Genomic DNA, 70,205 nt, shown 5'->3' on the forward strand with positions numbered 1-70,205 from the left:
ATCTTATCTACTTTATTAATAAGTTTCTCTTAGTTTATCTAGATATATATATCTAACTATATGATGAATACTTATAGCTTGGACCTGCTACCATTGAATAGTTCTGGTGGTCTAATCTTAATAGACTTAGCTGTAAGTTAACCTTCTAATTAATAAATATATTCCTAGAGTTATCTAACCATGCCTATTAGGTCTTCTATCATTACCTAAGGCTGTTGAGTTCCTGCCCTTCTAATATTTAAGCTAGTTAGGGCCTGTGGCGCGTTTCCTGCTATGATGTTTAATATTAAGTGTTAATTAAACTTCCTAAAGTAATTTATACTATATAGTGTTTAATTTATTACACCCTAGGATCTATCTCTACTATTCTCTACTAGTTAACTACTTTAGGAATGGGGTGATATAGTCCCTGGACTATATCTAATACTTACCTAAGGCCTACCCTCTGTGGTAGCCTTCTATATATTAATCTAGATATATAGTGTCATGTGATGCAATAATCTAACTAGGATCTAATATAATCTAAAGGTATAATAATCTTATCTAAGATTAAGGATAATAAGAATAATAATAGTAGAGATAGAAGYAAGGCCTATTARAKATATATMYYTAATAGTAAGAGAGTAACTAATRAATTAGACTAGTAAACTTATACTTAAGTAAGTTATCTTTATTAAATATAAAGAACTAAACTAAGATCTCTAGATATAGTAGTAATAAGTATCCTTATATATCCAGAGTTCCTCTGTTAATATATATGGTAGATAGTAGATTAGTATAATAGTAGATAGTTAAGATACTAATATACCTTCTACTTTATATACCTATATATCATATTATATAACAGGCTCTGACTAACTATTTAGCCTTTGTCTTTCTGGCATATCCAATCATTTAAGAATTATTAAGTGATTGGATGTCTGTGTCCTATAATTCTGCCTGTCATACCTACCCTAGGCTAGTGCGGCTGTGTTGGTGCCGTAATATAATACTTATCTATATTACTATCTATATAGATAGGGCTAGGTTCTTCTAGTTTATAATAGAAAGGATTACCATCATAGTATTTCTCTAGGTAGATAATAGAGATGACTAGGTGTAAGTACTAGTCTTTTAGAAAATCTAGTTAGTAAGCTAGGGGTCCTACTCTATCTAAAACCTTAAATAGGCCTGTATATTAATTTCCTAGCTTTTAGCTAAGGGTTAACTATATAGTATAATCTATATAGAGTTTTAAGAGTACTTTATTATCTTTATAAAAGGTTATTAGCTTATGTTAATTATTATATCTTTATTTTATAGATATAGCTATAAAATATAATACTTTAGCTATAGATACTTAGCAGGAAAATAATTACTCTGCTAATAATATTAGGTAAACTATAGTAAAGGAAGTAGATAACTAAAAGCTATATATTAATTAATATAGTATCTCCTTAGTAGAAGTATTTATTATTAAGTTAAAAATCCTTTATATTATTAGTAATACCATCAGCCAGTCAGTAATTTAGTTAAGTAAGGTAATTATATAATATAAGTAGATCTTAATAGTTTAGTTACTCTATTTACTCTATCTATTAGTCTAAGTATAATATACTATAGAATAATACTATTTAATACCTAAAGATTTAGTAAATTCTATCTATATTTCTAATATAAACTTAGGGTCCCTATCTAAGATGATATATTTAGGAATACCCTAGTCTCTAGTATCTAAAGCTATAAGTAGTATATTTATCTATTATCTAGCTTTCTAAGTTAAGTAGCCTAGTATAGCTATTATTCTCTTTATAAATTTATTAGTAACTAATATAATAGAGTCAAAATGTCTAGTATCTAGTAAAGCAACTATAATATCTATTATTATAGTATAGAAAGGAATTAGTAGAGTAATTAATAATTATAATACTCTATATAGTAAATATCTCTATATTTACTTTTTCTAGTAATTAGGGTAAAATTTAATATATTACTTTACCTAATACTTAGTATAATAAAATACTAAGCTATAAAGTAATTCCAGAGTCCTATTAATACCTAGGTAGCTATTCTTATTATAAGTATTTTATAATATTTCTTAAAGTAATAAGTATAGCATGCATAAATATCTATTATTTATATAAAGTAATTAATTATAAATATAATATAGTAAGATAACTAGCACCTATAAGGTTATATTTTATTAAAGTATTTATAAGACCTTAGACTATCTATAATTAGTATAATACCCTTTAACTATATACTATTTAAATTCATTAGATAGTATAACCCTAATTATCATTAGTTTTTCTATAGTCTGACTATAGAAGGCATGACCATAGAGAATTTCTAGTAGATTATTAAGGGTAGTTAGGTTTAGTTTATCCTTTATAAATAATAGTAAGTAGGATAATGCATCTAATATAATATATACCTTGCTAGGCTTATAATATAATATTAAATTTAGAAATAGCTAGATGTACTAAGATACCTAAACTAAGTATAAGTTAAGTTTATCTATAAATAATATTAATAGACTTTTCTATCTAGTAATATCCACTATTATAGAATAATTAGTATATAGAAATGCTCCAGCTTTAGATATATTAATTATATAATAAATCTTATATAATACCTATATAATACTAGACACTTCTAATTTAGTTAGCTAGTAATTCTTTTCTATAGCTATTAAGGCTCTACTTAAGAATATAATTAGTAAAACTATATCTTATAGAGGAGCCTTTGAGTAGTCCTAATTTAGGGTGAATATAGAGTTATTAGATATATCTAATCTAATATAAAAGATTATGATTGATTGATTGATTGATTGATTGATTGATTCCTTACTCTGTTTCGGCACCGGGCCAGGCCATGCCGGAGGCTCCTAGTAAGCAGCAACTATCTAACCAACAGCTGTCCTTCCGGACTGACGCCGCTAGTGTATATAGATATATATATATGTCAGGCACCTAGGCTAGGCTGACCCCTATAGATTCCCTTATAGATTCCCTTATAGATGCCCCTATTTTAGCCCTAGCCAAAATTAGTAAGTGCTGCTCCCCCAACTCCCTTATAAATCTATTCTAGCTAGGGCTAAAATCAGTGAGTGCTGCTACCTTGATTCCCTATTATTCTATCTATTCTAGCTAGGGCTAAAATCTATAATTACTAGCTATCTTACTCCTAAATCTAAATGCCCTCTTACCTACCTAGGTGCCTGTACAGGCCCACTTCCCCCTAAGATAGTCATTAACCCATTCAGAATGCTGTAGATTCCTAAGCCTGTAAGGGTTCTGGGGGCGTCATTACTAAATAGAGCTGACTAGGGCCCCTAGGGGCCCTGGTTTAGCATACTAATGCTGTGCTGATGCATGGGTTAGGGCTATAGATAGCAGTGCTATACTGATAAGAGTGACTAGTAGTATATGATAGTATATGATTATAGTCTATTAGCTATTACCTGCTAGGGCTGTTGGTAGCTGCTTACTACTAGGGGTGATTAGCTTAAGTCATGCTAGCTGAGTAGCTTTAGCTAGATATATTAGCTAGCTAGTGCTTAGCATGAGCTGTGCAGTCTACTAAATATACTATTTCTCTATTAAGGCCTCTATTAGGTTTTAGGGGGTCCCTTCCATCCACACTATGCACTAAAGGTTATTATATTAGGTATAGCTAAATAGCACATAGTGGGTTATCTCTAGGGACCTTCTGCATAGGTAGAGGGGGTTATTAGCCTAGTTGATAATTAAGAGGTAGTAGTTTAGCCTAATCTTCCTAATATATATCTGCACCACCACACTTTGCTCTACTGGGCTGAGATTATTATATAGGGAGATTAACTATTTTATAATATTAGGGAGGAGATCTTAGAGGTATCTACTATACTTAGACTACTGCTAGGCCTCCTCCTATTACTCCTTAGTGTATTACTTAATCCAGGTGTCTAGGGGGCCCTATGTAGGGTAATCTAGAAGTATAATTAGTAATAGGGGCCTATACTGCCTCTCTATAATATCCTATTACTATCTAGCCACCTTCTTTACCTTCTAGTCTACTAGCTTATTACTAGCGACCCTGTGGTGCGCTGCTAGCTAGTAGAATAATATATCTAATACTAGATCTAGCTAATCCAGTAGGTCTACTATCTTCTAAACTAGATACTAGCTAGAGCCCTACTTTAGGGTGAGTAATATATGTAGTATACCCTGGTTATTAGAATAAATCTTAGCCTACTTCTATTAGCTATAGGAAGCTAGCAATACCTGCTAGAGGTTATATAATACTAGATCTTACTTAATAAGCTATAGGGCTAGCACTAACCCTATAATCTTTATAACTAGCACTATGTGCTTAACATCCATCCCTAAGTAATATTATTAGTAGATAAGGGGGTCTAGGCACACTATAGTAGTATCTACCTATCTATAGATGCTAGAACTATTAATATAGATCTAAATAGCCTCTAGGTAGATAATATAGTAAATATTATAGTAGATTATTAACTACTCCTTTATCTCCTTAATCACCACCTCTAGCAGCTCCTACTAAAGAGGTACTACCTATAGTAAGTATATCTCTAGCTCCCTAGGGTTAATACTAGTTACTAATTTAACCTCCTCTTCTATAGCTTCTAGCAGCAAGTGTAACAGTGCATTCTAGTAGTATTAGTAGTAATCTAGAATATATATTTAATAGGCTAGAGTAGTAGTAATTTAGATAAGGGTCTGGATACAGTACTATTAGAGGAGTAATAATATTAGGGTAAGGTATAGTTTAGCATTAAATATAGCCCTACTAACTATTTAGAAGGCCCCTATAATTAGCTTCCTAGCCTAATACTAGATTTAGTTTAGCACCTTTATCTATTAGCTATAGATGCACTTCTAGCCCCAGACTAGTAGTATATACTATACTAAGGTGGTATATAGTATAACTAGGGTAATATAGGTAGTATATATATACTAAAGCTTCTAGAGCTATAGGCCCTATTTAGAGCCACCTAGTATACTAATAGCCTAGAGGCACTAGGTAGCTATGCTATTAATATACTAGAGGTATACCTTAAAGATAAGGTTCTAGTTAAGAATAACCCTAAGGAGCTAGGCTATTATACTAGCTTTAATAACTTATCTATTACCTAGGTCTAGTAGCTCCCCTAGCCTGCTGCCTTAGCTAGATAGTTTAGTATCACCCTAGGCCTGCTGGCCTGGGGGGTGGAAGTGAATGAGCTAGAACTTTAATAGCTTAAATTAGGAGGTATAAGTAGTAGCCTAGTAGAGGTATCTATATTAGTAGTACTTCTATAGCTATTAATAGTTAGTATGCTTACTATTACTAGTAGTAAGTATTATTATATTATTAATATATCTAATATTATTAGTGCCCTATTCAGGGTCCCCCTACCCCATTAGGCCTGTATTATAGAAGATATAGAGAATTAGGGAGAGGAGGGAGCCCTATAGGATGCTAGTCTCTATCTATTAGGTTAGTATAGTATACTTAGGCAGAACTAGTAAGATAGATTAGCCCTAGAGGAAGCTACTAAGCTAGGTAATATAAGGCTCTAGGATCCTTCTAGCATAAAGGTTATATAAGAGTTATTTATATAAGGTGTTATTAAAGGCCCTATAGATATTAAGTAGAAGGGTAGAGATAACCTTACTATTCTTCTAGCCTAAGTAGATAGCTTCTAGAGCTATATAGAGGGTATTCTCTATGCCCTAGCCCTTATACCCCTTAAAATAGTTATCTAGGAGTAACCTATAGGCCTTAGCTAGATAGCTTAACTAGATAGTAATTAGGGCCTTAAGTAGCTTACTTAGTATATTAAGCAGGGCTATTAGCTAGTATATCTTTAGTATTAAGTAGTCTAGCTTACCTAACTTATAGAGGGTAACTATAGTAGCATTATAGAAGTGCTCTAGGTAGTAGCTAAGCTAAATATACTAATTATATAGGTCTATTAGGTATAGAACTAATATATAACTAATAGCCTGCAGCACCTGGTTAATAATTCTATCTAGGCTAGGTGCCTTATTAGATTTAATAGAGTAGAGGATGTAGAGGACCTTATATTCTCTAAATTCTAGTATACTAATTAGTTTAGGGTAGTTATAGCCCTAGAGGTTATCTAGATTAGCTTATAGGGGTGGTGGGAAGAACTAGTAGGCTAGGAGGTTAGCCTTCTCCTAGGCCCTATAAGTAACTAAGCTAGTATAGAGGTCCTAAAGCAGGGGGGTATAGGCCTAGTAGGGCCCCTAGTTCTTTATTTAGTAGACAGTACACTATATATTATCTATATCTATAATATTAGTAATCTGCTACTAGAAGGTATTATATTAGCACTATTACACAGCCTGCTTATATACCTAGGTGGCCTAAGCTAGCTGAACCTATAGGGGCAGGGGGGCCTTATACTAGTACTTACTCTAGTATATAGAGATAATCTACTAGATATACTTCTTCTCCTATAGCAGGGCCTGGTACTCTAAGATAAAGCTAGGGTAGGAGTACTAAGAGGGGCAGAGCTAGAGTACTATAGTATTAATTATAGTAGTAAGTATACTAACTAGCTCCCCTATAAACTAGTTAATATCTCCCTAGGTTACTTTAGTAGGAAGTAATGGGGGCAGGCATATAATAAGGGCTATTACTAACTTCTAGGGGTCCATGGCAGCCTAGTTTTAGTATTATTAGGATGGTTTAGGTTTAAAGGTGGTATTTAGCTTAGTTTTAATAGGGAGGTAATCTAAATTACTATCTAGGTTAGCTTCCTAGATATAGTAGATATAGTCTATAAGCCCCTAGGAGATAAAGGTTAGATTAATTATTAAGCTAGCAGCCTACTCCTCTACAGAGAGGGCCCCTAGGCTAGCTTCTTTAGGGGGGTCCAGGCTACTAGGGGCAGCAGTATTATATACAGAGACTAGAATAGGCTAGGTAATAAGGCTAACTAGGGTAGCTAGCTCTAGTAGGTATTACTTAATAACTTACTTTAGGACTTCTGCACAGGGGCTATTATACTAGGCCTGGGGAAGCTAGTATACCTTACTAGCCTAGAGGCTATTATAGATATTAAAATTACTAGCTACTATATACTCTATAGGCTTACTAGAGGCCTGCTACTGCTAGTCTATAGCCTCTAGGGCCTGGATAAGGTCTACCACTCCCTTATTTACTATGGTCTATGGCAGGTTATAGATATTATAGATCACTATTTATAGCTAGCCTAGTACTGGCTAGATAGCAGTAGATATAACATATATAGATATAAAGATGACCTGCTAGTGCAGAGTCTTCTATATATATATATAGATATAGGGGGACCCTTGGCCTGGCCCTATAGCTAGCTAGATAATATAGAAGTGATTAGTAGCTTCCTAGGGGAAGTATATCAGGGAAGCATCCCTATAGGTATTAACCCAGGGCTCCTAGATAGTAATGACTATATAGTCCTAGAGCTAAGGGTCCTAAAGGAGGGGGGCTATGCTGATATTTAGTAAATTCTGAATATTATACTATAGTATTTAGATAGTTTAGTTAGCCTAGGGGCCTAGGGTGATACTAGCCTTAGTTCTAGTATTAGTTTTAGCCCCTAGATTGGGTTCAGCCTTAGGTTTAGATTTGGCTTTGTCTGGTTTGGATTCGGGGGCCCTTAGGGGTGTGGATGGGCTACTAGTTATAGCTACTAGGGGCTATATACTAGCAGCCCTCCTCTAGGTAAATACTACTATTATATATGCTTAAGCTACCCTAAGTACTTCCTATTTTAGCCTTCTAGTATATATAAAACCTATTATATTTAGCTTCCTCTAAATTCAGGGGCAGATTAGGGTTAGAGGTTAGTAGAAAGGATATAGTTTAGTAGGCTAATAGGATTAGTATTTTAGGGTTAAATAGTAGGAGGGAGATGCTGCTCACTAAGGTAGATGCTAAACTAGCTACTAAACTAGAGGCTAGATTAGATGCTGACCTAGATGCTGATCTAGATATACTAGATATGCTGGGTGTGCTGGATGAGCTAGTGCTAGTAATTAATACTAAAGGCCCTGGTCTTATAAACTAGGGCTATGGCAGAAGGGGCCTAATAGGGCCCCCCTAGCTTAGTATCTTAGGTATCTAAGCTGGCTTAGTAGGCAGGCTTAGGCTAGTAAGTAGTGTAGGCAGGCCTTACAGGCTAGAGGCTTATATAGTTCTATTATCTTTAGTATTATATATCTTAGTAGATATCTTTAGGCATTTCAGCTTAGAGACTAGGGTATTAAGTAGGTCTAGGCTGCTTATAGCAGGCTAACAGCCCTAGCTATAGCTATATTTATACTTTAGGGCTACTAATAGCTCAGGAACTTCCTAGGTAAGGTTGCTTAGGAGGGTTAGTATGCAGAAGATGACTAAGAGGCTTAATATATTAGATATTCTAGAGGAGAGTCCAGGGGCATATTAGGCTAGGTTAGAGAGTAGTAATAGGGGCAGAGAGGCTAAATTAGCTACTCTTTTAGGGGTACTAGTATCTATTAATTATAGTGGTATTAGTACTAGTATATAGAAATTAGTATTATAGGTAGGCAGTAGAGAAGGTGCTAGTGCTAGCTATATAGATACTAGCTCTGATGCTATAGCTACTTTCTAAGGCTACTTTAATAATATACTTTATAAGTAGGTTTACATAGAATAGGTTAGCTAAAGCCACAGAGATGGATAGCAGCTAATATTAACTATTAGGTGGATAGGTGGGTGATAGGGGGCCTTTATAGGAGAATATGGTTTTGTTTTAAATATGTTAGCTAGTAATAGTGATAATTAGCTAGCTAGTTAACACATGTCTTCTGGATTCAGTAGTGGCTTACTAATTATTTTAGCCCTTTTAGGCCTAGGGGGCTCCGTGCCAGCTGTACTGTATAGTAATGTAGGTGGCTGGGCCAGTCTAGTATTTAGGGCTGGGTTAGTAGGCTAGGCTGGTTTAGCATAGGCTAGTTTAGCATAGGCTGGTAGAAAATACATGGGAACCTATTAAAAATTTAACCAACTGCGCGAAGCTTATCTAGTAGTATTCCAAAACTCAGAAGGTAACTAATCTAATATATTAGCCACCTAACTCTAACTAGGATCTTTGTACACAGCAGCTAAATCAGGATTCTTAGAATCCAGAATAGTTAAATTATAAAGGAGTATAAGATAACCACACTCTTTTAAAGAACTTTGAAGTTTATGCAGCTGAGAATGTTCATATAGTTTATAAACCATTAATTATTAAAGCATGTTAATATATTTTTATGCTTTATTAATTTCTTCTTAAAGCAAAACCAGATCAAAATCTCTTGCAGTTAAGGCTGAAGACATATAGGTTTCCTCTTTCTACAAAGAACTCCACTCTTTATCACTAAAGACTTATTTTTCACATGGGCAATTATTATGCATGCAGGCGGAATATTTAACACTCTTAGAGTCTATTATAATACACAGGGTTGATGAGAAAAAGCACACTTTATATAGAAAATTAACAGGACTACTATATTAATTAATCAAGTTAGCAAGATAAACACATTCATAATGATAATTACAAGGAATGCAGGGCAGTTTAACAGAACACTTATAAGGTATCTTAGGAAAAGATGTGAGGAAAAGAAGAAAAACATACCTTTAAGAGGTCAGAAGGAACCAGGACAACCTATATATCCTTTAGGGATAAAGGACTAGAAAGGAGGGGAGGTGATGTTATAGCACTAACACAGCTGCACTAGCCTAGGGCGGGTGTGATAGGCAGAATTATAGGACACAGACATCTAATTACTTAATAATTCTTGAATGATTAGATACACTAGAAAGACAAAGGCTGAATGGTTAGTCAGAGCCTGTTATATAATATGGTATACAGGTATACAAAGTAGAAGGTATGTTAGTATCTTAACTATCTATTATTATACTAATCTACTATCTACTATATATATTAATAGAGGAACTCTAGATATATAAGGATGCTTATTACTACTATATCTAGAGATCTTAGTTTAGTTCTTTATATTTAATAAAGATAACTTACTTAAGTATAAGTTTACTAGTCTAATTTATTAGTTACTCTCTTACTATTAAGTATATATACCTAATAGGCCTTGCTTCTATCTCTACTATTATTATTCTTATTATTCTTAATCTTAGATAAGATTATTATACCTTTAGATTATATTAGATCCTAGTTAGATCATTACATCACATGACACTATATATCTAGATCAATATATAGAAGGCTACCATAGAGGGTAGGCCTTAGGTAAGTATTAGATATAGTCCAGGGACTATATCACCCTGTTCCCAAAGTAGTTGACTAGCAGAGAACAGCAGAGACAGATCCCAGGGTGTGACATATTAGTCCTATAAACTTAAAAGAATTATCACTAAATATAAAGTTCTAGTCAAAGGAAAAGGTAAGAAGAAAGGAAAATTAATATAATATCTTATTAAATAAAAAGGATATAGTAATAAGTAGAACTAATAGATATTAGTTAACTAGCTTAGTAATATAAAAGAGTTAGTCTAGGAATTTAAGAATAAAGAGAAGGATAAAGAGAAAATATAATAATTTATTCTATACTCTTATATCTATATTTATTATTATATTTCTACTATACTATATTAGTCTATAATTACTAGCTATATTTTATTTTCTATTTATAGTACCTATGCTATTCACTACCTAGCTTTAATATATTATTTACTATTATTATCACCCTATTCACTACCTAATTTCTTTATATTTACTATTATTATTATTAGTTAAGTAAATCTCCTATATTTTAGCTCTCCCTAATACTTTACTCTATTCTCTCTTTATCTATCTATAATACCCTTTCTTCCTAATTACTATAACACTCTAATCACTATTTTCTACTATTCTAATATTATTTTCTATAACTTATCTATCCTTAATATGCTTCTAGTGCATCTATCTACTACTAGATATATATATTAAATCTAATAGCTCCTTATCCCTAGATAAGATTATTAAGTCCTTATCTATAGTATTCCCTAAATAGATATTTATGCATCCTTAAATGTACTCTAATACTAGTAAAAAATTAATAGAAAGACTTTAGGATTTTAAAACTTAACTACTTCCTAATTTACTAAATATAAAAGAATAGCTTTACCTACCTACTAGAGTTCTTAATAAGCTTTAAAGATAGATAGAAATATAGCTATATAAAGATAGATTAATACCCCCCTAAAAGAAGTAGATAGCTAAAAATCTTATTAAAGATATAGCTACTCTACTAGAACCTAGTAATCTAATACTAAAAAATCTTATCTTAGGATACCTTACACTGGATAAGTAATAGGAAGAAAAGTTATCTAGAATTAAATATAATAACCTCTTATAGACTCTTAGATTAAATAATTATAAAATCTTAGATCCTTACTTCTCTATACTAGTGTCTTTTCAGCTTAACCTAGAAGACATGGGTAGGATAAAGAAAATAGAAGCTAAAAAGCTAACTAAGAAGTAGAAGAAAGAAAGAGAAATAAAGAAGAAGAAATAATAAATAATATAACTAGCTAAATTAACTATATATAATCTATTTCTTCTAACACTAATAAAATTCTACCTAAAGAACCTAGATATTAAGAAGATTATATAGAATAGTCCCCTACTAGTCTATCTAAAATAGTAAGAATTAAAACTAGATATAATACCTATAGGTGTTATTCTTAAATACCTAAATATATATAATATATTATAGGATATTTTCTACTATCTATTCTATAGTATATTATTTCTTAAAGTAAAGGTCTACTCTCTATTTTATAAGTACTATAATAGTATAGGTTAAATAATTAGAGCTAATAAATATATATAGATTAAGCTATTTAATAAAGAAGAAAAGTATCTATAAGTTATAAAAAAATTACTTAAGAATTAGCTAGACTAYCTAATAGAAATTAAGAAAGAATATTAGAARTAAATAGTTAACTTCTATATTATATAATATAAGTAGGAGGTTAATATCTTATACTAGTTTCTAAAAGATAATATTATAGGAGATATATATAAATAGTAAATAACTAAGAATATAAAAGATAGTAATAATAAATATTAAATATTCTTCTTAAAGGATATTAAAATTATAGATAATTAATTAGTTCACCTCTTATCTTAGAACTTATCTAGAGATAGTAACTTAACTCTTTAGTTATCTAACTACCTTATAGCTTTACAGGAAGTAATTATAAAGGTTAACTAAGCTATTAAAAGTCTTAAAAAATTATAAACCTATAGTATAGTTTAAAAATAGATATTCTATAAGCTTACCCCTAATAAAGAGAATAAAAAGGAATAGAAAATAGATTTATCTAATAATCTATTCCTTTATCTTAACTAGGTTATAGAGTAATATATAGAATAGGATATTAATATACCTACTAAGGAAGAAGACTTATTAGACTATTATAATATCTCTATAATAATTATAGTAAATTAGACTATATAGCTAGYATCTTATAGATACCTTAGCATAATACTTAAAGTTACTAAAGATATAATAAACTTTCTCTAGGGAAAACCTATCTATACTATATAATAGACCCTAGCTAAAGCTAGTAGTTATACTATAGATATAATATATATARAARATACTATAAAGGCTTTATAGTATATTAAATAGACTTACTTTAGCATAGCTAATTAGATAAAGCTATTACCTAAAAGCCTTAATAACTAGCTAATCTCTCTAGGTGTAAATAAATACCTTACTAGAGTCCTAATTAATATTAGAGCTATAGCTGCAACACACCCTATATTTATTAAATAAAGGGCTTATAAATTATAGCTTTTCTTATCTTATTCTATCAGCTTTTCTAATCATTATAAGCCTAAGTATTAATGCTTAAAGAAAAGCATTCATAGACCTAAAGAGCTAATACTTAGGTATTACACAGCTAATTTACCATCAACAGCTTTTCTTTTTTTTTTTTCTTATTTTTTCTTTTAGTTTAGAGAGATACTATTACATGTCAGTATCACGTGCTGCTTCACTGTATCTATCCATTAATAGCCAGTAGTTTAGGAATAACAACTATCTTCCCCTTGACATACGGCTTCGCCTTGTAAGACCATACCATCTATAGTACTTAAAGTTAGAGTAGTATCTAAGATTAGAGAATTACTATCTAATATTAGAAAGATTAAAATATTAAAGTATCTTACCTTAGCTTAAGCTTTCTCTATAGTAGTATAATAATAATAAATACTTAATATAGAAATAGGATTCTTTTTAGGACTACTTAATTAACTTAATTTAGTTTAATATTTTAAGTTAGTATTAGATATAGGTAGAATAGCTTTACTTATAGAAGAAAAGCAGTAATAACTATAATAACTTAGGCTAGGTTTAATAATAAGCTTAGAAGAGGTCTAATATAAAATATTTAATTATTATTTAATAAATATATTAATAGTTTTACTTAGAGATATATCTTATAAGGTAGAACTATTATTCTAGATCTTTAGTAGACTACTAGCTTATAGAATTATTCTATATAAATAAGTAACTATTAGTAAAAAGTTTAAAATAAAAATTTATATATTATCTCTAGAATTCTATTACTTACTATAATCTAGGTAGAATTTATAGTTTAAATTTTTTCTATACTATAAGTAGTTAGTATAAGTACTCTAGAATAATATCTAAGTTATACTATTTAAATTATATTTAAGAGATATAATATACTTAAGAAATATACTAGAGTCTATATATTACTTATAACTAGGACCTATAGTAATACCTTACTAATAGAGAATAATAGCTAATTACTAAGATAGATTAATAATTAGCTTAGTTAATAGTTTACTACTCTTACTATAAGACTATTTAATATTATATACTATATCTAGGAGGGTAATATAAGATTTATCTTATTTTATTAATAGAAAAAAGTACTTCTCTATTACCTACTTAATAGTACTATAATAATTAGGAATAAGTATCTTTAAATTAGGAATAGGAGTATAATAACTAAGGAGTTAAAGAAGGTAAATATACTTTATAAAAAAAAGAGATTATAAAAGTCTATTAATCTAAATAAATAAAAGCTAAGCTAGGGGATCTAATATTAAGGCTTAATTATAAAATATCTTATATATTAAGTAAGAAAAGTTAGGGGTATTTATATCTAGACTATATATATTAGTAGTAAATACTTATTTATTTATACTTATTAGTTAATTCTACCTTTATTAATTTAATTATTTATATATATATATAAATAATAATATTTATTATAATTCTTTATATAGTACTTAAGGATTACTAATTACTTAGGTAACTTACTTATTAATATTACTAAGTAAGGTAATCTAATTATACTTCTTATATATTAAATAAAGAATATACTTAGCTACTACTATAGTAATTTTAAATAATAGTATAAAGAATGATTTAGTTAATTCTATAGATTATTAATAAGGAAATAATAATATCTAATACTAGATTTAGAACCTAATATCTCTTAATAATAATTATATCTATATAGTCATGCTAATGGGTGCTGACTAAGAACTCTATAGATAAAGTTTAATTTAAGTAGGGGAGGATATGATATTAATAGTAGATATATAGCTTTAGGGAAGCTATATTAGGGGTATAATAATATCTAGTAACTAATATTACTATTTATATAGTTAGTTAGATCTTATATTCATTCTTAGCTCAGGTTAAAATATAAAAGATAGTAGGAATCTCTTAAAGTAAAGAAGATATATATAGGGTGGCTGCTAGCCTATCCCCTACCCTTACACTCTTCAAAGGCTCCATATCCTTAACAACTATGAATATCCCAATAGTAAACTATAGGGGTTATATAGGTAGCACATAACCTATAAAGATATTATTACTTACTAAGTTGTGGGATGCTTGTAACTTAGTAATTAGTTTAACTACAAAGGCATTACTACTACTATGTTATCTACCATCTGATAGAGAGCATTCCATAGGTGCTCTCACATAGATTTGCTGCATGGATTTAGAGTTCTAGAGGAAGATTTAGTATTAACTATTATCTCATAGTGTCCTAATAGACTAATTAGATTTTTAAGAGTAATTAGAACTATAGGATTAGCTACTAAGAGTTAATATTAACTAGTTAGATTAGTATGAAGGGAGTAATTATCTATATATTACCTAAGTAAGGAGAACTAATTGCTAAGTTATAGAATACTCAGCTAATTATAGAGATATATATAGTAGGCTATATAATCTAATAGGTCTAAACCCTCTGCACTGTTGGCGTCAGCTGCACACAGTGGTGTTACAGTTTACTATAGCCCTTAACAGAAAGTTAATAGGATTTAGTAGATTTTTAATAAAAAGTTAATAAGAAAGATTAATAAATAGTATTTATAGATATTTAAATAATAAATATAAGATTATTAGTTACTATACTACTAAAGTCCTAGTTATAGTATTACTAACTTCCTTTTTTAGAAGGTAGTAAAATATATTAAAATATCTTAATAAAGAAATTAGTTAAATAAGTATAGGGAAAACTACTACAGCTTTAATTATTATTTAATAGTTAGAAATTAATAAAATAAATAAAAGTTAATTAATTAGATTTCCCTAATTAAGTCCTAAATACCCAGGACATACTACTATTAAGTATGGTATTATAAGGTGAAGCTATGTGTTAAGGGGAAGATAATTATCTTATAAGCTAAAGCTAAGGAAATCTAGATAAGCAAGATATATAACATGTGATTAGAGTTGCATTTGGTGTGAGTTCAGGCAAGTCCAGGCCTAGTTGGCACCAAACCACTGCAGTTTTAAGCCTAAATTTTAGAACCCGCAACTAAATTAAACCTAATGCAATTTGGTTACAGTTTCACTGTAAAAACCCACTACTAGGCCTAGCTAGGTATAGGTAGGCCTATACTAACTAACCATGGTTAGATTTGGTTTGGTTTTGGGTTAGTTAAACTGTAAATTTTAACTGTTTTACCCTTACCATTCCCCCTAGGGCCCCCTTTAGGGATCCCCTCTAAGGCCCCCTATCAAGCATACTTATATAAAATCATATTTTTATATGAAATATATGGTAATTATCATCATACTAATCCAGATCTAAAATATTAATTCAATATCTATAGATTTGAATGGGTGGTGGTTAAAAAACTATAGTAGTTATTAATCCTTGGTTATATATATATAAAAACTACCACTACTTCTATACCAACCTATGACAGAGATGATTATTCCCTTATATCTCAGTAACCACTAGGTATTGTTAATTCATATTTATATCATTGGATAGCCTAAATCAGGTGCTATCTAATGATATCAAAAATATTAGAAGATCCCTAGAAATGACTGATATATAGGTAAAACAGTGTGGGTTGGTTAAACCATTAGGTTAAACCTGCAAAAACCATAACTAATGGTTTCCCCTAATGGATTTGATTCAGTGCCAAGAGAAATTGAAACTGGTGCAGTTCCCTAGGCTAGGCACCGAACCCAAACCACTCCAGGTTCGGTGAGGTTTGGGTTCAATTTTTGCGGTTTGGTTATGCAACTCTACATGTGATTGTTGCAACACAATACTTTATAAGGGGTTTTAAATCTTCCTAGGAATTAAGTATTATATATTTACTTAATCTAGATATACTACCAGATAGGATCTTTATAGTTATTAAGGATATAGAGTTTTTAAAGAGTATAAGGGTAGGGGGTAGGCTAGTAGCTGCCCTATATATATCTTATTAACTTTAAGGGACTCCAGTCTTCTTTTATATTTTAACCTAGGCTAAGAATGAATGTAAGGTCTAACTAACTATATAAATAGTAATAATAATCACTAGATACCATTGCACGTCCAATAGACTTCCCTGAAGTCATATACATGTTGGTTGATATCATAATAGGGCGGCTGCTAGCCTACCCCCTACCTTTATACTCTTTAAGGACTCCACGTCCTTAATGACTACAAATATCCCAATATAGGGGTCTAAGGCTAAGTATCTAAGGAAGAGATTATAAATTATTTATAGTTAGTATAGATATTTATATTTCTTACTATTATATTCTAAAGTCTATTAGTAAAGAAGAGATTAAATAGATTAAGTAGCTTCTAAGTATTAATATTTAATACTACTAGAAAGCTATAGTATTAGCCCTTAAGGCTTACTTATCTAGATTAGATTAAATTTAATATCTTTAATATTAGGAATCTTACTAAGAATTAACTCTACCTCTTCTTCCTTCTTCTTATAAGGCTTATATATAATCTTTTATTTCTTAGCTAGCAGTGCTTTATCTTTCATAGTAGATTTATATTTAATAGTAGTAATCTATATATCTAGTTATATAGAGTAAAGTAAGGAGTTAATATCCATAGTTAGAATACTATATTAATAAGTAGATAGGGGGTGGATATAGATATATATTCTAAAGAATAGTAAATCTAAAATTTTTCTGCTGCTTAGCTTACCTAAAAGGGTAAGTAGGTCTATATTAACTAATCATATTAGGCAGATTAAACATCAGATCAGGCGCACAGATTCCACGCTAAAATAATCTTCTGGGCATCGGTGTAAGGGATAAGCACTTGATGTGCCATCCCTACTTATATTTCTAAGTAGCAGAATAGGCAAGATAATTGACTATCTCCCCCAACATACAGCACCAGTTATACTATATTATACCTATGCAATTCAAGAGTCTCAGTTTTAAAAGCAATAGTCCAGTAAGATATACTAGAGCTGACACATCCCCATCAGTATAGAAGACATCCACTCATTGAACATCTAACTGGACATGACATGGCACATCAGTCACCTATCCCTATCTATAGAGCCCACATTCCGTAGTCTGATCCATATACAGCCAACGATCCGGTCAAGCTTCGACTCGAGAGAAGAAGTATAGATAGGCAAACTTTTTCATATCCTGAATATCATCGACTCCCACAACTTTCTCATCATTAAACATAACCCAGGAAGGGTTATTCTTGCCCGGCAGCATCTTCCGCACAAATGCAACATAATGTCTGTTTATTCTCAGTTGGCCATTCGATAAATCTGATAGATCGAGATCTCTGACTCACCCAGCGTGTACTGATGTACCTTTGTGGCAAACAATGGCCCGAAGTTGGTATCTAGCCGGGGTTTCATGAAAGCCAGGAATCTTACTATTAACGGGAAGTCGAGAACCAGAGTCACAATCAACACTTTCATATTCAGGCATCTCGTCGGGATGACTGAATACCCAATCGAGAGCTCGATCCACATCGCCCCCTGTCGCAGCCAGCGCTCTTTTGGCTCGATCCTCGTCAATACCCATTTCACTCAGTTGAGCTACTTTCGAGGGATCCTGGAGGGCCATGTTAGCGGGGCCAGTAGCCTTGCTGCCCACAAGTGGTATATCGATATCTGGGTCATCCATATGAGAGAACAACCAGTTCATGGCAGCTTCGGCATCTGAATTGCCGGTCGCATGTAGCGCCTTTTCACACCTAATTCTGGGAAAGCCCATGGCAAGAAGCTGGTTTAAGATGTTCTGATCAGGCGAGAACCCACTATCGGATGGATCGTCTTCTGGTAGGAGCTTTTCGCCTTCCTCCTTCATGGAGCCAATATATGGGCTGAAATCCAGTGCTTCATCGCTGACATCCACCGGGATGTCCAATTTCCTCGGAACCCAATTAACGACTTCGAATCGTCGGGCGTTTAGCACTAATTCCTGCGGCATTGTCCTAAACGACGAACGTTTCGAGAATCCATTGTTGCTTCCACAAGAGGGACAGCTGAGCTCAACGATTTCATTAGCAGTGAAAACATCGAGACATTCAGAAAGAGTCACTGATTCGAACTCCAAATCCGCAGAGGGGTCTGTGCTATTAGTGCCCAGCTGTCGACGCACAGGAACAGGAATAGAGACGTTGTCTTGCTCATCTATTCTGTAACGGACTCCTTTGCAGGACAGACACTGTAGACGCTGCTCGACAGCGAACCGAAAATTTTCAATGGGGTTGCCTCTGCCCTCGGGGCTTTGGGAGCGTTGAATCAGCTTGAACAAGTGAAGTAAGAACTCAAACGCATCTTGTTGTCTCATGGTTGAGAACTCTTCATGACCACGACCGATAAGATGTTTGAACATTGCTGGCGATAAGCCTTTTTGATGGGGCACCTCGGGAGAATCAGGCGAGGCAATCACGTCTGCATTGGGCTTTGAGTAACGCCCAGAAAGAATGCCGTCAGCGAGCTTTCTCATCTGCGTCTCGAAGTCCTGAGCAGGTTGTTGAGATAAAGGTGGCTCTTCGTTGCTATGGTAATATCTTCTTTGGAACTCCGGCGAGGAGAAGAGGCATTGTACCACGCTCGAAAGATAACAGCTATTTCCTAGATTGGTCAAACCTGTAAACCCAGGCCCGAATAACGGGGTGAGCTCGTGACCATCCGCAGATGTGGTTGAGAACTCCCATTTCATGTTGTGTTCAACCTGCATCTCCATGAGGCTTTTCTCTGTTTTTTCGCGCGCGCTCAGATTGATTCCCCAATGAGCAAGATGAGCGGCAAGGTCCGGGTCTGTCCTTTCTTCATTGCACTTGTAGCAGTAGATATCCGCGCTCCCATCAGCAGTTATTGAGCCAAGCTTGACGGCAACCGCATGTGAAGTTGAGTCAGAATGCGCAAGCGCGTGTGAATTTCCTCCCAATCCCCCGAACTGACTGCGTCCGCAACCAATGTTACCACATTCCAAACAAAGCCAAAGGTTCTCTTTCAAAGTACACATCGTGCACTGACTCAGCTCTGCGAACCTTGGTTAGCAGAGAATCGGACCCGCGAGGAAAACCATACCTTGAGACTCAGTCTGCTTAGAGGTTTGCTGCACTAAGCAAAGCGTATGCTCGCATGGGACGAACTCTTGCTCCCAGGCTTTAATCTCTTCTCTCTTAGAGAAGGTCATGGCCTTCATTACCCCATCTACCACGACGGCAAGATTGCCACTGGATGCATCGATGTCATCCAATCGGCACTCATAACAAATGACTCGTATTGCTGTGTCGTAGCGATCTTCATCCGTCTCTGCAGCAATCGCGAGCTTTGAGATTTTCTGTGGAGGTTCGCCACGCTATTATCTTATGTTACCATGACACCGAACACTGTACGCATTGCGAGTAGGTATGGCCTCAACGCACCTGTATCTTCTTTCGCGACCTCTTGATGTTCAGTGCTAAAGGATGGCAAAAGCGCTTGTAATGAAGCATGGCATGGTTTCGATCTCCTGTACAGCCGCCGTTGAAACAAAAGAGGCATACATTTAGGCCAGTCTCCTCATCCTTGAGTAAGATTAGCCGTGGCTGAAGATGCCAAGAAGAGGAACAAGCGACGAACCACAGAGTCAAAACATTGCGTACACTCTTCGCGATAGACAGCTTGGGATTCAGATGGCGGTCGCAAAGCTTTAGGAGTCCGAATTAGTATTTGGCTAGTATCTGGACTTCATATACTTGCCCTGCGAGCTGCTATGAGGGCATTGAGCCATCCTCAATGTGTCCAATGATAATCTTGACTCGGTCGACATTAGCTATAATTAACGTATCATCACATCAAAAAGAGTGAGCAACTGACTTCTGATGAATCTGTAGCAAGTTGTAGGACAACTCGTGCTCTTTTCTAGGTTTAGCAAAAGATGTGTAGATTAAATGTGACGTGAGGCGATATACTTTACCTCTACTGAGCACCACCTTGCAACATTCTTATCAAGGTGGGGCGCTAACCTGATCAAATAATCAAGACCACCACTAATAATAATAAATAATAATGATAAACTTGGATTGTTGCCTGTCTGGAGTAGATAGACAGTTTATGATTTTGTTCCTGCCATGCTGGTCCTAGGCCACATCATAAAGTCCTGAAGAAGGTTCTCTATTTCGATTATTCTTTACTCCAAGCATGTGGTCTTCAATATTAAAGAGTTGATCCTATTCATATTTGTAGTCCCAAGAATATCAAAAATGTCCCAGGAATCATTGATTATTATTACCCAAAAAGGACTGCTGAGTACAGGTAGTAATCTTAGCTGATTACTACCTAGCTTTAACCTCTGCCTGTCAGTGAGCTCTGTAGAGAATCTACTATCTACTATTATCATAAGGGTGGGTCCCGGCTTAATAATCAGCTTAATAATCGCTTATTAATTCGCAGCTGTTCGCGAAATTCCGTCTTTGGGTTTAGCCTTTCTCTTATTTCAGGCCTTAATTTTATATTTCCCTGCCACTTTTCTAAGGCCCCTAAAGGTCCTACCTCCTGGGAAGTGAGAATTGCATATTAATACTAGATGATGATTTGATCTCCCTACTAGAGAATTAATATTACCTAAGGTGAGGGCCGTAGGTCCGAACCATAGAGTAAACTCTGCCCAAGTGTAATTCGGCGTAGCCGAAGTTGGAGCGAGCGAAGCGAGCGCTAGCCAGCTTGTGTACCTTAAAAGGAGTAGGAAGGCACATGCGTAGGTAGGTTTCTTCCCTATGGAGATGTAACTATTGCTAAGTACTAAGGTAGTTAACCTAAGCTGCAACTAGTGTAATTAATACCCAATAATAATGCTGTTTTGATTGACTTCCTAAGTTCCTTACCATGCACCAACTAGGTATCTCAAACGTACTACCTTAAGGTAGGTAGATACTAAGGTACTTAAAGGTAGGCTACAACCTACCTAACAGGCTACAGGCGCCTCGCAGCGGGTCCTACCAGATACCTAGGGGAAGTGATTGGACCATATCTTACCGCCAATCTAGTAGCCACTCAACGCGTCAGGGATGTTTTACATGAAATAGCACGCGTTAGACCAACACCTGTTGCCAAAGAGTGTTTTCACACATACCTTATATCTTTAATAAGGTATCTTCCTACTTTTTCTGGCATCAGCTTTAGGAAAACAAATACTAGTTTGAAAAGTGACCTATACTTGTATCCCTGTTCGTTTTCTTTCCCCATCCACAAGCCAGCTACCAAGATACTTGCATCTCATTTTACCATCTGTTTACGAGCAATCCAGCAACGTTTGCTTGCGCGATGGCTCTCGATGCAGCATCTCAGATCTCAGTCGGTGCGCTCAGGTAAACGCGAGCTATTTTATCTTGTGCTTGCCAGCAGACCATCCTTTCTCCTCCCCTGGGCTGGCATAAGCTACAACAAGGATTTACTGACAGGTTTGCAGCGCCATCTTTGATGAAACCAAACCCCAAATCCATGAACCTATCGTCCAGTGTGTTCAGATTAAACCTTTGCCTCCCCAACCAAACCATCAGGAGCGGTACAGAGCCGTGTTCAGTGATATCTCGAATTATGTTCAGACCATGCTTGCAACACGTGAGTAGAGAGGACTGGTGACGAATTGTCATCTATTATTAATTAACACGTTGTATGACAGAAGCGAATCCACTCGTAACGAGTGGCATGCTAAGGAAGGGTTGTTTTGTCCGTTTGAAGTCATTTCAAGCAAATTCTGTCAAGGGGAAAAAGTTGTAGATCCAGAAACCCCAAATTATACACGCGGCTAATATCATCATAGAATTCTCATAATCTTGGATCTCGAAGTCTTGCAGGAACTCGGCGAAGCAGAGAAAATCGGAGAACCGAAACCATTGGAAAATAAGTTGGAAGAGGATGAAAAGCCCCAACCCACTACAATCTCCAGCGGTGGATTTTATGGCTCCAAGGTTCAAAATCAGCGGGGGGAACCTCGCGTACAGCCTGCACGTTCCTCTTTGACATCGACCCATGCCACCATCTATCCGATCGAAGCTATCTCTCCTTATTCACATAAATGGACCATCAAGGCGCGTTGCACGAGCAAATCAGCAATCAAAACCTGGCACAACAGAAACTCGGAGGGTAGGCTATTTAGTGTCAACTTACTCGATGATAGTGGTGAAATCCGTGCCACTGGATTCAATGAGCAGTGCGACCTGCTCTATGATGTTTTTCATGAAGGAAGCGTGTACTATATATCTAGCCCCTGCCGGGTTCAGATTGCCAAGAAGCAATTTACCAATCTGAACAATGACTACGAACTCACTTTTGAAAAAGATACAGTTGTTGAAAAGGTCAGTGAATCTCTCAAGCGCGGTTGTATCTGATAGGCTTACATTTTTTGTTTTAGGCAGAGGATCAGAGCGATGTTCCGCAAGTTCGGTTCAATTTCACAACCGTGGGCGATCTACAGTCTGTTGAGAAGGATACTACCATTGACATTATTGGAGTACTGAAAGAAGTCGGGGAGACTACTCAAATCGTATCAAAGACGACGAGCAAGCCCTATGACAAGCGAGAGCTTACCTTGGTCGATAGCTCGGGGTTTTCTGTTCGACTAACCATCTGGGGCTCCACAGCATTGAATTTCAATGCCATGCCAGAGTCTGTAATTGCTTTCAAGGGTGTCAAAGTCTCTGATTTTGGAGGACGAAGTCTCAGTTTGTTGAGCTCTGGCTCAATGACTGTCGACCCTGACATAGAAGAAGCCCATCGTCTTAAGGGTTGGTATGATGCTCAAGGCAGACACGAGACATTCACGTCACATGCCACAATGTCCAATGCATCCTCGTCTTCAATGAGATTGGATCAATTGAAAACAATCGCACAGATACGCGAGGAACAACTGGGGATGTCAGAAGATGCAGTCTACTTCTCGCTCAAAGGGACTGTTATTTACATAAAGCAAGACAACATGTGCTACCCTGCTTGCCTCTCCGAAGGGTGCAACAAAAAAGTAACAGAACTTGATCCCGGCCAATGGCGGTGCGAAAGCTGTGATAAAACTCACCCACGTCCAGAGTATCGATACATCATGCTCATAAATGTTAGCGACCATACTGGCCAGCTCTGGCTCAGTTGCTTTGATGAGGTTGGGAAACAGTTAATGGGCACGTCTGCGGATCAGTTGATGGATCTTCGCCAAAATGGAGAAAAGGCCGCTGGAGACATCTTCCAGGAAGCTAATTGCCGAACTTGGAACTTCAGATGTCGGGCTAAGCTTGATCATTTCGGAGATCAGCAACGGTATGCATCTGCTGTTTGGTTACCAATATTGAACCTACCGCTAATGACATCTTAATTAGCATCCGTTATCAGGTATCGACGGCCAAGCCTGTCAACTACTCGGAGGAAGCATCTCGCCTCATGGCTCTGATTAATTCATATGGCCTTTCTTAGTATCCATTGGATTGCTGGTGAATTTGCCTTTCCTGGCTAAGTTGGATCCTCCCGGGGCTTGAAATGTTACATACACGATTTTAGCTTTATAGACATTTGTCTGTGTATGAGTGTATAACGTCGTTCCGCTTGGTTCCAAGAGATTATGACTCGACTCCTTGGTTAGAAGTTCACAAGGTCTCGCATATCACATATGTCTTAGGTAGACGAGGGTATGAAATCGGGCGAAGTTACTAAGCTGCCATGCTCTGGGGGTGGGGCGTTACTCCGTAGAGAGGTACAGGGATAAAATATTGTAGTGACATATTGGCGGCGTCGATCGGCAGAATAAAATTGTGACAATTTTATTCCTACTCACACTCCCATAAATTTTTTCCCCCCTTCCCACACACAGCATCTCTTGACCCCGAGTCTCATTCGATTACGCTCAGTTTACATTTCTCATTCGGTCTTCTATCTCCCATATCTGTCAATTCTCTATCTGTATTTTCTCAGTCCCAGGTTTCAAAACTGAGGAAAGACCAGACCACAACAGATACTGATCATGACCAAGCGTGTCCACCACGAAGGTGGCGATTACCGGCCCAAAAAGAGATCCAAGAATGAAATAAATGGAGAGGGATCGAAGGTCCCGTCTGCTGAAGCTATTAGAAATGAACTTGGTCCTATACCAGACGCTACTTACGTCCAGTCACCAGCCCTAGGTGATCTTTCTCAGATTGAGATAGACCAGTTTCTCGCGAAGCATTGCATTAAAGTGACCGATTCTTCGGAAGCGCCGGCGCTTCGTCCCATAATTTCGTTTTCTCACCTCCCCAGCAGCTTTAGCAAGATTTATGACCCATTGAGCTCTTTCTCATCGCCAACACCTATTCAATCTGCAACATGGCCCCTACTGTTCGCCGGTCGGGATGTCATAGGGATTGCAGAGACCGGAAGCGGGAAGACATTGGCTTTCGGCTTGCCGTGTATTAAGAAAATTCTGGATTCAGGAAAGGTCAAGCGAAAGCACGCACGACCTGCAGCGGTCATCATCTCGCCAACCAGGGAGCTTGCAATGCAAATATATGATCAGCTCTCAAAGTTTGGGGCCTCTGTGGACATCAGAGTAACATGTATCTATGGGGGTGTGAAGAAAGACGAACAACGCGAGGCCTTGAAGACTGCAGCTATCGTCGTTGCCACCCCTGGTAGACTAAAAGATCTTCAAAACGATGGCTCCGTGGATCTTGGAAAGGTCAAATACCTAGTCTTGGACGAGGCGGATCGCATGCTAGACAAGGGGTTTGAACAGGATATAAAAGACATCATCCGCTCCATGCCAGACTCCAAACGCCAAACCGTTATGTTCACTGCAACTTGGCCTCCGAGCGTCAGAGACCTGGCGGCTACTTTCATGACTTCAGCTGTGACTGTCACCATTGGTGGTGATCCTTCCGCCGATCCGCGTGCTAATACCAGGATTAAACAGGTGGTCGAGGTTGTGAAGCCTCAGGAGAAGGAGGCTAGACTTGTGCAGCTGCTCAGTCGCTCTCAGCGAGGCGCAGCAGTTTCCGATAAGGTTCTTGTCTTTTGCTTGTACAAGAAAGAAGCAGTTCGTGTCGAGAGACTTTTACGAACCAAGAACTTCAAAGTCGCAGGGATACATGGAGACTTGAACCAGCACGAAAGATTCAAAAGTCTGGAGGCATTCAAAACCGGGGCGGCTACTGTACTTGTTGCCACCGACGTAGCAGCCCGTGGGCTTGACATACCGTCAGTCAAACTGGTTATCAATGTCACTTTTCCTCTAACGGTCGAGGACTATGTACATCGAATTGGGAGGTAAGTAAGGATATTCTCTCTTGGCTGAAATGTGGTTAATTCGAGTTTGATTAGAACCGGGCGCGCCGGAGCCGTTGGCGATGCCATTACTCTCTTCACAGAAACGGATAAAGCTCAGTCTGGCGCGTAAGTACTCAAAACCGTCAATTAGCCTATGTATTTGTGTAGGCTGCTAATGTGGCCATCTCCCTAATTTGTCACAGGTTGATAAACGTTCTGAGAGCAGCTAAGCAAGAAGTACCGGACGCTTTGCTAAAGTTTGGAACAACCGTGAAGAAGAAGCAGCATGGTGCGTATGGTGCATTCTTCAAGGATGTGGATACCAGCAAATCAGCGACAAAGATTGTTTTCGACGAGTGAACTCGTATTACTTTGTCTTGCGGTGTGAGGTGTCCTGCTTCCAAGTTTGACAAACCCGGTTGTACAATCCCCTCAAATACGTTCTCTCGAAATATAGACTATCATAGAGGGCTGTCAGAGCTGATTCAAGTCTTGTCCAACGGGTAACTCACACTAGAATGGCATAGGAGGCGCAAAAACCTGCCGCCTGTATCAAACCATGAAAATCGTCGAGGAACAGCTCTGGCCCGAGTATTGTGATTGTGGTCATTAGAAAGCCAACAATATAGGTATGAGGACTCAAGCCGAACTCGGTCAACGTTATGTCGTTGTCGTGATTGTGCATATACTTTCGTATGAAATTTAGACTCCAAAGTATGCGCACTGTCATGTTGACCATATTAGCGTACACCAAGCCACGAGCTCCGAGGTCGCCAACTCTCAAGAAAAGGTAGGCCGCCAACGCAAAGCATGCTGAGAAAACCCCCATCCAGCCCGCCTGTGATCGAAGCTCCGACACATTAGCAGCAGACGAGACAAAGGCCTCTGTTATACCATTGAATGCCAAGAAAGGTATATAGAAGCAATAAAGCGAAAGTAGGTGATAGACTTCAAAACCAGCCCATTCTGTACCACCCATTAGGCGAAGTATCTGCTTAATTATGACGGGGTTCAAAGGAAAGATGAGAGCAGATAGAACCCCGTACGCTTTCATGACATCGGTAAGATGCGTCTTAGCAGCATCGATGTTACTTGATTCTTCTCCGTTTGAGTCACTGAGACCCAGCAGTGACGAAAAGAGTGTGCGAGAGCTCTCCTCGATTGGCTGAAAAAGGATGCGAGCTATAAGACCACCATAGTTAGAAGCGAGGAAATATATGCCTTGATCCTCCAAGCTCGACATTGCGGCGAGCATCATGGCGTCCCCTTGCGTGAGCAAATGCTTGACCACAGATTGGAAGAAGAGATTTGCAGATAGAGAGATCAACTGGGACGAGAACATGCCCAGGACATAAACGGACTTATCCCTTGGACCTGTTATCATGGCTGAGTCCTATTCGATAGGAATTGCCTCCACATACCTTGTTCCTATGCGACTGGGCAGAAACGAAAAATGCCATCTACTCGCTGCGTTTGACAGAGCTGCAGAGTAGCCGCAGAGAAGCACCAAGGCATAAGACAGATGACCAAGTGCAAATGGAAGTATACCGACATTGTTTCCATTCCAGGACGCCCAGATAAATAGACCACACGTTGTTAGACTCTTTACAAATGCCGCTGCCATTTCAATGGTTGCCCTAGTCGTGTACAGCATATATCTGTGGACTACAGCAAAGAAAGGTTCAGTGCATAGCTCTAAGGTCGACGCGAGACAAACGATTGCCACACTGCTGCGATAGAAAGACGTTTGAGCAACCTGCTCAGCAGCCATCTGTATGTAGGAATTACCGAGCAAGATAGACAACGCGATTCCAATTCCAACGCTGAGGTAGGACATGTTCACTATTGATTGAGTCGCCATAGATTGAGCATCGGTTTTCTTGTCGCAGGCTATGCGCGACTTCTCTTGTTTGCTCATGTCGGGGAATGAAAGCGAATCCAGAGGCTGTCTCTGAATGGCTAATCTGATGGCCTCCCGAGAGAAGTATAAGATCGTAACCATGAACAACTCAAGCTGAGTTGCTGCTCCCAGAGTCGCTGGTGATAGGTTCCTCAGGACCAACTGATTAGCAACGAAGGTGAACAGCCGCGAAACCAACTGGATCATGACCAAAAGCGTAGTCCCCGACACCGATGATGCCAAAGCTCTTCTAGTGCGAAGTCGGTCTGGCTTGGACATAGTGGCATGCTTTCTGCACGTCTCATATGATCTTTTCTAATCTGCAAGTGTTAGCGAGCTGGGACCGATTGTGTGGATGACGAAGGTTGAAACAAAATCCTGATCTGTACAAGTATGACATAAGACAAAATCTGCAGTCTTATGTCTTCAGAACTGACTTACTTCTTCAGGCACGCGGTGCTGAGCAGGATCAAGATAGAGGGTGTAATGTTGCCCTCTAACTAGTCCCAGCTGCGGCCGCGGCCGCAGTAGGGTGAAAACCACACTTGGTCCGCGTATGTAGAGGAGCCTGTGGACATCACGGCTGCAAACATTCTGGCCTGCACATTTCATAGTATGACTTTACCAGGATTCACCTGCCTGTAATAAAGATGAAAGAGCTCCTAGTGTATCTATCCATGTACTTGCTGGATAGATCTTTGTGACTGCATCGATCTAAGATGTTTTACTATCCTGCGTTCTAGGATTATTATTTCATTTTGCAGACTATCATGTCATCTATTTACTGAATGGTCTTTTTCTATCTGTTAAAAAAGCGGACTCTTCTGCATTACAATGGTACACTGATTGTGAAGACTAAGGTTGCTGAGGCTTTTGAAGGAGGGGAAAACCACGAGCTCCTTCGCCTGGTCGCAGTGCAGGCTAATGCAGAGTAGATGGGCTTTCAAGACCTGGAAACACCATGAAGGAGAAAGTCTAGCTCACGAACCCATCCGCGGAAGAAGGCTTCAGCAGGGATATCGCACCAATGGGTGAGAGGACTAGGATTAAACCCTGGCGATGTCTGAAATTAAAAAGGAGGGAGATAGAAAGGATATCCGCCATTCTTCGTCTTGAAGACGTTGAGGAGGAAGCTGTACATACAGAGCAGTACGCCTGCCCAGATTACGACGGCCAGTTGCTGTGCTTTCTTGTCCGCCATGCGAGGGACCTTCATGGAAAGAGCAATCGCTGCAAAGGATAGAACAGCGTCTGCAATCACAGTGAATCATCAGTATGTGTGTGGACATGGTCGTGTCTCTGAAATGTGAATGACTTACAAATGGCAGCGACAATCTGGGTTTCCATGCCGAACTGGTTAGAGAATCCACCAGCAAAATAGCTAATGCCTCCCTTGCCATCACCTACGACGTAAGGCACTTTGCGGATATGATTGAACATGTGGCCACTGGTGAACAGCAAGATAGCAATCAGGCTAAAGCCGGCCCAGAGATTTCGGTTCCTTATGATCGGCAAGGCGTACGGAGACAAAACCGCGAACAAAGTTATCACGCCCATAAGGATGGTGATTGCAGAGATAATTCGCATGTAATTGATGGGGCGGACGAGAGGTGGTTTTGAGCCTTCCGGGAGATGTCGGCTGATCCATGTGTAGAGTTGGTCGGCAGATATTGGGCTAGACGTCTTTCATTAAAACAGAGAACTCGTGTGGCAGATCCAAGAGACGCTTACCCAGTGAAGTCGAATCTTACGGGTGCATTGTCAACCTTGGCAAAGGGGCCGACTGTGGGAGGAAACAAGAGAAGGACAGGCGCAGTTTGAAGCATCAGCTTTTACCTCATTAGATTAGCTGAACAATACAACAAGAGGGTTCAGGAAGAAAGATCATTCTTATACCTTCTGGAAGGTCTCCTTGCCATTACTGAAATCCAGAGTGGCGAGGAGCAGTTTAAGATCGCCTGACTTAGAGCCCTTATTCCAACTTCGGGCAATGAGGTCCCACTCTGATTGGAACTCGCGACATAGGACGCAACCATAGCGAGCGTCAGTAGCTGTCAGAAGAACCGCGACGTGAAAATCGCGAGGCTTTGAGGTCAAATCATCATATGTAACATCTGTCAATTCAATCGGCGCGACACGAGAGACCGATCTGTATTTCTCGTACTTATCAGGGTCTGAGGACGTACAAAGCGCACTCGTCGCAATGCAAAGGAAAGAGATAAGATAATTGAGTTTCATTTTCTCCAGTGTCTGAAAGAATGGCTCATTTAAGATGCTCTGTTGAGCTCGAATGTGAAGAAACACTGAAAAACACAGTGGATGAACGATCCGCAAGTATCGTTGGTCATTATCCGATGTCTGTGTAGGAGGTATTCCGGATGGAGTAGATGCATGGTGTCAATAACTACGCAATCGCTTTAGTGCAACCTAGAGAGTCCAGCTGTCCACAACTTCGGGAGCTGCCGAGCTAATTTTTCCGCTGGAAGTTGAAAGACGCGTGTCGGCCGCTGCCGCAAACAATAGCGAGGTAAGGCGGGTAACTTACGTTGGCTACCCCCGTACCTTGATAATATTGATATCGTTACAGACTGCTTTCACAGAGATGACCACAGATCCCAGGCGAACTAGACTTCATGGCGCAATAGTACAGTTTTAACGACTCAATTTTCGCTATACTTAGTTGTTGTTGATCTCCTTTGCAAGCCGACACTGAATTCTCTCGTCCAAATGTCAGCACCGGGTTTTGATGATGTATGTATGCTCTACGACTCCGAGATGCAAGTTGAAACTTACCCAGTTCCTCAGTGCCGAATGGCACTTACCACAGCACACTATGAGCAAGAATATGAACGAGCAGTGGGGCGGACAACGCTTGTTCTAGAAATCGAGCGAGGTCGGGAAATTCGTATGGAGCAATTACTTCTCCAGTTCGAAAATGACAGCCTACACTTGCAGCTAGAGGAGACCAGCGAAGAATTAGTCAGAGCCAGAGAATCTGAATCGTGCCTACGCGTCCAATTCAATAAAACCCTCAATGAAGTGAATCGCTTAAAGAATATACTCGCTGCCTCGTCACATGAAATAGAGAATCTTCGAGTATGTTGCCATTATACCTTGACCTAGTGGAACATCGCCTCTAACTTTTATGATAGGGCGAACTTGCTTCGCTGGGCAAGACTGCCGTCGAATCTAAGAGATTAGTAGACGATAATATTCGCCTATCGAAAGAACTTTCCAACTTGCAATTAGAAGCGGAGCGGTTTAGGGTACAAAGCATCTCTTCCCAGAATACCGTCGCCGAAAAACAGGCATTGAGGCGTCAGCTGATTACGGTCGAAGAGCAATTGGAGAATGAAAAGCGCGCCCACGAACGTGTTCAGTCCCGAGAGACTCGTCAGGCAGGGGAAATTGCCAATTTGTCCTCGAGACTTGAGGAAGCACGTAAGGAACTTGCAGAGCAAATACAGGCTCGGGAACGACAAGAGCGCAGTGCTCGTCAGCAAAGACATGAAAGCGAAGCTCAGCGCGCAGCTCTTGAAGAGAGGATCGAAGATCTCAATCGGAAATTGCGGCAAGTCAAAGATCAACTCCAAGAAGCTCAGAGTAATGGTCAACAGCGGTGTAATAATCTCAAAGCAACCGAAAGTCCTCAGCCCCATGCAAAATCTCGTGCTTCTAATCGAACAATGGGCACCCAATTTGTACCCGCACTGACCATTGCAACGCCAGGGGCGATCAAGTCTTCGAATAAAGGCGTCAAGCAACCAACAGCTTTGCCTGGCGATAAATCGTCTTTCTCGATTACTCCATTTTTGAAACGCGCGAGTGAACCTCAAAATCCTTCGGTTAGTTCTGATGACGATTTAAATGAGCTACACACGGTCACCGTGTGCGCGGGGACGCCTGGAAAAGTCTCCAGTGACAAAATGAGTTTCGCTGAGAATGCAACTATCAGCAGTCCACAGCAAGACGACGAGCTGTTGTCCAGGGGGCAACCGTCTTCAAAGCGGTTGAAACTATCCCACCATATTGGTACCAAGTCCAAAATGGGCAAAGCAATGTCCAGGTCACGCTCCCCACAGACTGATGCCGAAAACCATGCAGAAGGTGACGATGTTTCAAAGAACAGGGCCTCTGGTCATGGTCAGATGAAATTGAAGAGGCGTAAGTTGGGGTACCAGCGAGATAGGAACTTGTTTGAGGATGAAGAAGACCCGGACAACCAGGACATCAGAAAGCCAGGGCGTAAACTTGCTCCTGGTTCTGGACGAACTTCCCGAGACGAAATACAGTTAACCGCCCAATCCAGTATAATGCACGGCCGAGGTTTTGCTACGGGATTCTCCCCGTTAAAGCGAGACAGAAAGAGAATGTAGGCAGTGGGAAACCTTGAAGAAATGTAATGTTTATCCATAGCGGTAGTCCTTGATTTTAGTAGTGCTGTACTTCATTGTTTACCTGCGTTCCTCTTTCATGATTGCGGATTCACGTTTCACGTTGGAGAGGTTTCGATATCTGATTCATTACTTGCATAAGACGCTGGCAAGCATTCGTTCCAAGTGCAGTGACCGAGGGGTTGACCAATGGCTCTCATTTATAAATCATGAACTGCTTGATCTACAGAATGTCATTTATTGAAAGTAAAAAGCCCGCCACCTATGTATCAAACCACAACGTGAATTCCAGATTGATATGAGGAACAATAATTAGACTAGTCGCTGTGTTACTGAGGGTCTATGGGATTGACTACATGTATGGTTAAGGGCATGAAAGGCAAGTAACCTAGTTGAGCTATATCTAGGGCAGTGTACCCCTTACATCCCGAACTGTCTACAATGCGTAGCTCTAATTTTGCAGCTGTTTGGTGTCAATTAATTAAGACTTGGTTCGGAGAGGGAACAGCATGTCTTTAATGAAAGGAAATAGGGGGTGGGATGATACCTATCTATACTCTAGGTTTAGTATTTAAAACCCTTTGACATAGACAAGACCTATCATTATTACGGAGGTGTGGTGCAAAACTCATTAGCCGCTAGTAAACTTGGCATTTCCACTGTAAATAGCTATACACTAAAATTACTATAGAGACCTATAATCCTTCTAAAATAATACTTTTCAACTTCTCTATCTATCATTTCTTGGGCAAAAAAAGTAATTTGAAGCTATACAGAACCCCTTTTTCTCTCTTTAAGATGAATTCAATGCAGTGTTCCCCTACTATCCATATTTTCAGCCTGCCTACTTCCTCTAAGCCCTCCTCAAAGCCCTCAAAGCCATTAAAGCCATCAAAGATGCGTGGATCTTATCATCCAGTTACCATGCGCGTGCAGGCCCTGACTTTAGCCTACTGTGGTATTGATATAAAGCATATTATCATCATTAATCTAGACAGAGGTAATGAATATCAGGAGGGCCGAACAGACAAGGATAATCATGATTAGAAGGGTCATCGAGCAAAGGGTACTATCTCTTATAGGCAAGATATCGGTGATCTAGCCTGGGAAGATATTTTGTAGCCGTTTGAATAGCTTCAATATCCAATTCTTAGGAGTTGAAATCAATCGACGTAAGCTACCATATAAATTACTATGTAATGTTGCTTGGTCTTATTACCTTGCCAAGCTTACTAGCGGCTAATGAGTTCTGCACCACACCTCCGTACTACCTTATCATTGTCGTTGATGGATTACTCAATAGCTCTCCACCCTTATCCAGGATTTTCACATGACACCCGTTACTACAGTATCTTAGTGTCCTACATTCTTTGAACACAACTACTAAAGCACTACCTACTAGAGGTATACTACCTACAGAGTTTATCTACTGGTACTTTTTCTTTTCCTGTCCTCGCCACTTCCATCCTCAGGGAAGGGTTAGAGTTGGAGTATCTATATTGTATCACACCTGATAATCAAGGACGGCTCAATCCAATAATACTGCACCATCCAAAATTTCCCGCAGACACCAATCAAATTGGGTGCCTCACATTCAAAGATCCCAGCACCATGTTCTTTTCGTCCCGCCCAATAAAGACTATAAGACTCGAGATCAGTGATATAACGTCTCTCCTCATATTCAAGAGACATTCATCCTCGAAGAGATGGCAAGCACGTCAGATCAAAGACCATTTTACGAGGGCTGCGGCAGTACAAGGTTTGAAGAGCCGTGCAGCATTCAAATTATTGCAGGTATGGATTACTCGAGCTTTACTGTTCCCTGTATGCTAAACACAGGTAATTTTAGATCGATGAGAAATATCACATTTTCAAGAGTGGGCAAACAGTAGTGGATCTGGTATACCGCCCCTGTCACTTCTAAGTCTGGGCATCCGGGCTGACCTCTGATATTCTCATCAGGGATACGCCCCCGGCTCTTGGTCTCAGGTCTGTTTGATCTCGCAGCAGTTTTGATATACATCTAACTCTCGCAGGTGGCAGCGACTCGAACTCAACCGAACGGTCGAGTCCTGGGCGTAGACATAATCCCAGCTCAGCCCCCCAAAGGCGTCTCTACCATACAGGGCAACTTCCTTGCTCCAGATATTCAGGCCTACGTTCGTGAGTTCCTCCGCGATCCTTGTAGAGGCAGGCCGCGTTCCCCTGGTCCATGTGACGGAGACGAACACAATAATACGACCCTGAGTTCGACCGCGAGCCTCGAGCATAATAGCGAGTGCATCGGAACAGATACGGGCAATCTTCCCCAAAATGATGCCGCGTCGGAGAGAACAGTAGATGTGGTTTTAAGCGATATGTGTGCTCCCTGGTTCCAAACCACCGGCTTCTGGAAGCGAAGTCTAAGTGACCCTTATAATAGGATGATGAACACAAGCGGCGTGAATTTTCGAGATCACGCCGGCAGCATGGTACTCCAACAAAATATCGTCATACTTATCGTACATATTTGACTGACCTGATAGGACCTCTGCCGTGCCGCATTGCAATTCAGCTTCGACACCTTAAGGACTGGAGGTCATCTCATTTGCAAATTTTATCAAGGGGTCGAGGACAAAGAACTAGAGAGACAGTTCAAAGCACTCTTCCATAGAGTGCACAGGATCAAGCCAGAGTCTTCACGCAACGTACGCGCCGGATATATCGAGTATTGCTATCGTCATCACGCACTAACTTGCGCAGGAATCAAGGGAAGCGTACTTTGTTGGCCTCGACAGAAGAAATAACGCGTCGAAGAATGAGGTCCTCATGCAGTCCTAAATCAGAACCCACGAGCCAGATGTAGCTCTTATCTCCTTCTCCGGCCCTGCCGTACGCACTTGGTATCGGATCACCAAATTCCTAGATGATCTCCTCCTCGTTCTCGAGTGACTCGTCCCACTCGATGTCATCTATCGTTTCTTCTGCTCTTGCTTGGACCTTCTGTTGTGTCAGCCATCCATCTCAAACAGAAATCGCCTTCTTGATGGCCAGTCCGAGAGATTTCTGGGTCGGGGGTGGGTGATTTGCGCGGAACAGGGAAAGGCAAGACGAGGAATAGAGGGTAGGTTAAAAGAGGCTTCTTGTGACTGACCTCCCTAAGGCCACTCAACTCCTCCAGATATCCGGGCTCGTTCAAGGCTTTTACCACAAATTCCCAGCCCTGCTCATTGTATGCCTTGATGACATTCATGGAGCAGGCGCTACAACAGTCATAGCTTCTTCCTATAACCGAAATGTTTTCGAAGGACGAAAGAAATCCCCTGATTTGGTGTGGCACTAGACCAAGAGGGTGAGAGCCGCGGTCATCGTTTGGCGAAGCAGCTGGGGCCGCAGCACCTTGAGGGTGCTGTAGAAGTGAAATGAGCAGCTCAACCGTCAAGGCCGACGCTATCGTGGCTACACCTGGTCGAGTGACGGTGCATTGTTGATCAAGAGTCTGGTCTCTTACAGACTTAAAAAATAGTCAGTCGCATAGAGACACCGAGCCTTGGGAATGGTGGCTTACGTTCATCGGCGCAACTACGTCATTGCAAAAGTAGCAGCCAAGCTCTAATGTTGGGTCTGCATCGTTCCTGACGCCGTGTCGCATGACCACAAAAGAATCGAATCCAAGCGCTGCATTCATCACAATCTTCCCCGCCGCCTTACCAATGACTGTTGGGAGCCAGCGTGATTCTCTCGTGTCCATGAGAAGGAAAATAACGTCGTGGTCATCTACTAGAGCCTTGAGAATACCGAACTCTTGTCGTGACTTCTCCGTGTCTGTGATGGGATGGCCAGCCATTGGCACCGAAAGAACATGCCCAGTAGCCTCAACACCAGGATAGATTTCCGACAGTGCTTGCGCAGCTCGAATTGCCTTTCTAGCGCCACCTTCTAGGCAGTCTTTAAAGTTGAAAAGTGGCTGCCTCACCGGATTTGAAAAAGATACGTTTCCGTTATCCACGAACGTTATCTTCGTAACTCCCCAAGCCTAGAGAGCCAGCAGTTCGGTGAATGTCTATTCAATAGAAATATGGGAAGACGTACCATTAAATTTCGAGCAACATAGCTTCCTAACGTCCCAGCTCCAAGTAAGAGGCATCTGGTGCGTTTGATCTTCTCAAGATCGAGATCAGGGCTGATCCTCCATTTCATGAGTTTCAGATTGAGATCAACGGACTGGTCCGCCAGCCTAATCATTGCGCAGCGGAGTTAGACGCACACAAACACCTTGAGTGATACATCCCGTAAACTGCTCACCTCTTAGGATTTAGGTACTCTGTAAGGTCCACTAATCTCCCTGACAGCTTTCCCGCTGAATTCCGTTCCCAGCCAGTTACTTTGGGCGCACCGCTCACTGTTTCAGGAGAACTCGCCGGCTTTGACACCGGCCGAGCTTTGCATTCCAATGTGACTACCATGCTGCGATCCATTTCGCGACGTGTATCGCGATACCTCAAAATCTGGGCTCTTCGTAGACCCCAACGCCGCTTGATGAGAAATAGTAGATTCCTCAGCATCCAACCCGGCGCATCGTCGTAGTTCGAAGGATCGGCAAAACAAATGAAGCTATCCTCGAATTGCGCCCCATCGAAAAACCCGCTCTCATAACTTGCTAGAGAAGCAATCTTCCAGTTGTGTCCGGCGGTCTGCTGTGAACTCGCCACCAGTGTCCCACTTGCTGTTTCGGGCGTCCCCCTGGCATCATGCCCAGCTCTGCCATCAAACTCGCAATACTTCCTTGCAAGGAAGAAGCCTCGCTGACAAGCTTCGACGCTGCGGGACCAGGTCTGCACTGCTTCCACAAGAGTCGAACTTTCAAAAGTGGGTAAGGCCTTGAATGATGCCCTATTAATCGGTTCAACCGGAGTATCGCCGATGATCTCCCCAGCATTTGGTACAGGAGTCCAGGAAGGGGTTGAATGAAGTGCAGGAAACGCGAACCAGTAGTGGAACTTATACTTCTTGAGATCCGCGAATGACAGTATCATGAAGGAAGACAATTTTGACGGACACAAGTAGATGCTGCCGTCCTCTATGGCATCTTGTATCTATGGGAATATCATTAGTAAACTTCATTGACCCTTTTGCACCGTGAGGCTGACCGTTTGCCCGGCTTGTTGCAACATCTGAGGCTTATCAATGTCGCGGTATTCTTCAAAAGTATTAAAATTTTTGATCGTCCCTTCAGCTCTGTAATAACCTTCCGGTACCCTGGTGTAATCCATGATCAATTAGCAACCATACCCTCTGGATCTACATATCGCTGATATAATTGTAAAAGGAAGTAGAAGTTGAGCTCCGACTATGGACTCACTCGTCGCTGGTGAGGGCATTTCCATGTATCTGCATCCGACAAGAATTATTCGGTGTGTCTGTAGGGCGCAGTTCGTACAGGCCTAATACTTTGCGAGCAGAGTCATCGAGTTTGTCACGGTCTATCTTCAATGTAGCTAGAGCTGTGTAGAATGGGAGTTCAATGTCCGAGGCAAATGGAGCGTACTGCATTTTGTATGGTTATAACGTTGGGCGGATGTTCTAGGACCCTGGGCCCTATCTCAATAATTTAATGAGTGAGCCGCAGGTATATCTGGATCTGCTTCTGCTAATAAGGACTCTGATTATGATGACGAGCGTTAAACTGTTCAAGTGCAATTGTATCAAACGGTGGGGTAATAATACTTAGGAAGTAGAGAAAAGTAGGTAGCAGTAATAAATGACAGCGGGGCTGATAAGGCGGAAGGCTAACTTCCCAGATTTATAAGGTAGCATATTACAAGAGGCAGTCCATACATACAGATCTTAAGTGCTATACAGCAACGTGAACCTTTCCTCTTCCCTGTTATTCATCATTTCTGACCAGCTGACTAGGTCAGAAATGATAATGATCATGGGCCAACCCTATCCACAATCCATCACTTCGTCCATTACTCCCAGAAGTTCCGACAATAAAAAATATACTAGATAGCTTGAGATAGATCACTTGTACAGAGTAAACGATGTATATCTACTTTGAGATCATTCTTATTGCCGGTAAATCCTTACCATCCTCTCGAGTTTGCTCTTTTATGCTCTGTAAGATGTTACTATTCACTCCTTAGTTTACGCGCATACCTAGAGAGGTAGATTATACCCAATCTACTATCTCGCGGAGGGGTTAACAGGCAGTAGTATCTACTATTATCTACTATAATACCAGGCATAGTATCTTCACAGACTACTCCGTAATAGAGCCAGGAATATTTAGACGGGATGGCAGATGGATGGTGCAGACTAGGGTAGTCTCCCTGCCTTCTTGTTTGGGAATTCGCCAGCTTATTCATAGTTGTTTTGTTGACCCACGCAGCGAACTAAGTTATCAACTGTCTGGTTGGTGTTGCCAGATACTCTGCACTGCCAGGCTCTTCCCTTCTCAGTATCTTCATCATTTAGGTATTAATGCTATTATGTGGTCTGTGCTGTATTTCTGATTTCTGTTGTTATTAACTTACCTCTAGCTGGACCCTTAGATGTCAATATATATTAAAACAATAGTGAGAGGCTACCCGATGTGGGTTTTGTTGATAATAATACATTCTTCATGCCGCTAAGCTCTCACTACCCCACTAAGTACATCATATGCGGCTAGGCCGTTGCTTATAATTCGGATCTTCTCAATTATTATTATCTGTAGGTTCTACGTACCTCTGGCTACCTGCGATTGTGTTTGAAAAATCAACTGGATAGCTCACTGGTATCAGAATCAGCCTGTAATGGGGTAATAGGAGAAAACAATTCATTACCATACTGATTGAAGGACCCACCGCTTCACACGAATCTCACCAGGCATCCTTTGCAGCTTCCTGTCAGGGCCAAGAAATGCTGATTGGCTTGTGTGGAGGTTAGTATGAACCCTTCGTGACGAAAATATACCACAGCATGATGGACTAATGACACTGGAGGGGAAAGGAATATGCTCAGGCAAGCATGCCATCGCAGATTACCTCATTGAACATCAAGAGTTCCAACTACTTGAGTTGAACAACAAGAACTACCCTCGGATAACTGATGACCCGGAAGACGATATTCGGTTACAAGCTTCGGAACTCAGCACCAAGAGGAATTCGGAATTATTATTCGACAGCGTCGAATCCCTCCTAGACTTTGCAACGAAAAGATGGAGGGAGCGCTGGGTCACAACGGATATTTGGGATGCTGCGACCATAGAGCGTTTTCTTCAACGACCATTTTTCCTCCTAGTGAGCGTTGATGCGCCAGTTAGTCTTCGGTGGAAGCGGTTCACAGATAGGTAATTCCCCTGCCAAGACCCTATGCCTTCAACAACATATGCTGTATGGAAATAATATTTTCACTCCATTTTTAGGTGCCGAAGGAGACAGCTTGATCCTCCTCCGCTTGAAAGATTTGTTTTATGGAACGATCGGCACCTTTACGATAAAGAAATCGGACGCGCCTATCTGACGGATCGTGCGCAAGTGCGATTGTTCAACTCATGCTCTTCTTTGGAGGAACTGCATGCTGCTCTAGAAGCCCTGAATCTCGCCGATGAGCAACGTCTACGTCCAAATTGGGACCAGTATTTCATGCAACTAGCTTCACTCGCCGCGCAGAGAAGCAATTGCATGAAGAGAAGAGTGGGCTGTGTGCTTGTTAGGGAGCGCCGTGTAATTAGCACCGGATACAACGGGACTCCTCGGCATCTTACCAACTGCAACGAAGGTGGATGTATGAAATCTCCCGAAGGCTTGCAGCTTTCCTTTGATCTTCTCGTGCTTTTGTAAGAGAAACTTACATCGACCAGGTCCACGATGCAATCGTGGAGAAGGAGGAGGTGTTGGTCTATCGACATGCCTTTGCCTTCATGCTGAAGAGAACGCTTTGTTGGAAGCAGGCCGAGAGCGTATACGTGAAGGCTCAATACTCTATTGCGATACGTCAGATTCCCCAGCCCCTGCTCGTTGCTTTCCAGATGTTGATGATCCATAGATGCCCTTGCTTGACGTGTACAGTCAAGATCGCCCAAGTCGGTATATCGGAAGTCGTGTATTCCCAAGGATACAATATGGACCAAGAAGTTTGTCTGAATCACCACACTTTAGTAAACGCAGCTAACAGGAGGCAGAGTGCTGCGATCTTGAAAGCTGCTGGAGTATGTCTGAGACAGTTTTCCCCGGTAAGCTACACGGTCCCTTCCGGACTCAACAAAAAGGGCTTACACAAATGCAGCCTCGAAACGGCCTCGTCTACCTCCAAAATTCTCAGAACATTGCTTCAGATTTGCCATTGATCGTCAGTCTTTCCGGTGCGAATGATATTTTATAGAGCGCTTGTTCATGATATAGCGTTTAGTTCGGCCAAGCGATATCCACAGACCGCCTGACTCAACATTTCGAGATTGTTTTGCATGAACCATTACAGTAAAGGAATATAGATTTTAAAATAACAAATAAAGGGCAGCATTGGTTTCCATTGGTCAGGACAGGTTATTATCCCATTCATACCTTAGTGGGTTCCAATGTCTGCCGCGTCACAAGGGCCGACCAGCAGGGTAAGGTCACTTCTGGATAGAATATACTCTTGTACAATAATCTACTACTAGACTGCAATCTCAGCTAGCTTCAGACTATGCGAACCCAAAGTAGCAGAAGTGAGAAAGTGGATTGTAAGGCGGTCGGCTGTCTAGACTATTGATGTGAGCAGGAAAAAAAAAAAAAAAAGTATCATTTCGAATAATGACTCAGCTAAATGCCCCCGCCGTGGTGGGGAGTGATGTTTGACAATAAATGAGGAGGGTGATTATTCTTCTTCCCAAGCCACTTTCATTCAATCTCTCTGTCCCCGAATGTCTGCGGGCTTACCCAAGCCAGACAGAGCCTGTGATCCGGTCTCTACTCGACTTTAGTATTGAAGCACAGCACCTTGTCTTACGGCTTGAGGTACCGGACTGCTGCCATGCCGACTGTTCACCTGCTCGATTATGTCGCAGGAAATGTCCGCTCGTTGGTGAATGCAATTAACAAAGTCGGGTTCGATGTTGAATGGATCAAGTCCCCAGCCGATATTAAAAATGCCGATGTGCGCACTTCTTCTCTGTTGATAGTCTTGTTTCTGCTGCTGCACGATTCACAGCTGACATATGCCAATCGTAGAGACTCATGGTACCCGGAGTTGGCCATTTCGGCCATTGCCTCTCTCAGCTTTCCGAAGGTGGCTTCCTGGAACCGATCAGACAGCATATAGAGCTGGGGAAGCCCTTCATGGGTATATGTGTTGGTCTGCAGGCGCTTTTCGAGGGTTCTGAAGAAGATACTGACACCCCCGGATTGGGGCTGATCCCACAACGAATGCAGAAATTCAACGCTGACACGAAGAGCGTGCCTCACATAGGCTGGAATTCTGCTATGAATACAACCTCTGAGCGGCAAACTTTCTATGGGTTGAACCCGAACAGCAAGTATTACTACGTTCATTCCTTCGCAGCTCTCTACAAAGCCGGCGTATTAGAGAACGATGGCTGGTCAGTTGCTACGGCCACGTACGGTGATGAAGAATTTATTGGCGCCATCGCTCGGGGAAATATCTTTGCAACGCAGTTTCATCCGGAGAAAAGCGGACAAGCTGGACTACGGACTCTCCGTGCGTTCTTGAATGGTGACAAATACCAGCCAATCGGAACGGAGGGTCTGGAGGCAAGAAAGAGGGAAGACGGGTTGACCCGCAGGATCATCGCCTGTCTTGATGTCCGTACGAATGATGCTGGTGATCTGGTCGTCACGAAAGGTGATCAATACGATGTGCGAGAGAAGGTCGGCGTGGACGCAGGAGGTCAGGTAAGAAATCTGGGAAAGCCGGTTGACATGGCAAAGAGGTATTACGAGCAAGGGGCGGACGAGGTCACCTTCCTCAATATCACGTCTTTTCGGAATTGCCCGCTCGTAGATACCCCAATGTTGGAAATATTGAGAAGGACATCGGAGACCGTCTTTGTTCCTCTGACAATTGGAGGCGGTATCAAGGACACTATCGATCCTGACGGGACTCACATTTCTGCTCTGGACGTTGCTACAATGTATTTCAAGTCTGGGGCCGATAAAGTCAGCATTGGATCGGATGCAGTCATTGCAGCTGAGGAGTACTATCGTCGCGGCGAAAAGCTTACCGGAAAAACTGCCATCGAGACAATTTCGAAGGCTTATGGAAACCAAGCTGTGGTTGTGAGCGTTGACCCCAAGCGAGTTTATGTCACAAGCCCGGATGACACCGAGCACCACACGATCAAAACGAAGTACCCGAACGCTAGCGGCCAGACTTATTGCTGGTATCAGTGCACAATTAAGGGTGGCAGAGAGAGTCGTGATATTGACGTCCGACAGCTAGTGAAGGCTGTTGAGGCCATGGGTGCTGGCGAAGTTCTACTGAATTGTATCGACAAGGACGGAAGTAACAGTGGATTTGACCTGGAGTTGATCAACGATGTCAAGGCTGCTATCAAAATCCCTGTCATTGCTTCAAGCGGGGCTGGTGTGCCAAAGCATTTCGAAGATGTCTTCCGATATACAACCACCGATGCGGCATTAGGTGCTGGAATGGTATGAGCCGCCTTCATCGTCCCGTTACTTCTCAGCTAACGAGGCCACAGTTCCACCGTGGCGAGTTTACTGTTGGGCAGGTCAAGGAACACCTTCGGAACGAGGGATTTCTAGTCCGCAACTCCGAAAGCGACGAATGATGGCATACAGTTTGACGGCCGCCCATCTTGCGCCCTTATTACCCCATTGTAGGCAGTATTATGAAGTTCCAGCTAATAGAGTTCGCGATCAGAGAAGAGCGGCGTGCTTGAGTCAATGCTTCTATATTTTTAACTGTATATAGAGAGGTAGAATGACTCACATCAAAATTACACCAAATGATGCCCATTGCGTCGATATTTATTTTCAGATACGGAATTCTTACATGAAAACGGGAAATCTCGATTTATCCAGCCCTACCTAGAGAGGTACATGGCAGCGATCGCCTAGGGACTGAAAGGACGCGTCACATGATGTAGGGTCACAGTTGCTTATAAAACAAGGTCACATGACCAAACCAACGCCTCAACTCATCACAGCAAATTTCATCCACGCGTGGAGTAGATACTGTAATCATTATTTCAGGTTCCCCTCCGTCCGTGTTGAAGGACAACACTCTCCCTTCTCTTAACATAATTCAGTTCCACTATAGACCACTCTTCTCCTTCTTGCTGCTTGCTGTTAATGTGACTTGAACCTCGTTCATATTATTCTGTTACCTCCATTATTTGAACACTGGCGACTGTCCAGTAGGCCCAGGAACGCCACCCGGATCTACAGCCAGTGCTCTTCACTTCGTTCAACTCCAGTTCCCTCATTTTGCTATCATCTCAGGATTGCATGTCAGTAGTCAATCTCCGGGCGCATAAATTATTCATTCGCTGCGGACATTTTTCTCAGGGCATAGCTCCGGACGTCAGGTTTCGTGGGCAAGCAGGACATTTGTGACCTTCCTATGGTCTTTGGATTGGCAAGAGCTTTGAATTCTCTGACTCACTGTTCCTCACTGCAGATCAGCTGCTGCTCAACTTTCATCATCAACAGGTCCGAGTTTATTTGTATACAGTAACTCGCAACAGTTACTGTTTGGGCCGAAGGGAAATCTTTCGAAAGTACAGTTATCGAGCATTGCCATTCCACTCCCGTCTTCGTGATCTCTGGGCTTACCTGAAGAGAGGAAAATTGAGTCACCGTCTGTTATTGGCGATCTGCCATCCAATTCAGTGTTTCTTCCTTTCTCTCCGTGATTTTTCCTGTCACTTGTATGCTTCAATTTGAAGAAAAGTGTCGTCCCTTTCTATTTTGATCTAATTACATTCACAAACTCACTTGCTGGACGCGCAATTCAATACAATGTCATCCTCTGTTCACTTCAAGTTCAAGTCTCAAAAAGAGCCTTCAAGGGTAACTTTCGACGGGACCGGTATTTCTGTTTTTGAATTGAAACGTGAAATTATCAATCAGAGTAGATTGGGCGATGGGTCGGATTCTGAACTGTCTATTTACAATGAAGATACAGGCGAAGGTAAGCTCTGTGGTTTCGTCCCCATTACTTCTCTTCGGGCTGGTGTTTGGAGGAAAAACCAGGGAAAAATTTTTTTTTATTAAAAAAAAGGAAATAAAAAAAGCGTCATCGCTGACTATGCTTGCAGAGTATGATGATGATACCACGATCATTCCCCGTTCCACTTCTGTTGTCGCTCGGAGGTTGCCTGCCTCTCGGCCTGGCAAAGGCGGCGCTGCTCGTTATGTATCTGGGAAAATGCCCGTTAGCGCTCGCAGCGCGCCTCGTAATGATATTTCAATGTCGACCCGAGCTATATCAAATACTAGCAACACAGTGAGCAACAGCGTTTTAGAGCTCAATAACGCGCAGACAGAGGAGGAGAAGATTAATGCTCTTTTCAACCTGCAAGCTAGCCAATGGAAAGAGCAACAACAGGAGATGGCAAAGTATGCATATACCTATTGCATGCCGATGTAGTGCTAATGGACGTCAATAGTGCTACGCCTGTACCCTTCGGTCGTGGGAGAGGAAAGGCCGTCAATGTTCCTGATCACCCGCCGCCTCCTGGATATCTCTGCTACCGCTGTCGGGAAAAAGGTGAGACAACCAATGTTGAATTTGGGATTCAGGGTTTAACCGATATGTTTGTCTAGGCCACTGGATCCAGGCGTGTCCGACTAACAATGATCCAAAATTCGATGGCAAATACCGAGTGAAGCGATCTACTGGTATACCACGGTCACTCCAAACGAAGGTTGAGAAGCCGGAATCATTGGCACTTGATGGGTCGAATGAAGACCTTCGAAATACAGGTGTCATGGTTAATGCTGATGGTGATTTCGTCATTGCGAAGCCAGACAAAGCAGCTTGGGAGTTGTACCAGGAGAAGGCCAAAGCTTCTTCAGCAGCGGCGGCAGAAGCGGCAGCAGCGGAGTACAGCAAAGAATTGCAGTCCTGGGGTTTGGAGTGCCCTATTGATAAGCGTATGTTCCTAGAGCCCACTAAGACACCATGCTGCCACCGAACTTACTGCAATGATTGTATTACCAATGCATTGATTGAGAGTGATTTTGTTTGCCCTGGCTGCGGCACAGAAGGTGTTTTGCTTGACAATCTTTCGGTGGATGATGAGGCTGTTTCGAAAATCAAAGCCTTTGAGGATGAAAAAGCGGACTCAAGAAAAGACACGCAGAAAAATCTCACAGTGCATGATAGTTCATCCAACAGTAAAGGGTCTGATTCAGAGAGAACTGTCGCTGCGGAAAAGGAGCCATCAGCATTGCCGTCAGTCAACGGCGCTCTGGACCCGGCCACGAAGAAAAGACCAGCAGACGAAAAGCCCCCGAGCACCGACCACGAAGGATCGAATTTGAGCCCGTCGAACAAGAAGCAAAAAGCTGATCCCATTGCCCAGGCGGCCACCGTGTCGACAACCCCACAAACTCAGGATTCTTCGAATGAGGTCTCATCCATCACCCACGACCAGCCAATGCCTTTTGGTTTTGGCTTTATGAATCCGCAAAGCATGCCTACAATGCCATTCACTGAGGCTGGGTTCATTGGCGGAGGAATGGGGTTTATGAATCCTTTGGGCCTTCCTACAAATGGTTTCCCAAATAATATGAATCAAGCATGGAATCCAATGAATACTCTGGGATTCGATTCCCGTCAAGATGGCATTTATGGTAGTCAACAGAGTGGTGCAATGAATGGATACGGTCAAGCAAACATGTACTCCAACATGGGAAATGCCTCGATGCAGATGATGGGCATGAACCAGATGGCGGGGCCGATTCCCCCAAATGCGGGTTTTCAGCAGGGACCAGGCGTTGGCCACTTCTCAAATCAACAACGGACTTCATTTAGCTCACCATTCGCGAGGGAAGAAGACTCCCCATATTTCAGACAACCCGTGAATCCTCAGCGACACCAAGGAAGACACCGAAGAATAAGACCAAGCGATTATCGTGAGTTATAAGAGCGTGTGGTAGGATACATGTACATCGCAGCATGTTGTATCATCACTTCCACATCTCTTATTCCTGTCGGTTCTTTCTCAGAGACCCTCGGAGTGTACATAGTCTCGAGTCCTCCTCATTTTTTCTCCTTCAATTTCAGCGAATGGAAAATTTTCCTTTACGGGCTTTCATATAATGTTCTAAAAGGGATCGTTTCGTTTGATCCACAGAAGTTTGTTTTATACTCAAACCACCAGCAAAGTCCAAGCAAACCTGGAAGTGTTGTGATACGCAAGTACGTTATAGTTAGTACTGGGCCAATGTTTGACACCTGAGCACGAAACTATCAGGGGATCCAGCAGAATACAGGATACGAAGACCGACTCTGTAGCTGCCCCGCGATGAAGTGTAAAATTACCTTTACAGAATCGTTAGCAACATTTTTGTTCTCTAGCAAGCTTTGTTTCTCTATAATACGGTCATTCAGCACTGGTTTGCTCTAATCATTTTTATCAGTTCGGTAGAATATTTCGGGGGTCGACGAGTCGATTCTCACGAGTAGTAATGATCTGGCCAGTCACTGGTTAGGAATAGGTATGCTAAGGTAGATACGGAGTACTCCGTACCAAGGACGGAGTAATAAATTAGCGACCTAGTGACAACCCAAGATTGGCGGAGTTCCTTTGCTGATGGAGCCTCGTATGACTATGACTTCCCGGAATTCATCTCCTCATCAAAACCTCGATCCTACCCCTGTTATCTCGCTGCACTCAATCAGCAAAGTGACATTATCCGGAACCCCATTTGCCCCAAATCAAGCACCAGTACTTACTATCATATCATTAATTGCTCTTCCAACACTACCTGGATAATATCTACTTACAATAAATCCTTGTCAAATCTCTGCCACCGTCAAGATTTAGTCCACAAGAGAGCTATCGTTATGGCTAAATCCATCAATAATCAAAGTAGTAACTCCAACCAGCTTCAACGGTCCTTTGGCATTACTTCCCAACCTAGCGTACTCGCAAGCTGCTACAGCGTTGATGCTTTGACTTCCATGGTCAGCGGCTTCCACTACTGCACCACGACGGGGGCCGGTAAGATTTGCCCACTCTTAAAATCCAACATTCTGCATCATGATGTACGCTGACATCTGCTATTATTGTATAGGAGCACAGTGGTATCCCTGAGGTCCCCTCAGGGTCGAAAACCCCCTCTTCAAGTCCTCCCCGCTCGCTACCCGTTCCTTCGCCCTTAGGGAGCAGCTGGCCAGGCAATCAATTGCCTGAATACAAAGGGGAGGCAACGTATACCATTCCGGAAGAGTGTGAGAGGCTCTTCTGCGACAAATTGCGCGCGATTTTCATTGGTGAGATGAAGTTCGCGCAGCAAGAGTCGCCTGGGATGGATGCGTGCCAAAGCCGGCCGAACTGGACCAGCCGTGAAAAAAGGCCAATTCGAAATTGGGTCGAAGTTTGGGACTATGTTGGCGATGCAATTTATCGAGGTTTTTTGACTGATATGGATGATGAGCGGACATTGTTCTTGTTCTTCAAAGACAGTGTGCTTGGCCACAATCTCAAAGCTGGGTAAGTACTTGCCATCCCATGAGAGTTGCAGCGGAATCTTTACGACTTCCTTCGGGACTGACGTATATTCTCTCTCTTTCCAGGTTGATCGCCCTGTTCGAGCTAGCCAACATGCCTATGTTTGAGTGTTCTCAGATTGTTGCGTGCATTCCCCGTTCGCAGGAGGTAACAGATTCCGAGATTGTGAGAAACCTGGGATGGTGTGGTTTTAATCTGACAACATTGAAATCTTGGATTCCTGAGCAGTGTGTTGAGCTCTGCCTGAGCACAAAATGGCTTTTCCTATGTGCAGAGGTTTGACAATGTCAAGTCATTTGTCGATCCGTCATTTTTACAGAACTTCTGGCGTCTTTCACCTTACCTTCTGACCTCAGTGTCACCCATTTCTAAAGAGGAATTAATCATTTTTCAAATGTAATCTCTTTACGTAACTTGTGCTTTATGAAGATTAGTACTCACAAGGGACTTTCTTCTTCAATGTAATTAGAGTGCTCTATAATTAAGATCTATATTGCGGGCGTCCTTTGGCAAAGCAATCTTTTATATCTCTCAGGGAGAGTGCAGTCCTAAATTTACAATACTAATAGCAAAACAGAAGTTGTGATACATCCTTGTTACTACTATGTAATTTAAGTGGGTAGTTTGTAGTTATAGGTGTTGCATTGTGTTTGCCTCATTAATACTCTAATCTCCTGGAATATCTTATTGAATGGCACCAATTCGGCAGTAATCCTGTCTTCATATTTGCATGTTATATTAATGCCCAGAATTATGAATGTGAAACATATTCTGATTTGTAAAGGCGTTTCCATCCCCCGGCACGTCAGTAGTTTGGATGGTGGGATAGTCTATGACCTCAGTGTGACCCGATGCAAAGTCAAACTTGGTCTGGTCTTTATAGAGCATTTAATCAATTATCTACCTGAGCTCGCACCGCGTATAATCTCTCAACAAAATAACACCAACTCCTACACCCATGTTCCCTAAATTCTTATTACCGTCCATAGTCTTCCATCCAAGGCGCCACAATGACAACCATGTGCCCTCAACAATGAAAGCAGATACTCATGGTAATGAAAACAATAGATATCTCATTGGGCATGTGTCGTGTCTCCGCTGTTCAAAATGTGGAGCCGAGTTGTGCCTCAAGCCCCAAATCATCAGCAAAGGGTTTACTGGTCGCCATGGCCGCGCGTACCTCGTCTCTGCAGAGCCTACCGCCAGTGCTGTTTCTATGAGTGGGTCGACTTCGCAGGCTGAATCGCTGCCCAACACTGTGATACAGAGACCAGTTTCACGTCAATACGTCACCGGGCTTCATACAGTCAGCGACATTAGTTGTGCATTCTGCGGTAATGTGCTCGGCTGGAAGTATGTCTCCGCCGAGGAAGAGTCCCAGCGATATAAGGTCGGAAAGTTTATCTTGGAAACAAAACGAATAGCTATGTCGTCATCATGGGAGTCACCGTACAATACTAATCAACCCGTGTCGCCTGGCCTCCTGAGCTCTGCGTCCGAGGAAAACACAAACCGCGATGAGCACATCGAGTTTGACAGTCAGGATGAGGACGAGTGCGAAGACGTATTTGCCGGGATATGGAGTCCGAGTTTGGCTGTGCGCCGAAGGAGTCGGAAGTTGGATCGCCATCTCCCGTTGTTTCGGTTCCCGTCTTGAAGAGAATATTGAGACCCAGAAGTCATTTCGGGACTTGGCATGATGTTCACAACCATAATTTTGTTTAACCCCTTTCATTTCACGCCAGCTTCTTTCCAGTGGTGTGCTGGAATCATAATGACAGTAGCGACGGTTGTATTAGCTGTCTAGAAGCGTTGGACCAAGCGCATATGTCAGATTAGCCACTTATGAAGCCGCTGCATAACATGAAGGTTGGGTATCAAGCGGAAGTCAAAATAAAAAATAAAAAATAAAGGAAAGAAAAGAAAAGAAATAGCCCCATAGTGAGACGAGGATCAACAAACTGGCAATCAAGCAACGAGTTATAACATATCCTCCAGCCGGAGCGTAGCAGGGTATGGCCCCACCGAGGGAAGGCTGGTGAAACGAAGATGGGCGACAATTCATCATAGATTTTCAGCACTTTCCGTCCGTGCCTTCTTCGTGTTGAACTCGTCCTCATCCTGTGCTGGAGCCGAGCGTTTCTCCGTAGATTCACTTCGCGGCGGACGTTGGATGCTAGCTGGCTTCCTTTTGACAAATGCAGATACATCCTTGGCATCTCTTGTGATAGCTTCCAGTCGCGCTTGCTGCTCAACAGCTGGCTGACCTACAATCTGGCCTAGAATTCCTCTAAACATCGTATCGTTTCCCTCGTTCTGTTGCTCAACCAACATAGGCGGACGACGGAGATCTAGGAGCTGTGATGCGTGAGTAACCAAGCAACAAAGAAATAGAACGTTCCTTGAGAACTAACTCTCTGCTCCATGTCTTCAATGATCTCCTTGACATTCGCTATTTTCCTTCTCACAGCTGTCTCTGTGTCTTCGTCCAAGGCGTCTGATACATCCAATTTCTTCTGTTCCTGGGCCATTCTGACTCGACAGCTTTCAATAGCCTTCTCCATCTGAGTCGCAGCCTCTTCTCTCATAGCTTCATTAACCTTGTCATGACGGTCACTGTCCCCTCCAGCAGTGCCTTCGCTGGGATTGTTGACAGATGCGAATTCTAGTGCGAGCGAAAGTTTGTAGTGACACTCGGCAAGGGAAGGATCTTCCATAGAAAACAGTGATTGCCTCAGATCAAGTGCAGTCCTGAGGTCCGCCACCGCATCCGTGAATCTCTCTCCTTCAAGTGAGATCTCTGCCTGTAGATCGTACGTATCTGCGAGGCGCTCCTTGATGTGTTTGACATCGGACACCACGCCGGCGGATTTTCCCTTGTCACATGATTCCTCTGCTGCGGCCAACTTCTTGTGGTAGAGTATACGGGCCAAGTCCAGGACTTCAAAGGCGTTGGCAAAATCGTCATCGTCATCCTCAACACCATCGGCGCCTCCATCGCCCTCTTCTGCCTCAGATTCCGAATCATCGAAATTCTCATCGCCACTGAATTGGAAAAAGGGCTGATTCAAAGTATTTACAGGACTGGATTTCGAATCTTTGGAATGTCCTTGCTTAGCCACCCCACTAGCGACCGCAGTTTTGAGAAGGCTCTCGCCAGGCACATGCGCGGATGATTTGGAGCTGCTTGCAGGCAGATCATTTGTTTGAGCTTGAGGCTCTCCACCTACTTTTGACCCTAGGACATCGCTCTTGCTCACCGCCACATTGTATAAAGCTTTGCCGTAGGCGAACAGCAGATCAGCGTTGTTGAGTGACAGTTCACCGTTCAGCTCAGCTTGGAGTTCCGTAGCTTGGGAGTAGAGCTCAGCAGCTGCATTGAAGTCCTTAATTGCATCTTTCGCCGCAGCTCGCGCGATCAGATCTTCTAACTGTACACGCTTGGCATCTGCGGTGTTCTTCAGCTTTATTGGGTCTGCTTTTGCTGAGTTAAGCTCTGCCATGACGGTCAGGGCAAGGATACCGTGGGAGGTAGTAGGCTTGGGATATCAGCAGGCACTTTTTAAAGGATGAGAAATGAAGCACATCCAAATGAGAATGGAAAAATGGAGTTGCAAAGCTGAGCTCTGCTTCGCGAAACGTTGGAAGGACGAAGTATATCGGCACAGAGAATTAGTAAGTTTCTTAGCCCAAACCTACCTAAGAACTAGTCGTGGACTCACGGCGCGTATGCATATGTGGAGCACCCGTAACCACGCGTCTCTCTGAAGGTCCATTACCTTACGAGTTACATACATAGTGTTTCGAGTTTTCAAAAGCAGCAACAACAACAACAGCATCATCATCATCATCATCATCATCATCATCATCATTATCGTCATCTGGATCACCCATAATCGTTCTGGCCCAGCATCGTGTTTACCTTTTCAGATTATTTCTTTTCTATCATGACCAAAGCAGTGAGACTCACAGAGGATGAATTATAACCTGCTCATTCTCCTTGAAGCTACTTTCATATGGTCCTCAATCCCGAGACATCTCTGAAGAGACTAAGCATTTACCACCACATCGGAAGTAAAAATGGACCACACACCGCTTGTTGGGGACAGGTGTCTGGACTCGGATCCCATCTTCTCTTCGTCTCCAGGGTTCGGCACTCCTGTACGTCCTTTACGAAAATCGAATCTTAATCCTCCCCTTGCGAGGATATCAGTCTTGCCAATTCTACTTCCACCCTCCACGCTTCGACCTGTAGCTTTCCGTACTTTCACCAGGAAGCACAACTTGACCATCTCGTCCTCAGCACTGCAGACTTTGGCTTCCTTTGTAGGAAAACATTGCGGCTCTGGATGGCGCGAAGAAGGCCTTGCGGAGCGAGTCTTGGATGAGGTAGCCAAAAGTTGGAAAAAGGCCGGCGGCGGCGTTATCGTTGAGGAAGGCAGAGGGGCCTCATTGAAGGCTATTTTGATGGCCTTAGAGGGCAACATGAGTGGAGGAAGGGTAGTTCCTGCGAAATCGAATGCAACAAGAGAAGGACCGATAGATGTGACTGCCCTCAATTGTGATGCCAGGCGACTGAACCCACACTTGTCTCCAGCTCCAGCAATCAACGATGAGGAACATGACGACGTGGACTTATCTTTACACCCAAGAAATTGGATCAAGATTGTCGAGGCGTTCGACATGCCACGCTTGACTTACAACGTTGATAAAAAGTACTTCGAATTAACAAAGTCAAAGGCTACATTGTTCCCGCAAGCTTCACACAAGACTAGCGCATTCAGAGACCGTTATAACATTGTTCATCAGCGCCTACTCCGGAATGAGTCATTTCAAACACCGTTGAGTTATTCCACAGGCCACTCCCTGAAGAGGTCGTCATCCTCATTCGCTCCCACTCAATGTTATAGGTTGACACCGATTGCAAACTTGCTTGGAAGAAGTGGCACGTCACACCTGCTTCTAGGATTACTCTCTATATCACCCGCAGGTGATCTCTCTTTGGTCGATTTGACAGGTAGCGTCGCGCTAGATCTGAGTCATGCCCGGACGATACCAGACGATGGTGCTTGGTTTGCTCCCGGAATGATAGTTCTCGTCGATGGAGTCTATGAAGAAGAGGGAAGTGTGAGAGGATCAGTCTTAGGTGGAAACAGCGGAGTGGGTGGCGCCATTGGGGGTCGATTTGTGGGTGTATCAATTTGCGGACCTCCATGCGAACGACGGGAAGTATCACTGGGAACGAATCACCAGCACAGCAACGGAGAGATTAGCTCTAGCGGAGGGTTTGGATGGGTTGACTTTCTAGGCATTGGGTGTGAACGCGCACAAGGCTCACGAATGAGGAGAATCCAAGCGAAATGTTTGCGAGGTGTGCAGGATGACGCGGGTTCGCCCCTACGACTGAAAGTGGCTATTATGAGCGAGGTTAATCTTGACAACTTCAAGTCGCTTGACGCGCTGAGGAAGGTTTTCAGTACATATAGTGAGCTTTCGCCCACCGAACGCCCAATAGTCTTTGTCGTGATAGGGAATTTCGTCCAGAAGGCCACAATCAACGGAGGCGGTTATGCTGGCAGCATCGAGTACAAGGAGTACTTTGATTCATTCTCCATTGTACTAGCCGACTATCCCGAACTTTTACGACACTCTACTTTCGTCTTCGTCCCTGGCGATAATGATCCATGGTCGTCTGCCTTCACAGCGGGCGCTGCCTCGACAGTACCACGTCAGCCAGTTCCGGATATGTTTACGTCGAGGGTAAAGCGTGCGTTTGCATCGGCAAATTCGGAGTCGGGGCGATCGCAAACTTCCGAGCCTGCCGGCGAAGCTATCTGGGCCTCCAATCCATCACGTCTCACCGTCTTTGGGCCCTTGCATGAGATCGCCATCTTTCGAGATGACATATCAGGAAGGCTGAGGCGGAACGCAGTGGCTACTAAGCAAGGCGAGAATGAGTGTGATTCGGCAGTTCCACAAGGTCCGGAAACCGAGCCTGGTCTTGCCACGGCTGGTAATGGAACTCATTCTCAGGCCCATCCGGCAGATGCAAAAGCTCAGCAATCTTTTTCCAGTGTGCACACAGCACGAAAACTAGTGAAAACAATATTAGACCAGGGAACGATGTCCCCATTTCCGCTATCGATGCGACCTGTCTTGTGGGATCATGCAGCATCGTTGCAACTGTACCCATTGCCGACGGCGTTTATTTTGGCTGATCCTGAAGTAGCACCATTCTGTATGACCTACGAAGGGTGCCATGTCATGAATCCAGGAAGATTTATCTCTGAAGAAGGATCGACCTGTATGAGATGGGTTGAGTATGATATATTGAAAAATCGAGGGCGTGTGAAAGAGGACCGGCTATAGCAAATCATAACGGCAATTCTTTTGGTTTTAGGAGTCTTATTTCATGTGATGATGGCAACTGAATTGAAGCATAGGAGCTGATCGGATGTAACTAAGTCGGCGCTAGCTTACTGTATTTGGTTTCAGCTCTCGGCGCCAATATATATGTGATTCTTTAGAACGAGTACAAACTGCCCGAAGTAAAATATCACAATCATCATATGGCAGCCAAAACTGCATGGCATGAACTGGATGTACACATAAACTAATGTATTAGCAAGAATACATCCGAAGGAGACATTGCTTGGAGACAATCCCGTTACACGCGCGAAGTTGGTGCCCCCTGGGGTACAAGAGTGATGAAAAAGTCGCGATGACTTTATACAGAGGTGTCAGTCAATTGTAATAACATCTGCAGCGTCGGAAGCCACAGGGTTTCGCTGGAGACTTTTGTCATTAATGAAGTTCGCCGTCATCGTAGTATCGTTAGCCATGCCAGCCTGCGAGGGTGCCCCGGTTTGACTCTGTTTCTCCGAGACTTGCTGATATGAGTAATCCTGATCAGTTTTAGTTTCTCGCGGTAACCAAGTATTATGCTGAGCGCTGGTGAAACATCCATCGAGGGCCCAAATAACATTACTGACTCCCTCAGCATCTGCAACCACCCCATTTCCAAGACCTTTCCAACCGTTTCCTTTGGAATGATACAATGTGCCTCGCAACCTGGCTTTGAGTTGGTCGTGGCCTGGCCTGGCCTCTGGGCTGCTCAATTCCCTTAGTACCCAAGTCAACTGCCCCGAATGCTGGCTCGTTGTGAGTTGGAAACAGAAGCCCTGATAAGTATAATGGAGGTGGAATGTGTAAGCATTGCGCACAATCACCTGTAACCTGAACGACTCCTGGCGAGACGCATTAGATGTTATTTGCTCCAAGGCTCGCATCAAGGGAAGTGTAAAAGATAGGATCTCCGTTACGAAATCCAAACCAGCTTCATTAGAAGAATGGTTTAAAATGGCTGCGAGAGACCCCTGGACCCGGCGATGAGGGTTCGGATGGTTAAATCGAATACCCAGAGTGAGAAAAAGTAAGGGGTCAGTCCCTGCTAGAACGCGAACAGGGTCAAGCTCCGCAGAAGAGGGGGCCTCGGACAACCCGATGCCGATAATGGCTGAGAGATCCCTTCTTGGGCCGTAAGCAAAGGCTATATGAGTAAGCGATAACGACTGAGGTGTCATTCTCCGTTGCCGGAGAAAATCGAGAATTGACAACGTGCACTCGAGAGTCTGCAGGCGTTTGAACAGCTGTACGATCACAGGTCGACCAGCCGGAGCGAGAAGCCGAAGGGCAAAGCCACTGCCTCCTCGCTTGAAAACTAGGGAGCTGTCCGACTTTGAAACTAATGTGCACAAATCTGTCAAAGGTGCCACCAAGTTGCCATACGCCACAAATATGGCAATGTTCTTGCGACGGTCAATCCCATGGAAGGCAAGGCGAACTGTATTCTTGAGAAGGTTCTTTCTCCTCAGACCCGCGGGCAAAACTAGCTGAAGCGCCCGGGGAAGGTTTGATACTTGGTAGCGAATAAAAATATCCGGGATTTGAAGATCGGGCCCAACTCTCAATGCGCGCAATGGCGGGTGGAACTCAACTGTTTGCAAATCGGCCAAATAGCTGACGTTGGCATAAACTGCTACCATCCCAGAAAGACAGTAGCCCAAATCGGGGAATGACGAAGAGCGAGTTTGGTGGTTCGTAGCAAGAAAGCTATCGCTCATGCTATGCCCTGAACAAAGTGGGACACTTGTATCAGGGCCCGAAAAATCTGTTGCACCTTCTGAGGATCGGCGAAGTTGCACAACCCACCAGTTGTCACTAGCGATGCTGCTTGTTGCAGCAACGACCCAATTTCGCTCCCATGAAGGGTGCCAGAAAAGGGAAAAACGTAGGACATTAGCTGGAAAGACTTTCCGAATATCGTTTCTGAGTCCCTTTAGGCTGACTGTTTCAAAACCCAAGATCCTGACATTAGACTCAAGTTCCTCTATGGCCGCAATGCAACGAAGGCGAGAAACACGGGCCACTAAATCATCGATGGTGGACCTGTCCAGACTGGCATCACTTTCGGAACGTTCTGAAAGACCAGCAGTAGCGGACAAGATGGCGGCTCCTGACATTGGCTCAATGGATACCCGAAGATGTCTGGAGCTCGTGAGCTGGACAGAGAGTTGACATTCGCCGGGCTCAGTGACATTCAAAATCGCTTGTGAAGACAAAGTGCCGGTGGAGAATAGCGAATATTCACTTAGGATGCCGTAAGCTGACGAGAGCAAATAAGATATATGTAGAGCAATGACACTGCGCAGGAGACACTCCATTGATAAGTCGTCTGCATCGAATTCAATGTCTCTACTGTCGACCTCCTGGCCGTCCCTCATCCAACGCAAGCCCAGGCACGGTACACCAAAGCCTTGGCTGTCAGCATTCCCATTACCGCTCTTGATCCCAATCTCGACCCAACTCTTAGGTCCTGGTTTTAGGGCCCAATATTGTATAACCAGGGTTCGATGCAACAGCTCAACACGCAATGTTTCTGACCAAAGGCCTTTAGCCAACTCGATGGCCTGCTTGAATAATATGTGAATTTTATTGGTCAATACCAAGCCATGCAGGAAATTGAAGCAGACTGTTAAGCCGCTATCACGCAGTTTATCATTGATTTTAGCATCAATCTCGTTGGACATTCGACCCTTCGGAATGTTGGAGGATGGGGAGTAAAGAAAGCGGATATCAACGAAGAAGAACTGTGAGAGCTCGCTTTCTGCTCCGATGGATAAGTCGAGCTCAAATTCGCCGCGCACGACAAAAGTAACTCGGCCGTCGTGAATTCGGTAGGTCCGGAATGGGTGAGGGATTGAATCATGCAATGCAAGTCTGGCACTGATGATTCTGTTTATTTTATGTAATCTTCTCAGAGCGCCTCTCGCTGTTAGAAGTTTGGATGACTTGTAGCCGAGCTAGAGAACTTTGAGTCAGTAATTGTTGAGCTTCGTGCGTGCAAACATGGCTTACATCCGCTAAGGATTCCAGCCTGCCCTTGGACAAGATCTCCAGGGCAGTTTGGAGATCCGGATTGGCCACCTGAGCCTGCACCAGGTCCCGTTTCATATCTCCCACTCGCTGCAACGCATCCACGAAAGCTTGATGGCGAGCGCGAATAAAATTTTGCAGGTCAATTAATTTACTGACATCGCGCGCTTGCCGACTCCACTGTGAAAGAACGAGAAGTTTAATGAACTCGGCCCGTTTAGCATGAGCAAAATCTAGTATTCTGAGCTTTTTCTGGAGGTTTTCGGGAGACTGGTTCCCAGGAGATTTTCCATTGACAGGCAACAAAGGGATTGAGCTATGCGATGACACTTGTATTGCCGCCAGCTCTGTAATAAGGTCAGATAGCTCATTCCAGCATTGCTGCACAGATCGGTTGACTAGCGTTGAAAACGGAAAGAATCCCTGTGTAATATGTGGTAGCTCAGGCAGAGCTTTGTGTCCGTCCATTCTAGGTTTGCCAGTATAGCTTTCCTTATCACGGTCGTGATCTTTGGCACCCTTGGCTGCTCCGTTGACATGTAACGACCCATTTCGTAAGTTATCGGCAGTACTCGAGGTCTGAGTGTCTGGCGCATGCCTGGCCCCGCCAACAGTAGCATTATCCATGATGACGCCCGGCATGTCTGTAGATACGGCACCTACGGCCTCTGGGATCAGCCCTCCCCCCCTTCACCCTCTGCACGGCACAAAGGTGAGCGACCTGACTCGGGTGCTAGCCCAGACACGCCGGCGTCAGGGCCAGGAAGGGAAGCTGACAGTACTCAACCCGCTGAAATAACCGCTTCAGCTTGCTGTCATCCGTGATCAACTGGTATGCGCAAAGCTAGCTCGACGAGAGCGCTGCAACGGCACTGAAGGTAGGATAAACTTCCGGTGAAGTAAAGAATGGCGCGTGAGCAAGTTGGAACAAGGGCCTTATGAGGTAGTTTTATCGGCCTTATAGAATTGATTCAGGTGCGCGATCGAGAGTTTGTGAAGGTATTCCACAAAAATTCGCGTTGGTCGATCCTGATCAAGAGACTCCTAAAGCAAAAGCATTCAGCAGGATGACGAACAAGCCATACACTAAGTCTTTTCAGTCGGATTGTGATTCACTGTTTCAGACGTCGGATTCGGAGGTTCTCGCGAACGGAAGGGTGGAATCCATCAGAGGCTTTAGCCCTTTGCTGGAGCAAACAAGGAGATTGCGTCTATGCACCGTCGAAGATTAAAGAGGTGACCACGCCACAGATGATGCTTGCTGATATACTGAGCGTATACAGGCAATAGAAAGAAATATGGAGGGACTGACGAGTTGATGTATTATTGTCTAAAAGTTGCAGTGCTCGTGCGCTCGGAAAAAGAGATGATGGATTGCAGATTCATGATGTGCCTTGGTGCCTGATGTAAGGTATGCCTGAGGGATTACTACTACTTACCTTAGTACGATCGGATATTTGAGTTATCGGTAATATAACCTGTTCTTACGTTAGCGTCTGGTACCTGCGTATCGTTCTCTCTCCGCATTTCCACTAACCTACGAAGTATTTAGGTCAAGATTACCTAACATAGCTAGGTAAGGTATGGATAAGGTAAGCTGCCACTGAGGTAAGGAGCTCAAGTCTATTGATCCTCAGGTGATGACGATGGTAACGTGTGCGAGATACACTGGACGACACAAGAGTCTTTACTCGTTATTCCCCATAGTGATTACTTTGCCTTAGCACTATGTTCGTCCACTAATTAGGGAACCTAACTTATGTCGTTCCTGCAATACCCCAAATAATTCTTTGGTAAAGGCTCCTTATTCGACTTTATCCAACGTCCAGTGGAGCTCACGCACTGTCTGATGTTACCCAGCCTGCATGATTTACTAGTATGGTCAAGCAACGCTTTGGAGAGCCCATTCCTATCGCCTGCTGACACCTTTTCCATGTGCCTAGGTTGTCGGTCTGTCGGAAACCATTGCTTTCTACTCTGGTAGGCTGGCTATTCCTCTTCTTACGTGCCTAACGCTTAAATATCATGATATAGAGATACAAATTACGGCTGAAGCTGTTGAGGAAGCAACTACTTCGAACAACCGGACCCTTTATATAATGCTATCGCGTGTCTCAAGTTGGCGTCAATATGCGGGCTGGCGATGAAACCGAAACGAGCATGACGCGGCCGCAATACCCTGGGGATGATACTCGGCCTACCAGCAAAAAAGAACTCGCCGGATGGTATAGCTATGGCTGGGCAGCAGAGGTATTTACGGTCTGCGCTATGGGTATGCAGAAGTCTGGCATCGGACCTTCGCTCGCATTCATTCGCTCCTAAAGTTGACACTTACCACAGGCTCCTTCCTCCCCATTACCTTAGAGCAAATGGCTCGCGACCGTGGTGTTCTTTTATCCGATAAGGTGACTCCCTGCAGTGCTACCTTGAATGGTCCATCGAAGACGTCCACACAAGCCCAGTGGACGCTTTCTTCAAGATATGATGCCGGAGAACCAACAGTGGTAAACCAGTGTGTGGTCTACATATTCGGTGTCGAGATAAATACTGCAAGTTTCGCAATGTATACCTTCTCGGTGAGTGTCTTTATTCAAGCCATCTTGATCATATCAATGTCAGGAGCCGCAGACCATGGAAGACATCGAAAGCTGCTTCTAGTGGCTTTCGCTGTGATTGGCTCGGTCTCCACAATGCTCTTTCTGGGTGTGGTGCCTAAGATCTATATTGTGGGGTCAGTGATTGCGATAATTGCAAACACCTGCTTTGGAGCCTCCTTTGTGCTTTTGAATTCATTCCTACCCTTGTTGGTGCGCCATCATCCTTCTGTGCTTCGGGGTGTTTGCGAACCGCCCCCTGCTTTGGATGGTTCTCGCGCCGAAGAAGGTCATTCTGATCCCACAAACGATATTGATCATGGCATTGACTCTAACGCCACCTCGCCCCTGCTTCATGCCCATCAGGGAAACTGCGAAAACGCTGCGACGGACATGCGTCCTGCAGCTACCATTACAGTTTCGCAAGAGCTGAAGCTATCAACTCGGATATCTTCTTTTGGAATTGGAATTGGCTACATCGGTGCGATTATCCTACAAATCATCTGCATCCTCGTCGTCGTCGCTACCAACCAAACTACCTTCTCCCTGCGTCTCGTACTGTTTCTAATCGGGCTCTGGTGGTTTATCTTCACAATACCAGCCGCGCTCTGGCTGCGATCTCGCCCAGGCCCACCATTGACTACCACTCATCAAGGGAAGCACACCCGCTCTTGGATCGGCTACATGGCATATGCCTGGAAGTCGCTTTATCGGACAGCAGTGCGGACACGTCATCTCAAAGACATCTTACTGTTTCTCGCGGCTTGGTTTCTTCTCAGTGATGGAATTGCCACCGTCAGCGGGACTGCGGTACTCTTCGCAAAGACACAACTCAGTATGCAACCCGCGGCTTTGGGACTTATCAACGTGATTGCAATGATGGCCGGTGTCTTGGGGGCGTTTTCTTGGAGTAGTGTCTCGCGAGTATTCAATCTGAGTGCGTCACAAACAATCATTGCATGCATTCTCTTATTCGAGCTAGTGCCTCTCTATGGTCTTTTGGGGTTTATTCCAGCAATCAAGAGCCTCGGATTTTTGGGCCTCCAGCAGCCGTGGGAGATGTTCCCACTCGGAATTGTGTATGGGCTTGTCATGGGCGGCCTATCCTCTTACTGCCGCAGTTTCTTCGGAGAGTTGATTCCTCCTGGCAACGAAGCAGCATTCTATGCTCTCTATGCAATTACTGACAAAGGGTCGAGCATTTTCGGGCCTGCAATTGTCGGCATCATCACCGATCGCTACGGTGAAATACGGCCTGCATTTGTGTTTCTTGCAGTTTTGATATTTCTCCCGTTGCCGCTAATGCTACTTGTGGATGTTGAACGAGGGAAGAGAGATGCGCTTGCTCTTGCTGCAGAATTGCAGCCATCAGGCGCTCAAACCTACGGAACGCTTCCAGGACACGAGGATCGCGCCCAGCCAAGTGGGCTATAGGTACTATTGATCTTCTAAGCGATCATTAGATTTGCCCAGCAGAGCTACGCTTATGAAGGAAGCCGATTCGGTCAACACTTATTGGAACACGGCTAGCCTCGTTGGCTAGGAACTTGCTTCTCTCTCCCTCTCTACAATCGTTGTCTCAGTCTCTTTCTCTCGGATAGGACAGAGTACGCACTAACTTGGAGTGCAAATGACACAGTGAACTACATAGCTTTACAAGCCAGCACCTCGAAGCTTTATACTACTAGAAAAGGCGATATTTCCACTTTTCAGCGCTTTTGGACGTGCCATTATGCTACCATACTCTGCGACAGAAGTGTAAATTTCCCATAAGAACTCCAAGCCATGTAGAGAGTATTATGAACCATACACTTGGTTAAGGAAGTCCGGCCCAAGGATGGCCAAAATTCATTCATTGTGTCAACCGCAATATTCGAAAATGACTGGTTTACTGAGGACCGTCCAGGCAAAGACACCTATTCATTCTGCTCATACAAATTCCGTTTACTCCCTTTAGTGGAGAATCAAACGTTATCTATTCACAGTTCTAACCCATCAGGAGGCAGTGAGGTACAGGTGTTCTTGGCCTCCATTTATGATTTGCCGGGGATCAACTTACCGGCTTAGAAATCGCATCAAGAATGAGGAAGTACCTCAATAGTGTGGATGATTGACTGGATCGACATCGACTCATTAATTTTGTATAGCGAACCACGAAATATCATCATTCTGCCTCATAACAACCTAAGTAACATCTTCTACTCCATGGCAGCCAGGCGCCGCTCTGAATATAAACTTATCTGGCAAATTCAGTCTGGAATCTGTAGGTATCACACTCCTTACACGAGCTTCCAACAGTGCATAAGCTTGTGGTGTGTTAAATTAGTTTATTACTTACTTTTAGTCACCACCCTCAAGGTCAAGGACCGTTCCCTGGTTTCCGAGGGTTTGACTATTTTTATTAACTGATAAAGGTAATGAAGCTGCTGTTGCAATCCTGTTTGGGGTGGGGAGCGAGTAAATGTCTATGGAGCAGCACTCCGTATTCAACCAACTCACAGCGTCAAAATATGGTAGTTCAGGCCCAGGCACCTAACTAAGGTACTTTAGGTACTTTTATACTTACCAAGTGCCTTACTACTCTGTGCTTCTATCCAGTTATAGGTACTTTGTACTACCTACCTGTTGATATTCAGAATATTGATTAAGTACGTATAGGAGTCAGAAACTATGTTTTAGAAGCAGATTGATAAATGAATCATACCGAATACAACCTTCTGGTTCCATGATGAAGGTACCTAGGTAAGGTAGCTTAACAAACTTGAGGAGACAATACCTCCGGGTAATGATACCGTACTTGATTCCATCCAATGTATGGCGCAGGTCCCTATCCTAAGGTAAGGTACCTAGGTAAGGTAGAGTTGTAATAAATTACGCGGTAAAGTACCTCAGGTACCTTAGGTACTTCAATAAGGTAGGTTTGTTATTTTATCAGGTGTGCCTGTCTCTAGCTGATACAAATCCAGATACCAAAGAAAATGCAGGGGAATGGAAAGAGTACCTAGAGCAGAGGTACCGAAGTACATACTAGGCAGCTACCTTATCTGTCTTGTGAAGTACGTACAGCATGTATATAGCGATAATGAAAGTTATAGAGGACGGAGGGACGGAGTATGGTGTATCTATCAAAGACTCTTACTGGTACCTAGGACTTGGGGTGCGGGACATTCTTGGTCGAAAACTTACCTACTTTTTGGATCTATGGCCCTACCTTAAGGTATCTATGGGTTCCGAGGTGGGTATTATGTGTATTATGGGTACGTATTATTAGGTTGTTACCTTGCTGGATATGATTTATCAGCTATCTTATTATTTACGGGGTATTTACCTATGATTTTACGAGTCCCTTGCAGGATTCACTGTTTAGGCGGATGAGCGGAGCCACTCACAGAGCTCAAACAGCCAGCTGACTGCAGAAAGAACAAACTGTCCTCAACTCTTCTCCATACCTGTACTTAACGGGGCCGCTCACCTCTTGAATCGTCTGTTCTCCCTCTGCCGTGCTCTTCCCATCGTTCTCATTTCTGCCTTTAAGCTGTAGGGTAGCAACCCGGACTGAGATTCATCCTTGTCCAACTCTCAACTCCTCAGTCGAGCAGGACTAGATTGGGTCTGCAGCTATTTACAAGAGGATCTTCATCTTTGGTCTTGATTTATCCCATTAATCGTCGTTTCGTTTGTTTCCGAAACTTTTCTATATCATGCGATCTTTTGCTCCCTGGGTCTTAAGCCTTCTCGGGGCTAGCGCGGTAGCCTCTGCTGCTGACGCGACAGCTGATACCACTTCCGATGTTGTCTCTTTGACCAAAGACTCGTTCAAGGATTTTATGAAAGAGCATGACTTGGTGCTGGCCGAGTTCTATGCGCCCTGGTGCGGCCACTGCAAGGCTCTAGCTCCCAAATATGAAGAGGCTGCTACTGAGCTCAAGGGAAAAGATATCCCTTTGGTCAAGGTCGATTGCACTGAGGAAGAGGACTTGTGCAGAGAAAATGGCGTCGAGGGCTATCCTACTCTCAAGATCTTCCGCGGCCCCGATTCCAGTAAGCCCTACCAGGGAGCTCGCCAGGCTGACTCGTAAGTTTCACTACTCCCAGCGCGCGCCTCTATCAACCCTCGTCCCTGATCATCTGTGCTCTGCTTTCCCCTTCGATACGGCCTTGCCTTCCGGTTCCTAGCCGCCTTCTGCATCATTGACTAATCTTGCTTAAAAAGAATTGTCTCCTACATGATCAAACAGTCCCTCCCGGCCGTCTCAACTGTCACTGAAGAGAACCTCGAGGAGATCAAGACCATGGACAAGATTGTGGTCATTGGTTACTTTGCCTCCGACGACAAGGCTGCCAATGATGTGTTCACGTCTTTTGCTGAATCTCAGAGAGACAACTACCTCTTTGCCGCGACCAGCGACTCAGCTATTGCCAAAGCGGAGGGTGTCAAGCAACCCTCAATTGTGCTCTACAAAGACTTTGACGAGAAGAAGGCTATCTACGATGGAGCGATCGACCAGGAAGCGATCCTCAGCTGGGTGAAAACTGCCAGCACTCCTCTTGTGGGTGAGATTGGCCCCGAGACCTACTCTAACTATATTACGGTATGTTCTTGTCTCTTATGATCGGAAACAATTAATCTGCCTTAACTGTACCAGCTAACCTGGACTGTGTTCTAGGCCGGTATCCCTCTCGCGTACATCTTCGCTGAGACCAAGGAGGAGCGTGATCAGTATGCGGAGGAATTCAAGCCCATTGCTGAGAAGCACAAGGGAGCCATCAACATCGCCACTATTGATGCCAAGATGTTCGGTGCCCACGCCGGAAACCTCAACCTTGACCCCCAGACATTCCCCGCTTTCGCTATCCAGGATCCGGAGAAGAACGCCAAGTACCCTTACGACCAGTCCAAGGAAATCAATGCCAAAGACATCGAGAAGTTCATCCAAGATGTCCTTGATGGCAAGGTTGAGCCCAGCATCAAGTCTGAGCCTGTTCCTGAACCCCAAGAAGGACCCGTTACAGTCGTGGTGGCTCACTCCTACCAGGATCTTGTCATCAATAACGACAAGGATGTTCTTCTCGAATTCTACGCCCCGTGGTGTGGACACTGTAAATCGTGAGTGTTGCCCGTCCTCCTACCAAAAAGCTGGGATGGAAGGTGAGCTGACGAGTCTTTCATAGTCTGGCCCCCAAGTATGAGGAGTTAGCGGCTCTCTATACTGGTGATTTTAAAGATAAGGTCACCGTTGCCAAGATCGATGCTACTGCCAACGACGTTCCTGATTCCATCACCGGATTCCCTACCATCAAACTCTATCCCGCCGGTGCTAAGGATTCTCCCGTTGAGTATTCTGGCTCTCGTACCGTCGAGGATCTGGCAAACTTCATCAAGGAGAACGGCAAGTACAAGGTCGACGCTCTTGAGGCTGCCTCAGAGAAGGTTGAAGAAGGGGCTGATACCGCTTCCCCTTCGGCTACATCCACCGAGGCTGAAGCTTCTGCTGCTGCTGGCGACGAGAAGGGCGACGACCATGATGAATTGTAGACTACTACTTTAGCCGAAGGACTTTATTTTAGTATCCGAATTTCAAACATCATGATTGTATCCTACCCCGAGCAGATTTCACTTTTTCCTCAGCTTCTTGAGCTGGCCATCCCAGAAACCTCACTGCCCGGCAGACAATTGCCCTCTTGATACTAATTCTATTTAACCATATGTGGCTTAGCAAAATGAATATGGTAAGAGCCGCAACAGAGCCGCAAGTCTTCTGTCAGCAACACTTTCGCTACGCTCGCCGACTTGACCAACCGAGGTACCCACACTTGTAGAACGCCATGCTACAACATCTTCATTTGACACTCGTCAACAGGATAAGTTGGTGGGGTTGGGTGAGGGGGGGGGAACTTTCTTAGTCAGCCTGAAGACCTGGCAGTCAAGGGAAGCGTGTCACATGTCCATCACATGATGTATGACTTCCTACATCTTCCCAGACTGCCTGTATGTAGCAATAGAGATGATGATAATATATTCAGTTTCTACCCTATATTTCCAGATTGTGGTATAGAGATACTATAAATTAGTAGCATATCTCCTATCTAACCAGGAGCACTAACCTCTTCTAACCTCTATGAAATTAAAGTAATGTCTGCAGTGGATTTTGTGCTGATAACTTTATGAGATTAGATGCTATTTATATTCTACTTAGGAAGATGACATAGTAATACTCTACTATAATCTCTACTATAATCTATAGATTAGTGCTAACCCTTCTCTTCCCCTCTTATCTATTATAAACTAGCTAGACAAGACATCTGGTCTGATAAGACATTCTCTGGGGCGCTTTAACTGATAGTTAAGTTATTCTACTAAGACTAGCTAATAGCCTATACCTACTAACTTTATCTAATAAACTTCCTCCTTCTATGCCTAATATCTTATTAACTCTCCTGTGTGATAATTAACACTAGCTTACTAAAGGAAGAAGGTCTAACTTATAGTGAATATATTTCCCTCTCTTAGTAAAGGGAAGTCTGCCTTAATAGAAGATGTCTATAGTATAGGATCTAGAGCTGGGTCTAGTTATACTAGGATATATAATAGATAATCCTCTAGATTAGGCCTAATGAGCTACTCTCTTAAAGATATAGACTAAGACCATCTCTCTATGCTAGAATTATATTAATCCCTTAAAGGTGATGATATCATCATTACCTAAATAAGGGATAAAACCCTGCTTAAACTAGATTAGTAACTAGAGGAATCTACAGAGGGGCCTTTAGTTACTAGGCTACTTTCTAAGAGCTAACTTAAGATTTTAAAAGAATTATATACTATAAAGTAATATAAACATTCTGCTATATTAATTATATAGCTTTAGAATTATAGGAATAACTCCCCTAAATTTAGTGATTTAGTTAATAGATATATTATAGTAGTTAATGTTGCTAAAGCATTAGGTATTATATTAATAATAGGCTATAAATATATAGAAAAACTATATATAGAGATATATTTAGGTACTTCCTTATCTAAATACTTTAGGATGCTCTGTAATATATTACCTACTATAATAAAAGATTTTAGGATAGGTCCTAACTACTAAGTAGATAGATATAACCTACTAGACCTTAATACTCTTAGCTATAGAGGTAGTATTAATATTAGTATTACTAATTACTTTAATACTATACAGAAGTAGAAAAGAGACTAATATATAGAAGAATATATCTTCTAGCTTAAATAAGCTATTAAGGATTAATAAGCCCTTACTAAGAGGATATAATAACTTAAATAAGCATCTATAGCTAGGACTAAATATAAATATAAATACTAGGTCCCTAGACCTTAAGATCTTACTAAAGATATCTATAGTCCCTATAACTATAGCCCTTAACTATATAATAATACTTATAACATCTACTATATATATAATAATAACCCTCATAATGCCCCCTATTTCTATAAGAACTAGCTAGATAACCCTACATAAGTAGAATGCTACTCTTTATAAGATATATATAATAGAGCTAACTTATATAGACTTAATAACTACTATAGGGGTAGCACTAGTAGATACTATAGCTATAAAGATAATAAGTATATTAACTACACTGCTAATAATATAGATAATTATTAGGGGTTTCCTAACTATAGTCCTTAAGAGGAAGAACTTTCTGTATATATAAATAGAAGGGAGGACTACTTTAGATATTAGACTAGATACTAGATAGGTGCCTATAATAACCTACCTTATAAAAGCTTCTAATATTCTTTCTTAAATAATAGCTTCAGGGTAGTGGATAGGCCTTTCTAACTTAAGCTAGATAATATTATAACCTTTAATCTAGCCTTAACTAATATAAAGTTCTTTATATATAGAATTTAGATTATAGCTTAATAAGAGGGCATATAGTCTATTCTAAATATACTTTTTTTTTATCTAAAGGGCTGTATGTTAACTTGGTATACTAAGCTACCTAATAATATTTAGGATGAGATGGCCTACTTACTAGATACCTAGATAAGAGCACTAGATAATGAGTTTATAGCTAACCTAATTAATATAAGATATAAAGTATATAAATTATATTTCTTATTTACCTAAGTAGATAATATAACCCTTATAGACTATCTTATAAAGAAGGTCTTACTTCTATGTGCAGTAGGCACTACTAATTCTAAATCTATTAAAAGTAAACTATAGGAAGGTCTAGACTATAGACTTGCTAGCCTTATTCTACTAACTCTAATAGAGATACTTGAGTAGTTTAAATAGAGGATCTGGGTAAATAAAGCTAGAGCTAGATATCTTTAGGATGCTAAATAGTATAAATCTAAGTATAAATAATAATCCTTTATAAAGGATTATATAAAGGAGGATTAGATTAACTACCTACTATCTAAGCTTAGTAAGAAGCTGCTTAATAATATAGATATTAAGGAAGACTTAATAACTAATAAGGCTACTAATAGTAAGTCATCCATCTAGAGGTATTCTATAGGTTATAAACTAGCTAGGCTATATTACTACTATAGTAGTAAGCACTAGGATAATAACTATACTAAAAAACCTAAACCTAAGTAGGTTAATATATTAGAAGTTAATAATATTAATAATAAGGATATTAAACTATTAGAAGAACTTACTTTTAATATAATATCTAAGTCCTTAAACTAAATATAGGATATTAGGAGAAGGTCACTATCCCTAACTAGCTATAACCTCCTTAATCACTATAACTATAGAATAGTTAGGTTCTATGTATTACATTTATATTAGATATCACCCATAAGCCTGAAAGTTACTATATTAATATAGGATTAGAGCTGTGTATAATATCCTAGGATATTTATAATATATATTTTACACAGTATAGAATAACTCTATATATTATATATATAAGAGGGATTGGTCAAGACACCATTACCTCTATATAAATTATATAATTAATAATCACTCTTATAGATATTAATCATAATAAGGCTATACTATAAGGTAACTTCTATATCCTTCCTAATCTTTCTAAGGGAATAATTATTAGTATAGATATATACTAATAGAATAAAATAATTATTAACTTCACTAAGAATACTATCTATATTAATGGACATAAGATATGTACCACTGCCACTAAATCTATTAAACTACCATCTAGGAAGAAATGTAGTGTTTATATAGCTATATTATAAATAATATAGCTAGGGGACAGTACTACCCTACTAGTATAGTTCTTAATATATATTCCCTAAGATACTATAATGCTTTAACTTTCTCCCATACCCTAAATAGATACTTACTATAACTTCTATAGAAGTTTACCTTGCGCCCTTATTATAGTGTATAATATAATATTACTATATGCTAACCTAGGGGATGCTTAGATCCATATTTAAGAAGGATAACTACTAGGATATATTAGTATACTAGGAAATATAGCCTATATATAGTCTATAGTTAATTAGATCTCTATAATAGATAATGCAAACATACTGCACATAGCTACTAAGGACCTTAATAAGATACTAATACCAGGATTAATAGAGCCTCTGTAGCTAGATCTAACCCTTATATTAGATACAGACGTCTTGGAGCATTAGGGTATAAATTTCAGGCTATGGGTATAAACCATCTTAGATAAATATAAATACCTATTTAGGCCTGGTATTAGTAAGTTTACTAATAGTATTAACATACTAATCCCTTTTAAGGATGAAATAGATATTAATAGATTAAAATAAATACTATTTACTCTATTAAACTAGGACTGTAACATGATGGATTCTATTCTTAATTTAATAAAGAAAGAGGGACTTCTTAAAGATATTCTACTATATAGATCCTCCCCTATAGCCTTACCTGTGTTTGTTATATACTAATATAGGAAACTAAGGGTGGTTATTAACTTATAATATATTAATACTAAACTAATTCTGAATGCTTATCTACTCCTATATTAGGATAATATATTAGGGGTAATAGGCAGTGCTATAATCTTTTCCTTACTAGATATTACTAAAGGCTTCTTTAACTAACCTATATATTAAGAGGACAGATGGAAGACGGCCTTTACTATAAGATATTAGGGTTATAAATAGCTAATAGTTATATTAATAGGATTAGCTACTATACCTAGTTTCTTTTAAGTATAAATAGAGAGGATATTATCCTAATACCTTTAGGACTTTATACTTATCTATATAGATGATATTATTATCTAT

At 41.9% G+C, this 70,205-nt stretch overlaps 17 protein-coding genes across 17 annotated transcripts; 11 read left to right on the forward strand and 6 right to left on the reverse strand.

Annotated features, from left to right (window-relative positions):
- Positions 1-17,861: 17,861 nt before the first annotated feature.
- On the reverse strand, positions 17,862-20,232 carry Aspvir_001067 (ubiquitin-specific protease UBP14; the record flags this gene model as incomplete). The annotated part of the gene is made up of 4 exons (XM_043266197.1): positions 17,862-18,012; positions 18,070-19,774; positions 19,823-20,096; positions 20,164-20,232. 4 exons carry the CDS (start codon positions 20,230-20,232, stop codon positions 17,862-17,864), a joined length of 2,199 nt encoding a protein of 732 aa, XP_043122132.1.
- A 1,810-nt stretch (positions 20,233-22,042) lies between these two features.
- Aspvir_001068 (replication factor A subunit protein RFA1) lies at positions 22,043-24,181 on the forward strand (the record flags this gene model as incomplete). The annotated part of the gene is made up of 6 exons (XM_043266198.1): positions 22,043-22,086; positions 22,188-22,339; positions 22,401-22,491; positions 22,542-23,076; positions 23,133-24,028; positions 24,088-24,181. The coding sequence occupies 6 exons, from the start codon at positions 22,043-22,045 to the stop codon at positions 24,179-24,181; spliced, it is 1,812 nt and encodes a 603-aa protein (XP_043122133.1).
- A 544-nt stretch (positions 24,182-24,725) lies between these two features.
- Positions 24,726-26,365, forward strand: dbp3 (RNA-dependent ATPase DBP3; the record flags this gene model as incomplete). Its single annotated transcript, XM_043266199.1, has 3 exons — positions 24,726-26,005; positions 26,060-26,131; positions 26,209-26,365. 3 exons carry the CDS (start codon positions 24,726-24,728, stop codon positions 26,363-26,365), a joined length of 1,509 nt encoding a protein of 502 aa, XP_043122134.1.
- Positions 26,366-26,372: 7 nt separating this feature from the next.
- Aspvir_001070 (putative nuclear division Rft1 protein) lies at positions 26,373-28,184 on the reverse strand (the record flags this gene model as incomplete). The annotated part of the gene is made up of 3 exons (XM_043266200.1): positions 26,373-26,463; positions 26,518-27,372; positions 27,427-28,184. 3 exons carry the CDS (start codon positions 28,182-28,184, stop codon positions 26,373-26,375), a joined length of 1,704 nt encoding a protein of 567 aa, XP_043122135.1.
- A 790-nt stretch (positions 28,185-28,974) lies between these two features.
- On the reverse strand, positions 28,975-30,143 carry Aspvir_001071 (OST3/OST6 family protein; the record flags this gene model as incomplete). The annotated part of the gene is made up of 4 exons (XM_043266201.1): positions 28,975-29,135; positions 29,225-29,580; positions 29,637-29,734; positions 29,802-30,143. 4 exons carry the CDS (start codon positions 30,141-30,143, stop codon positions 28,975-28,977), a joined length of 957 nt encoding a protein of 318 aa, XP_043122136.1.
- Positions 30,144-30,632: 489 nt separating this feature from the next.
- Positions 30,633-32,281, forward strand: Aspvir_001072 (uncharacterized protein; the record flags this gene model as incomplete). Its single annotated transcript, XM_043266202.1, has 3 exons — positions 30,633-30,656; positions 30,711-31,001; positions 31,058-32,281. 3 exons carry the CDS (start codon positions 30,633-30,635, stop codon positions 32,279-32,281), a joined length of 1,539 nt encoding a protein of 512 aa, XP_043122137.1.
- A 1,629-nt stretch (positions 32,282-33,910) lies between these two features.
- On the forward strand, positions 33,911-35,119 carry Aspvir_001073 (RlmE family RNA methyltransferase; the record flags this gene model as incomplete). The annotated part of the gene is made up of 6 exons (XM_043266203.1): positions 33,911-34,093; positions 34,149-34,199; positions 34,262-34,288; positions 34,336-34,770; positions 34,825-34,986; positions 35,042-35,119. 6 exons carry the CDS (start codon positions 33,911-33,913, stop codon positions 35,117-35,119), a joined length of 936 nt encoding a protein of 311 aa, XP_043122138.1.
- A 127-nt stretch (positions 35,120-35,246) lies between these two features.
- Positions 35,247-37,831, reverse strand: Aspvir_001074 (putative autophagy ubiquitin-activating enzyme ApgG; the record flags this gene model as incomplete). Its single annotated transcript, XM_043266204.1, has 6 exons — positions 35,247-35,792; positions 35,847-36,314; positions 36,371-36,515; positions 36,584-37,374; positions 37,429-37,537; positions 37,641-37,831. The coding sequence occupies 6 exons, from the start codon at positions 37,829-37,831 to the stop codon at positions 35,247-35,249; spliced, it is 2,250 nt and encodes a 749-aa protein (XP_043122139.1).
- A 1,421-nt stretch (positions 37,832-39,252) lies between these two features.
- On the forward strand, positions 39,253-43,052 carry Aspvir_001075 (imidazoleglycerol-phosphate synthase; the record flags this gene model as incomplete). Its single annotated transcript, XM_043266205.1, has 7 exons — positions 39,253-39,611; positions 39,687-40,042; positions 40,108-40,496; positions 40,550-40,625; positions 41,226-41,398; positions 41,473-42,912; positions 42,963-43,052. 7 exons carry the CDS (start codon positions 39,253-39,255, stop codon positions 43,050-43,052), a joined length of 2,883 nt encoding a protein of 960 aa, XP_043122140.1.
- Positions 43,053-44,244: 1,192 nt separating this feature from the next.
- Aspvir_001076 (cleavage polyadenylation factor subunit MPE1) lies at positions 44,245-46,376 on the forward strand (the record flags this gene model as incomplete). The annotated part of the gene is made up of 4 exons (XM_043266206.1): positions 44,245-44,416; positions 44,544-44,844; positions 44,895-44,995; positions 45,052-46,376. 4 exons carry the CDS (start codon positions 44,245-44,247, stop codon positions 46,374-46,376), a joined length of 1,899 nt encoding a protein of 632 aa, XP_043122141.1.
- A 923-nt stretch (positions 46,377-47,299) lies between these two features.
- Positions 47,300-48,248, forward strand: Aspvir_001077 (ornithine decarboxylase antizyme; the record flags this gene model as incomplete). The annotated part of the gene is made up of 3 exons (XM_043266207.1): positions 47,300-47,500; positions 47,530-47,948; positions 48,032-48,248. The coding sequence occupies 3 exons, from the start codon at positions 47,300-47,302 to the stop codon at positions 48,246-48,248; spliced, it is 837 nt and encodes a 278-aa protein (XP_043122142.1).
- Positions 48,249-48,999: 751 nt separating this feature from the next.
- On the forward strand, positions 49,000-49,623 carry Aspvir_001078 (yippee/mis18 family protein; the record flags this gene model as incomplete). Its single annotated transcript, XM_043266208.1, has 1 exon — positions 49,000-49,623. The coding sequence occupies one exon, from the start codon at positions 49,000-49,002 to the stop codon at positions 49,621-49,623; it is 624 nt and encodes a 207-aa protein (XP_043122143.1).
- Positions 49,624-50,030: 407 nt separating this feature from the next.
- Positions 50,031-51,469, reverse strand: Aspvir_001079 (SHNi-TPR domain-containing protein; the record flags this gene model as incomplete). The annotated part of the gene is made up of 2 exons (XM_043266209.1): positions 50,031-50,324; positions 50,381-51,469. 2 exons carry the CDS (start codon positions 51,467-51,469, stop codon positions 50,031-50,033), a joined length of 1,383 nt encoding a protein of 460 aa, XP_043122144.1.
- A 577-nt stretch (positions 51,470-52,046) lies between these two features.
- Positions 52,047-54,335, forward strand: Aspvir_001080 (DNA polymerase epsilon noncatalytic subunit; the record flags this gene model as incomplete). Its single annotated transcript, XM_043266210.1, has 1 exon — positions 52,047-54,335. The coding sequence occupies one exon, from the start codon at positions 52,047-52,049 to the stop codon at positions 54,333-54,335; it is 2,289 nt and encodes a 762-aa protein (XP_043122145.1).
- Positions 54,336-54,706: 371 nt separating this feature from the next.
- On the reverse strand, positions 54,707-58,043 carry Aspvir_001081 (mediator of RNA polymerase II transcription subunit 14; the record flags this gene model as incomplete). Its single annotated transcript, XM_043266211.1, has 2 exons — positions 54,707-57,328; positions 57,384-58,043. The coding sequence occupies 2 exons, from the start codon at positions 58,041-58,043 to the stop codon at positions 54,707-54,709; spliced, it is 3,282 nt and encodes a 1,093-aa protein (XP_043122146.1).
- Positions 58,044-59,531: 1,488 nt separating this feature from the next.
- Positions 59,532-61,429, forward strand: Aspvir_001082 (MFS transporter; the record flags this gene model as incomplete). Its single annotated transcript, XM_043266212.1, has 2 exons — positions 59,532-59,673; positions 59,742-61,429. 2 exons carry the CDS (start codon positions 59,532-59,534, stop codon positions 61,427-61,429), a joined length of 1,830 nt encoding a protein of 609 aa, XP_043122147.1.
- Positions 61,430-63,696: 2,267 nt separating this feature from the next.
- pdiA (protein disulfide isomerase PDI1) lies at positions 63,697-65,531 on the forward strand (the record flags this gene model as incomplete). Its single annotated transcript, XM_043266213.1, has 4 exons — positions 63,697-64,070; positions 64,209-64,587; positions 64,663-65,102; positions 65,168-65,531. The coding sequence occupies 4 exons, from the start codon at positions 63,697-63,699 to the stop codon at positions 65,529-65,531; spliced, it is 1,557 nt and encodes a 518-aa protein (XP_043122148.1).
- Positions 65,532-70,205: the final 4,674 nt, after the last annotated feature.

This window comes from Aspergillus viridinutans (genome assembly GCF_018404265.1).
Source record: "Aspergillus viridinutans IFM 47045 DNA, scaffold_1, whole genome shotgun sequence".
Lineage (NCBI taxonomy): Eukaryota > Fungi > Ascomycota > Eurotiomycetes > Eurotiales > Aspergillaceae > Aspergillus > Aspergillus viridinutans.